Source organism: Choloepus didactylus, chromosome X, assembly GCF_015220235.1.
Source record: "Choloepus didactylus isolate mChoDid1 chromosome X, mChoDid1.pri, whole genome shotgun sequence".
Lineage (NCBI taxonomy): Eukaryota > Metazoa > Chordata > Mammalia > Pilosa > Megalonychidae > Choloepus > Choloepus didactylus.
This window is the reverse complement of record NC_051334.1, coordinates 116396833-116468921: the sequence shown is the minus strand read 5'-3', so window position 1 is coordinate 116468921 and position 72089 is coordinate 116396833. Positions and strand designations below refer to the sequence as shown.

Here is a 72089-nt window from a genome sequence, read left to right as displayed (position 1 = left end):
TGGGCTCTTTTTCAGCTTTTTTTTTTTTTTTTTTTTTTTTTTTTTACATTGGCTGTATGCACTAATACTGACATTCATATCTGCCGAGCTCTAGCTCTGAGTTTCAGGTGTCTCAGAGATATGCATTGTTCCAGAGACCAATCAGGTTATACGCTAGGGGATCAGCATCTCAAAGTTTAGAGACAGGCATTACAATTCAGGGATAGAGTTAACTGCTGTAAGAGCTTACAATCTAGGGACTATTACAATTATTATGTCCACGTTAGGCTATGTTCTAAGATTCAATTCTGAGTTTACACATTGTAGTTAGTCCATATTGGTGATATATATATATTGTTTTCTTTTTAAATCAGCTGTATAAAAAATAAAAAAATAAAAAAATTTAAAAAAACATACAATAAAAGAACATTTCAAAGAGTGCATAACAAGGGAGTAAGAAAAAGACAACTAACCTAAGATAACTACCTTACTTCCAACATGTTCCTACTCTACCCCAAGAAAGTAACCCAATATAGAAACATTTCTGTGAACTTGTTCCTACTATACCCATCAGAAATGAACAGACCATAGTCATTCCTGGGCATTCCCAGAATGTTAAATTTACCCACGATAGCTTATCTGTTCTCATTGGATTACCTTTCCCCCTTCCTTAATTGCTCTCTATCACTAGTTTCCCTACACTGTACACTATAAACCACTTGTTTTACATTTTTCAAAGTTCACATTAGTGGTAGCATATAATATTTCTCTTTTTGTGCCTGGCTTATTTCGCTCAGCATTATGTCTTCAAGGTTCATCCATGTTGTCATGTTTCATGACATCGTTCCTTCTTGCTGCCATGTAGTATTCCATCGTGTGTATATACCACATTGTATTTATCCATTCATCTGTTGAAGGACATTTGGGTTGTATCCATCTCTTGGCAATTGTGAATAATGCTGCTATGAACATTGGCGTGCAGATAGCTGTTCGTGTCACTGCTTTCATATCTTCCGGGTATATACCGAGAAGTGCAATCGCTAGATCAAAGGGTAACTCTATATCTAGTTTTCTAAGGAACTGCCAGACTGACTTCCAGAGTGGCTGAACCATTATACAGTCCCACCAACAATGAATAAGTGTTCCAATTTCTCCACATCCCCTCCAGCATTTGTACTTTCCTGTCTGTTTAATGGCAGTCATTCTAATTGGTGTGAGATGGTATCTCATCTTGGTCTTAATTTGCATCTCTCTAGTAGCTAGTGAGCTGAACATTTTTTCATGTGTTTCTTGGCCATTTGTATTTCCTCTTCAGAGAACTGCCTTTTCAGATCTTTTGCCCATTTTATAATTGGGCTGTCTGTGCTATCATCATTGAGTCGTAGGATATCTTTATATATATGCAAGATATCAGTCTTTCGTCAGATACATGGTTTCCCAAAATTTTTTCCCATTGAGTTGGCTACCTCTTTAACTTTTTGACAAATTCCTTTGAGGTACAGAAACTTCTAAGCTTGAGGAGTTCCCATTTATCTATTTTCTCTTTTGTTGCTTGTGCTTTGGGTGTAAAGTCTAGGAAGTGGCCGCCTAATACAAGGTCTTGAAGATATTTCCTTACATTATCTTCTAGGAGTTTTATGGTACTTTCTTTTATATTGAGATCTTTGATCCATTTTGAGTTCATTTTTGTGTAGGGTGTGAGGTAGGGGTCCTCTTTCATTCTTTTGGATATGGATATCCAACTCTCCCCATCCCATTTGTTGAAAGGACCATTATGACCCAGTTCAGTGACTTTGGGGGCCTTATCAAAGATCAGTCAGCCGTAGATCTGGGGGTCTATCTCCTAATTCTCAATTCAATTCCATTGATCATTATGTCTATCTTTGTGCCAGTACCATGCTGTTTTGACAACTGTGCCTTTATAATAAGCTTCAAAGTCAGGGAGTGTAAGTCCTCCCACCTAGTTTTTCTTTTTTAGAGTGCCTTTAGCAATTCGAGGCATCTTCCCTTTCCAAATAAATTTGATTACTAGCTTTTCCAAGTCTGCAAAGTAGGTTGTTGGAATTTTGATTGGGATTGCATTGAATCTGTAGATGAGTTTGGGTAGAATTGACATCTTAATGACATTTAGCCTTCCTATCTATGAACATGGAATATTTTTCCATCTTTTAAGGTCCCCTTCTATTTCTTTTAGTAGAGTTATGTAGTTTTCTTTGTACAGGTCTTTTACATCTTTGGTTAAGTTTATTCCTAGGTACTTGATTTTTTTAATTGCTGTTGAAAATGGTATCTGTTTCTTGAGTGTCTCTTCAGTTTGCTCATTTCTAGCATATAGAAACATTATGAGTTATGTGCATTAATCTTGTATCCCGCTACTTTGCTAAATTTGTTTATTAGCTCTAGTAGCTGTATCGTCGATTTCTCTGGGTTTTCCAGATATAAGATCATATCATCTGCAAACAATGACAGTTTTACTTCTTACTTTCCAATTTGGATGCCTTTTATTTCTTTGTCTTGCTGGATTGCCCTGGCTAGTACTTCAAGCACAATGTTGAATAACAGTGTTGATAGCGGGCATCCTTGTCTTGTTCCTGATCTTAGAGGGAAGGCTTTCAGTCTCTCACCATTGAGTACTATGCTGGCTGTGGGTTTTTCATGTACGCTCTTTAACATATTGAGGAAGTTTCCTTCAATTCCTACCTTTTGAAGTGTTTTTATCAGAAAGGATGTTGGATTTTGTCAAATGCTTTTTCAGCATCTATTGAGATGATCATTTGATTTTTCTCTTTTGATTTGTTAATGTGTTGTAATACATTGATTTTCTTATGTTGAACCATCCTTGCATGCCTGGAATGAACCCCACTTGGTCATGGTGTATGATTTTTATAATGTGTCTTTGGATTCGATTTGCAAGTATTTTGTTGAGGATTTTTGCATCTATATTCATTAGGGAGATTGGCCGGTAGTTTTCCTTTTTTGTAGCATCTTTGCCTGGTTTTGGTATTAGATTGATGTTAGCTTCATAAAATGAGTTAGGTAGTGTTCCATTTTCTTTGATGTTTTGAAAGAGTTTAAGATTGGTGTCAGTTCTTTTTGGAAAGTTTGGTAGAATTCCCCTGTGAAGCCATCTGGCCCTGGGCATTTATTTGTGGGAAGCTTTTTGATGACTGATTGCATCTCTTTGCTTGTGAGTCATTGGTTGAGGTCTTCTGTTTCTTCTCTGGTCAGTCTAGGTTGTTCATATGTTTCCAGGAAATTGTCCATTTCCTCTACATTATCCAGTTTGTTGCCATACAGTTGTTCATAGTATCCTCTGATAATTTTTTTAATTTCTTTGGGATCCACAGTAATGTCACCTTTCTCATTCATTATTTTGTTTATATGAGTCTTCTCTCTTTTTGATTTTGTCAGTCTACCTAGGGGCTTGTCAATCTTGTTGATCTCAAAGAACCAACTTTTGGTGTTATCTATCCTCTCTATTGTTTTTTTCTCTCTATGTCATTTATTTCTGCTTTAATCCTTGCTATTTCTTTTCTTCTATTTGGTTGAGGATTGGTTTGCTGTTCATTTTCTAGCTTCTTCAGTTGATCCATTAGTTCTTTGATTTTGGCTCTTTCTTCCTTTTTAATATATGCATTTAGTGCTATAAATTTCCCCCTCAGTACTGCTTTTTCTGCATCCCGTAGGTTTTGGTATGTTGTGTTCTCATTTTCATTCATCTCTATATATTCAGCAATTTCTCTTGGTATTTCTTCTTTAACCCACTGATTGTTTAGGAGCATGTTGTTAAACCTCCAGGTATTTGTGAATTTTCTAAGTCTCTGATGGTTATTGGCTGCTAATTGTATTCCACTGTGGTCAGAGTATGTGCTTTGAATAAATTCAATTTTTTTTAAATTTATTGAGCCTTGTTTTATGTGCCAGCATATGATCTATTCTGGAGAAAGTTCCGTGAGCACTAGAGAAGAACGTGTATCCTGGTGATTTGGGATGTAATGTTTTATATATGTCTGTTAAATCCAATTCATTTATCAGATTGTTTGGGTTTCAGTTTCCTTATTGGTCTTCTTTCTGGCTGATCTATCTATAGGAGAGAGTGATATGTTGAAGTCTCCCATAATTATTGTGGAAATATCAGTTGCTTCCTTTAGTTTTGCCAGTGTTTGTGTCATGTATTATGTGACACCTTGACTGGGTGCATAAACATTTATGATTGTTGTTTCTTCTTGTTGAATTGCCACTTTTATTAGTATGTAGTGGCCTTCTTTGTCTGTCATAACAGCCTTGCATTTAAAGTCAATTTTATCTGAGATTAACATTGGTACTCATGCTTTCTTTTGGCTGTAGCTTGCATGAAATATTTTTTTTCCATCCTTTCACTTTCAATTTCTTTGTGTCCCTGTGTCTAAGATGAGTCTCTTGTATGCAACATATTGATGGTTCATTTTTTTTATCCATTCTGTAAATCTATATCTTTTAATTGGGGGGTTTAATCCATTTACATTCAACGTTATGACCGTGAAGGCATTTCTTAAATCAGCCATCTTATCCTTTGGTTTATGTTTGTCATATATTTTTTTTCCCTTTCTCTATTAATATCCTGTAATGTACCCATACTGAATCTCTTTAGTACTGAACCTTTCTCCATGTCTCTCTCTCCTTTCTTTGTTTTTCTGTCTGTAGGGCTCCCTTTAGTATCTCCAGTAGGGCAGGTCTCTTGTTAGCAAATTCTCTCAGCTTTTGTTTGTCTGTGAAAAATTTAAGCTCTCCCTCAAATTTGAAGGAGAGGTTTGCTAGATAAAGTGTTCTTGGTTGGAAATTTTTCTCTCTCAGAATTTTAAATATGTCATGCCACTGTCTTCTCACCTCCATGGTGGCCACTGAGTAGTCACTACTTAGTCTTATGCTGTTTCCTTTGCATGTGGTGAATTGCTTCTCTCTTTCTGCTTTCAGAACTTGCTCCTTCTCTTCAGTATTTGACAGTGTGATCAGAATATGTCTTGGAGTGGGTTTATTTGGATTTATTCTCTTTGGAGTTCACTGGGCATTTATGATTTGTGTATTTATGTTGTTTAGAAGATTTGGGAAGTTTTCCCCAATAATTTCTTTGAATACTCTTCCTAGACCTTTACCCTTCTCTTCCCCTTCTGGAACACCAATGAGTCTTACATTTGGTTGTTTAATATTATCTGTCATATCCCCTGAGGTCCATTTCAATTTTTTCAATTTTTTTCCCCATTCTTTCTTTTGTCCTTTCGTTTTCCATTCTGTCATCTTCCAGGTCACTGATTCGTTGTTCAACTTCCTCTCATCTTGTACTATGAGTATCCAGAATCTTTTGGTCAACAGTTTCTTTAATTTCCATAAAATCATCTATTTTTTTGTTTACTCTTTCAATCTCTTCTTTAGGCTCTTCTAAGGTCTTCTTGATGTCCTTTATATCCTGTGCCATGCTCTTCTTTATGTCCTTTATATCCTGTGCCATGGTCTCATCATTCATCTTTAGTTCTTTGATTAATTGCTCCAGGTACTGTGTCTCCTCTGATCTTTTGATTTGGGTGCTTGGGCTTGGGTTTTCCATATCGTCTGGTTTTTTCATATGATTTAAAATTTTCTGTTGTTTTTGGCCTCTTGGCATTTACTTAACTTGATAGGGTTCTTTTAGGATTTGTAGACCGATTGAAATCCTTATCTCTAATTTGTCAGATCTAATGCTTCGTGGGGTACACTTTCTCTAACCAGCAGGTGGCGTCCATGAGCCATCTGTTCCCCTCAAGCCAGTTGTCCCCGCTGTGTCTTTGTGGTGAGTGGGGGAGTGAGTCTTGTAGGGTCCAATTGGTGTACCAAGTTTGTGTGTGTAGTTGGTGTTGCCTGCCCTGTATATGGGGCATGTGTCTGGGTGGTCAGGGATGGGGGGCAGCTCTAAGAATCAAATCTCCCTGGTGTTCCTGGAATTTTAAAGCTGCTGCACTAGTCTCCTCCTTCAGTTCAGTCCTGCCACAGTTTGTCTCTGCCACTGACCCACAATTCCTTCCTATTGGCATATGGCCCCTGAGACTTGCGTGTGGGTCCCTCTTCCAGGCCATGCACCCCCAGGTCCTCTGTTGAGGGATGACCCTGCTATGTCACAGGTGAGTGCCATCCCCCCAGGGTGGTTCTGGGCTGCAGGGCTGTGTAGGGAGGCTCCCAGTCTGCTGAAAGGATGGCTGAGTTGGGTGTGTTAATTCACACTGCTCCACCTTCCCAACTCTGGGACAACCTGCTGAGGGTGCAGGGAAGGCTAATGTCCATGCCCGATTTTGTGGTGTGTGCATGTGTTATTGGAAGCACTTCCCATCACACTGGGTTGTCTAGGGCAGCTCTGGGCTACGGGGCCGGCAACGGGCAGGAGTGTTCTCTGTCCACCGGGATGATGGCTGTGAGAGGACGCTCCCCTTTTCTTGGGAAGTTGTGGTGTTTAGTGAATATACTCAGCCACTGGATTATTGCCTTTTGTCTCAGAGCTCTCTTAGTTCTGCTCTTGTCTTGACCTGCCCAAATTTCAAGTCTTTGAGGCTTTCTGTATTGGGCTTCTTAGACTAATTGATTTAGAAAAAGAAAAAAAGATTAAAAAAAAAGGGCCCTCCTCGCAGATCTAATGGGTTATTGAAATGCTAAGAGACAAAGCAATTAGGGCCATTAAGGAAAGGTCCAGGGGGCAGAGAGATCCATTTTTCTTCTGGATTTGCATATGAGCCTCAGGGCCTGAGCTCTGCTCTTCCCCTTTCTATGTTCACCAGAACTCCAAAAAGCCTCTGCTTTTATTTTTGGGTTTTTCTTGCTGTTTTTGCTATCCCTAGCTCCTCTCCACAGGGCTGGCTGCTCCCAGATTCTCCGGTGTCTGGTCTCAGTCTATCTAGGATTGGAGTTTGGATCAGTAGAATGAGTTTCCGATAAGAGCCACAACTACAGTTCTCCCTCCTCGTTCCCAGCACTGATGGCCCCTCCTCCCACGGGACTGAGGCTGGCAGGGAGGGGCAGGGGTCCTTTGGCTGCAAAAACTTACAGATTTCGCAGATCTCAGCAGTTCCATGTGTTCATGAGTGTTGTATGAAGAATGCCCAAAGTCAAATTGCTCTGTGGTTTGTGACCCACACGTTCCTGGCTTTCTACCTACTTCCCTGGAGGAGTAACTAAAACATACACCTCACCACTCTGCCATCTTGCCCCACCCTCCAGCCAGTAATGTTTCTATATGCTAGAAATGAACACAGTGAAGAGACACTCAAGGAAAGGATACCATTTTCAATAGCAACTGAAAAAATCAAGTACCTAGGAATAAAGTTAACCAAAGATGTAAAGTCCTATACAAAGAAAACTACATAACTCTACTAAAAAAAAAATAGAAGTGGGCCTTAAAAGATGAAATATTCCATGTTCATGGATAGGAAGGCTAAATGTCATTAAGATTTCAGTTCTACCCAAATTCATCTATAGATTCAATGCAATCCCAATCAAAATTCCAGCAACCTACTTTGCAGGCTTGGAAAAGCTAGTTATCAAATTTATTTGGAAAGGGAATATGCCTCAAATTGCTAAAAACACTCTAAAAAAGAAAAACAAGGTGGGAAGACCTATACTCCCTGACTTTGAAGCTTACTATAAAGCCACAGTAGTCAAAACAGCATGGTACTAGCAAAAAGATAGACATATTGATCAATGGAATTGAATTGAGAATTCAGAGATAGTCCCCCAGATCTATGGCTGACTGATCTTTGATAAGGTCCCCAAAGCCACTGAACTGGGACATAACAGTCTGTTCAACAAATGGGGCTGGGAGTGTTGGATATCCATATCCAAAAGAACAAAAGAGGACCCCTACCTCACACCCTACACAAAAATTAACTCAAAGTGGGTCAAAGATCTCAGTATAAAAGACAGTACCATAAAACTCCTAGAAGATAATGTAGGGAAACATCTTCAAGACCTTGTATTAGGTGGCCACTTCCTAGACCTTACACCCAAAGCACAAGCAATAGAAGAGAAAATAGATAAATGGGAACTCCTCAAGCTTAGAAGTTTCTGTATCTCAAAGGAATTTGTCAAAAAGGTGAAGACGCAGCCAACTCAATTGAAAAAAATTTTTGGAAACCATGTATCTGACAAAAGACTGATATCTTGCATATATAAAGAAATCCTACAACTCAATGTCAATAGTATAAACAGACAGCCCAATGATAAGTTGGGCAAAAGATATGAAAAGACACTTCTCTGAAGAGGAAATACAAATGGCCAAGAAACACAGGAAAAAATGTTCAGCTCACTAGCTATTAGAGAGATGCAAATTAAGACCACAATGTGATACCACCTCACACTAATTAGAATGGCTGCCATTAAACAAACAGGAAAGTACAAATGCTGGAGGGGATGTGGAGAAATTGGAACTCTTAGTCATTGGTGGGACTGTATAATGGTTCAGCCACTCTGGAAGTCAGTCTGGCACTTCCTTAGAAAACTAGGTATAGAGTTACCCTTTGATCCAATGATTGCACTTCTTGGTATATACCCGGAAGATATGAAAGCAGTGACACGAACAGATATCTGCACACCAATGTTCATAGCAGCATTATTCACAATTGCCAAGAGATGGAAACAACCCAAATGTCCTTCAGCAGATGAGTGGATAAATACAATGTGGTATATACACATGATGGACTACTACACAGCAGTAAGAAAGAACGATGTCATGAAACATATGACAACATCGATGATCCTTGAAGACATAATGCTGAGCAAAAAAAGCCAGGCAGAAAAAGAGAAATATTATATGCTACCACTAATGTGAACATTGAAAAATGTAAAATAAACAGTTTAAAATGTAGAGCGTAGGGTTACTAGCAATAGAGAGCAATTAATGAAGGGGGAACAATAACCCAATAAGAACAGATATGCTATCGTGGGTAAATTTAACATTCTGGGAATGCCCAGGAATGACTATGGTTTGTTAATTTCTGATGGGTATGGTAGGAACAAGTTCAGAGAAATTTTGCTATATTAGGTTATTTTCTTAGAGTAGAGTTGGAACATATTGGAAGTAGTTATTTTTAGTTGTCTTTTTCTTACTCTTGTTACAGTTTGTTTGAAATGTGCTTTTTTATTGTATGTTAAAAATTGTTTTTGATACAGTTAATTTTTCAAAAAAAGGGTTAATTAAAAAAAAAACAATGAAAAAAATATGCAGAGCCCTCTTGAGGAGCTGGTGCAGAATGCAGGGATGTTGGGCTTCCCCACCTCAATGGTTGCTGATGTGCTCACAGACATAGGGGACTGGTGGTTTGATGGGTTGAGCCCTCTACCACAGGACTTGCCCTTGGCAAGTGTGTTGCTGCAAAGGAGAGACTAGGCCTCCCTATAACTGTGCCTAAGAGCCTCCTCCTAAATTCCTCTTTGTTGCTCAGATGTGGCCCTCTCTCTTTAGCTAAGCCAACTTGGCAGGTGAAATCACTGCCCTCCCCACTACGTGGGATCTGACACCCAGGGGAGTGAATCTCCCTGGCAACGTGGAATATGACTCCCAGGGAGGAACGTAGACCTGGTATCGTGGGATGGAGAACATCTTCTTGACCAAAAGGGGGATGTGAACGGAAATGAAATAAGCTTCAGTGGCAGAGAGATTCCAAAAGGAGCTGAGAGGTCACTCTGGTGGGCACTCTTATGCAGAATATAGACAACCCTTTTTAGTTTCTAATGAATTGGAATAGCTAGCAGTAAATACCTGAAACTATCAAAATACAACACAGAATCCATGAACCTTGAAGACGATTGTATAAAAATGTAGCTTATGAGGGGTGACAATGTGACTGGGAAAGCCATATGGACCGCACTCCCCTTTGTCCAGCACACGGATGGATGAGTAGAAAAATGGGGGTAAAAAAAAAGAAAGGCACCCAGTGTTCATTTTATTTTAATTGCTCTTTTTCACTTTAATTTTTATTATTATTTTTGTGTGTGTGGTAGTTAAAAGGTTCAAATATTAATTTTGGTGATGAACGCACAATTATATATTGGTGCTGTGAACAACTGAATGTACACTATGTATGACTGTATGGTATGTGAATATATTTCAACAAAAATGAATTTAAAAAATGAGTTAGTCAATGTTTTCATTAACTCTGCTGTGTATGGTGAGTGATTCGCCTGCAGTGCCCCTTCACCTCCATCCACAAAACAACATTCCCAGCACCCACTCAACTGAAATGCATGAATTGTCTTGACCACAGGGTTGTGATAAGTTGAGGGACTCCACTAAACACATTCCCCCTTCTCTAACTGCAGAAAGGAAACCAATATCCCAGTTTGTTTCAGGAAAGGAAATTTGAACAGAACTTTGGAGACAAAGGGTACACTGTGGGAAAAAAGTGAGGGATAATGCAGTATTTCCCAAAGTGTGGTGTTCATGCCTCTGGAGACACATGCGATAATTTTAAGAGGTACACGGCTTTTTAAAAACAGTTATGCAGTTTGATGTGAATTAAAATATATCAATAACATGTAATCTGTAATTTCACAGTTATCATGGCATAGGAAAATACACAAATGTCTAAAAATAAGTTTACTAAAATAGCTTTATTAAATAAACCACTGTGTAGGTGATATGAAGAGATGTCAAAAAGCCTCAAACTGTTAGGGAGTGATTGAAATAGTTACATTCTGTTTAAATGATTACAAGCTTAGGAGCCAAACTTGGTTTGAATCTATCATTTACTATTGATATGATTTTAGAAAAGTCACCTAATTTCCTGATCGTCAGGGTTAAATGGGGATAATTGTAGTACCTGCTTCACTGGGTTGTTATTAAGCTTAGGTGAGAGGCATCATAGCTCTCAGCACACATGGAGAATTGACAGAGTCCAGAAACTCTTTGATTCAGGAATCAAAATCATTCCCCATGGGAATCAGGACTTCTTGAAGGACTTCCAGGGGTGGGGTTGGAAAGAAAACTCAGGCTACCTTTCCCTGTCCTTCAATTTTCAGGTGAGTAAGTCAAGCTCCAGAGAAATAAAGCAAAATCCGTGTGCCAATTGTCATATAGCCTGTAAGTGGTAGAGCAGATGGCATACTAACTTGATGGAGCCCCTTATATCATAAGAGGAAGAATGGAAAGTTGATCCAGTGAAGTGGGTTGATAAAAGCAGTAGTCAGTTTTTTATGGGAATTTATGGTAGAGGTATAGTAATGATGATATTACTATAATAAGAATCTCATTATTTGAAACTCTACCACTATTACTGAGTAGCTATAAATATTCTCAGATATCTCCAATCCTGAATAAACTCTCGTTTGACAGCACATCTCTCTCTTGCTATTTACTGACCAGTATCCCTTCTCTTCTTCCAAATCCAAACTTCTCTGAAAGAGTACTCTCTATCTCTATTCCTCACCTCCCACTTATTCCTCAACTTACTGCAGTCTGGTTTTTGTTCCACAACCCACTCCTGCCTTCCAACACATACTCCACCAAATATTCTTTCATTAGTATTCATTAATTTACTCAACAAATATTGAGTCTCTACTAAGTGCCAAGCGCTGTTCTTATCACTGGTATATGACAGAAAATTAGACAAGGTCTGTCTTCTCATGAAGTTCACATTCCAGGTGGGAATCAAAGGAAATAAAAAAGGAAACAAATATGTGGACAAAATAAGTTCATATGATAGCTCTTAAGAAGAAAAAAAAACTAGTGTGATAGGGGAAGAGAGTGGTACTTTAGATTCAGTTGTCGGGAAGACCTTATTGCAAAGAAGAAAGCAAGAGTAAATAAAACCAAAGAATGGCTATATTAAACAGTAATAAGAATTGAACATGGAGACGTGGTGAACAGGTTTTAAAGTTAGTTACACTTGAATTTAGAATATGACAAAAAAGTAAAATTAATGAGAATATCTAAAAACAACATTTTGAAATTAAATTGAGCTTAATTTAAATAATTATCAGTATAATACTTGGGCAAAAAAGCAAATTCGAGAGCATGCATATAACAAATGGAAAAGAGAGAAGGAACAAGCTAGTAGGTTGAGTCTGCCATTCAACACCAACAGACTGCTCCCAAATCAATTCACTTAATGAGAAAGACTATCACTGACAGAAGGACACACGGTGGTCATGAAACACTCAGAGAAACACCATCATGTCTGTTTTAGCGCCTTCTGCAGGGAGGTAGAGCAGCCATCCTGGCTGACTCCTGTCAGGACACTGCAATCATCATCTTAATCAAGGCATTCTTGGAACCTTTCATTGGAAGTAAAATCAATTACTCAAGCATTGTGTAAACAACTTTTTGAGAAAGAGGAACGAGTTGGATAACGGAGTTGGGTGATTAGTTTAGGGCTTATAGTCAAATGAGGTTAAGAAATAGATATGAATGGGGATTGAATTCCGAGCAATCAGAATATCTTGGATAAATGGGCAGCTTCCAGGTCACTTCTGATTGGATGGCAGGCCTGGAAGGCATCAGCCAATCAACAAGCAATTACAAAGACACTTCTAGGAGGCATAATTCCTCTGGTACCTCCAAGTAAGGTGCCCTAACCCTTCTATGAACTGGAGAATTTAATATTGGAAAATGTATAAAATATGATTTAAATAAAAGACAAATATGTTAATCTCACAAACTGCTAAAGGAGAAACTGAATTTTTATAACCATTATGTTACTTAAAATGCCAGAAACCTAATAGAAAATAGTATTTTGAACATATAAACATCAAACAAAAACCCAGTGTGTTGTTTCCTGATGAACTGCTACCAATATTCCCATTAGAGTCAGAAATGTGACAAGAAAGCTGTCAATCAGAATGATTATTTAAAAATCTTCACGGATGAATGAATTTTTAAAGAGGGCTGACCACTAAAAACAAGGCTAAGTATTTTCAGTTGATTTGGTTCCACTGCAAATGAGTAAATATCTGCAACAGTTGTGAGGAACTAAGTGAAGAATCAAAGCCTAACTGCATTTTATAGAAGAGAAAGCTCCTTGGACTTTGAAATACTCTTCTATTTCATTCAGATCTATAGGTTTCTACTGTTTCCTGGGCTATAATAGTCCTGTTTTTGTTTTGTTTTTGTTTTTTTTTCTTCTCTTGAGGATTAAATAATTACATGCATAGTGCTTAGAGCAACATTCATTAAAGTTGGCTGTAACTATTGTTACTGTTCTGTTCAACCCCCATAAGAGAGTGCTTTACCCAGAGAAGGCCCTCAATACTCATTACTGCTATTTAGAAATTCTACTGGCCTACAAAAAGAAGTCAAGTGAAAGAAAGCAGGTTAACAGCTCGGATTTCAGAGGCAAACTAAACTGCAAGAACCTGGCTAGTCAAAAAGCGTAAAAACTAAGACCAGTGAGAACAATTTACGGAAAAAATGCTGCCTTTATTCTAAGAGAGGAAAATAAAATTCTCTAATTCTATGGCCGGTTAAACATTCTGTTAGAAACCTTTAAATTCTTAGATCAGTTTTCTAAGAGATTTAAAAGTTAATTTCCTCATTGAATCAAAGGAAAATGCAGAAGAGCAATATTTATATAAATCTAAAGTTTTTAACATATTGCTTATATCTTATCCCACAAAGGGAAAATGGCTATGCACTGTATTTAAGTGATTTACAAATGTTTATATCTAAAGAAGAAAACACACCCTATTACTGAAGAATGGTTTAAGACTATCACTCCATAATTTCTTCAGTCATCATCAGTGGCCACTACATATTCTGGTACCGCTTCCAAGAATTCAATGCACCATTTTAGATCAAGTTTTGTATCACAGAATTGTCTGAAGAGAAGTCTTCCTATTGGCTGCTTCTCACAAAGACCGTTATAATTCTTTCAATGGAATGTCTAAGTTCGCGGCACTGGCTGACAGCGGACAGCTTCAGCATCTGCCTCCATTTTTCACTCCGACCTTTGCCACATCCTTCGCGCGCCTTCAGCAGCAGCCTGTTGGCCATGAGGTTCTCGGTCTCCACGGCCCGCCGCAGCCGCTGCCGCCCCCGCTGCCGCACTGGGCAAGCAACAAAGGGCTGGGGCGCGGGCTCCACCCCCGCGGCGGGACCCCGAGCAGGCGCTGGAGAGACGCCCCGCGGCCACCACCCCTGCCACCACTGCCACGGCCACCACGGGCGCCTACGCTGCTGCTGCGGCGAGTCCAGGCCTCAGGGGCCTCCGGGCCTTTGGGGACACCCGCCCCGCCCCAGCTGGGGCCGCACCTGACGCGGCCAGAGGCGCGGGCGTGGACGCAGGGAGGCCCGGATGGCTCCAGAGGGAGAGCGGACTGGGCTCGCGGAGCGGACCCGGCTCCAGGAGCCTACCCGGCCGAGGCAGCAGTTCTCCGCCGTCGCAGTCCCCTCATCACCGCCGCCGCTGCTGCCGCCGCCGCCGCTCGGTCTCCTCTTGGCCCCATCGTCCACGCGGATCCCGAGTAACCGTCCGCCCAGGGCCCCCGGCCGCCCTGCGTCTCCGCCGAGCCCCACCCCAGGAAGCCCTCTCTGGGAAGGGCGCCGCCGCCCCCGCAACACGCCGCTCCCTCACTTGCAGGCACCCGGGTAACGGCTGCCCAGAGGTGGAAGTCAGAGCGCTCTCCCTGGCTGCCGCGCTCTGAGGCGGGGGCCCTAAAACCGTATTTTAAACGCCGACCTTCCTACCTGCAATTATGCAAAACTCAGATGAAGGAAGTGTCCAACGAGAGTAGCTCCCGCCACAGGCTCCTCTGGCTCAGCCAAGGAAGACCCACAGCCCCTGAGCCACAGCCATTGGCCCGAAGTATGTCAAAATTTTGGTATACTGGGCTGAGCCTGTAAGAACCTCCTTGGGACATTCAGGCTTGGAGATGAGGAGGAGGAATGTGTTTTGTTTCCTTTCCTATTTCTTTGCTCAGTTTTAATCCGATTTCAAAATATGATCACAGAGCTGAGATATCCAAGTCTCTTTATTTTGAATCGAATTAAGGGAATTTGGAAAACTAACATGACTGTTCCCCTAACTTTCCTCAAACGATTTGAATGCTGATAGTAATGTCAACATTAATATATTCTAATGTCCTCTTTGTTTTCTTCATGGCCCAGTGGATTTTCCTTGTTTATAAGGAAGGGTAATGCTTACTGTAGTCAGCTGGGGAGAGCCTGGCTGCCACGGCACTGTTCTGAAGGGGTTGAGCGTGTGCCCGGGAGATGGAAGGGAATCCGGGAGCTGCCCCGATGTTTGAGGAGGGTGGGGCCGAGAAGGTGGTCTCCCCAATGTGTGGATATGTTGAAGCACTCACCTAAGCCTTTGGAGAGGAAAGGGCTGCCACAAAAGCCCTTAGGAAGGGTTAGACTCTTGCTCTCTCAAGCCCCAAGGATGCAACCTTGTTCTGTTAATGACTCTCGGACTTTGAAATTTAATGGACTTTGTCCTGCGGGTTTTAGGAACTGTTTTGGTCCTGTGAACCATGCTTTCCTTTCAGTTTCTCCTTATGGCAATGGGAATGTTTATCCTATGAATGTCCCTCCTTTGTATATTGGAAGCACATAACTTGTTCTAAGTTCACAGATCCACAGCTAAAGGAGAATTATGCCTTAGAACTGACCACGCCTATAATTGATTTTGATGGGATCTTGTACTTAACTATTGTTACTGAAATGATTTAAGTTTCTGTGATATTGTGGCATGAATGTATTTTGTATATGGGAAGAGAATGTCATTTTGGGGTCCAGGGCGTGGGATGCGCCGGTTTGAATGTATTATGTCCCCCAAACACCATTATCTTTGATGTAATCTTGTGTGGGCAGATGTTATCAGTGTTGATTAGATTGTAATTCTTTGAATGTTTCTGTGGAGATGCGCCCCACCCAGCTGTGGGTGATGACTCTGATTGGATAATTTCCATGGAGGTGTTGGCCCACCCATTCAGGGTGGGTCTGAATTAAATTACTGGTGCACTATATAGGATCAGACAGAAGGAGCGAGCTTGCTACAGCCAAGAGGGACACTTTGAAGAGAGCACAGGAGCTACAGATGAGAGACAGTTTGAAGACGGCCGTTGAAAGCAGACTCTTGCTCCGGAGAAGCTGAGAGAAGACAAATATCCCAAGTGCAACTAAGAGTGATATTTTTGAGGACCTGCAGCCTAGAGAGGAACTTCCTGGGAGAAAGCCATTTTGAAACCAGAACTTTGGAGCAGACGCCAGCCACATGCCTTCCCAGCTAACAGAGGTTTTCCGGACACCATTGGCCATCCTCCAGTGAAGGTACCCGATTGCTGATACGTTACCTTGGACACTTTATGACCTTAAGACTGTAACTGTGTAACCAAATAAACCCCCTTTTATAAAAGCCAATCCATCTCTGGTGTTTTGCATTCTGGCAGCATTAGCAAACTAGAACATCACTGAAACTAATAATGAGGAAAAAGTTGCTGGTCTACAAAATTCAAAATATTCTTGACCCCATCAGAATACACTGTTTCACCTTTGCAGAACATCATGTGCTCAGAAGAAAGATGGAGATAGGGCAGATACTAGAGAGATTGTCCATAAGGAGCACAGGCTTGAAGGAGGCTAATGACTGATTATGAGGAGGTCTGGCATTTTGGATCCAAAACAAATATCTTCCAAGGATAATTTTACTTCCAGAACTCCAAAGACATCATTAGAATCAGGATTTAGTTGAAATGAGCCCTCTAATTAGGATCGTTACTTATGAATACTCTGGAATATCAGAAAAACCTTACAAAAGTATTTGAAAATATTGATCAGTTTGGTCCAAAACCTTCCCTCTTTTTTTCCTTTTTTTTTTTTTGCCAGAGAAGAGAAAGAATTTAGGAAGCAAATGAATCAATTGATGAGTGTATTGGTGAAAGTAGATAGTAGTGTGCTTCTGTTTCTTGGGTTTCTGCATTCTGGGTTAGGCCTGGTGAGCAGATTCAAGATTTTTTTTTTGTACTTTAAAAAATTGTGTTAAAATTTACATGCAGTGAAAGGATTAATCATTTCTTACACATGTATACACAGCCATGTAACCCACATGCTTTTCCATATACAGAAATTTCCAGTTTTTTATGTGATCTTCCAAAGTATAGCCTCTACAGGCAATCACTGTTGTGATTTTTTTCACCATATATCAGTATTGTCTTGCTCTTGAAATTTATATAAGTTTATCATAGAGAATGTATTCTTTTCTGCTTGGCTTCTTTCACAGAAATGTTTTTGAGACATTTTATTTGTTGAGTCACATTCTCTTCACTGAATATACTATTATTTCTTTATCCATTCTCTTGTTGATGGACATGTGGTTTATTTCCAGTTTTTACTATTTTGAATAAATCTGCTGTGAAAATTCTTGTAAAAAAAGTAGTTGAAAATAAGAATTTACTTTCCAAAGAAACCTTGAAAAATTAGGCAAAATTGACAGAAATAGATCTCCAAGGGCAGAGCAATGAGATTTTCTTAGAAACCCTGAATTAAACTTTTGAAAGTAAAACACTTCCAGGGCCTACAACCTCTTCAGAAAAGAGTTGTGGGCAAGTTCAAAAACTAGCATTTCACTATTTCCTTAATTTCTATCATGCTAATAGTTGCTGCTTCAAATGTCCAGTGTTTAACAATATTCCATAAAAATACTTTATGAAAGTTTTTCTTGCATGCTGGTCTCATACATATTGCATTGTGTGAGAAGTCATTTTACAATAGCAAATCCATTAGGACAGTTATAGTGTGAAGTGGCTGTTATTGCCAATGAAGAAAGGAAATAGAAGAATTAGTAAAACAATGGTAGCCAAGTTAAATACAGGCTCTCTGGGCTGAGGAATGATGATTGTAAATTAGTACATCTGATTATTCACTCATCAGCGAATGAGCAGGACAGGCAGTAAGTGAGAGATCTTGTTCTAAATGTTGTGTTTTACATAAATGGTGATATACAGGAAACAGTTTTACGGCTGCGAATGAAAAATTATAAGCAGCATCCTTAGGAATACAGAATTAACAGAACAAACATATGCCTATCAAACTTCTTTCATTATGATCCATATTAAGGAATTCATTGTTATACTTAACAGTGGCCCCAAAACACAGTACAGGACTTCTGGGAAGATAGCGGATTAGGAGAGGCCGAGCAAAGTTCTGTGTAAAGAAAACGATAAAGGGCAGAAAGCACTCCAGAACAGCAGTTCCAGGATGCCACTGGCTGACTAGAGACTTCTACACCACATAGTGGGGACCTAGATGGAGAGGCAGAGGGACTGCACTTGAAATGATGGGTGGGGTGAGTTTATTCAGTTGAGACTGCCACCGGGTACTGGCAGCTGGAGCTGGCTGCTGAGGATGGGAGGAAGCAGCTTTCCATGCCTCATGCACCCATTTCGCCAGTTGGCTGGGGAGATAACCCATCAGAGCTCTGCGACTGAGAGTTCCCTTGAGGGAACTTGGGATTCAGCACTCTCATAGTGACCGCACTCACTCTTCCTCCATGGAAGGCTGCCTTGTACACAGTCGAGATGCAAGCAGGCCGCACTGAAGCACCAGGGGCTCCTCCCCAACACCAGAGTCTTGTGGGTGCACAGAAGACAAGGACTGTGATGTGCTTGAGCAGGAGGGTGAGATGCACAGAGCTCCAGAGTGCTCCACGTGCAGCCCCGGGTACTGTTGAACCCACTGTGCCCTGAAGCAGACCCCTTGACAAACTGCATAGGACCTGCCCCCACCCACAGCACTGGCAGTCTCCAGTGCAACAGAGAACTGGTGCACTGATTGCATTTCCACCCAGTTTGGACCCTGCCTAGGGTACAGACCAAGTTGGGGAGAGCTGGCTAGAGAGTAGGAGGTGGCGCAAGAGTGCCATTTGCTTGTAGGACAGGGAAAGTACACTCCACCAAGCTTTAGCTCAGACAAATTATAGATAAATGTTCAAATAATCTTACATATTGCAAAATAAACTTATTAAGATAAGCAAATGCCCCGAGGCCAACAACAGAAAATCATGAAGCACATGAAGAAACTAGAAGATATGAACAAGCCAAACGAGCAAATTAATAAGTGGGAGGAGAAAAGAACTTGGAGCAATTAATCAAAGAATTACACACAAATCTACAAACAACTTCAATGAGTTGCCTAAACACACAAAGGACATCAAGAAGACTCTAGAAGAACATAAACAAAAATTTGAAAGAGTAAATAAATAATAGCAGATCTAATGGAAATAAAAGATAGTTTGTTCATCAAATTATAAATATGTCAGAGACACACAACAGATTTGATGAAGCAGAAGAAAGAATAAATGAACTAGAGGACAGAGTAATTTTATGTGAATGAACAAAAGAAAAAAAAGGTGAAAAAAATAAAAAAGGACTTGAAATGGATCTCAGAGTATTGATGAACATGAAGTGCACAAAAATAAGAATCATTGGTATACCAGAAGGCAAAGACAAGAGTATAGATCTATGAAGATTATTTGAAGAAAGTCAGGGAAAACTTCCCAACCCTTCTAAATGACATAAACATGCAAATCAAAGCAGCCCAATTACTCTAAATAGAATAAATCCAAATAAACCCACTATGAGACATATACTAATGGGATTGTCAAATGTGGAAGAGAAGGAGAAAGTTCTGAAAGCAGCAAGAGTGAAGCAATTCACCACATACAAATGAATCCACATAAGACTTAAGTACTGACAACTCAGTGGGCCCCATGGAAACGAGAAAGCAGTGGTATGGTAATTTAAATACTGAAAGAGAAAAATTGACAGCCAAGAATTCTTTATCCAGCAAAGCTCTCCTTCAAAATTGAGGGAGAGCTTAAAATTTTCACAAACAAACAAATGCTGAGAGAATTTGTTAACAAGAGATGTGCCCTGCAAGAAATATTAAAGGGAGTTCTACTGGCTGAAAAAGAAAGAAAGGAGAGGTCTGGAGAAGGGCACAGAACTGAAGAGTATTAGTAAAGGAAACTTAAAGGAAAAAAAAAGAGGAGGGGAACAAACCTGGCAGATAAAAACCAAAGGACAATATGGTTGATTCAAGAATTGCCTTCACAGTAATAACATTGAATGTGACTAGATTAAACTCCCCGAATTAAAAGATACAGATTTGCAGAATGGAATAAAAGTATGATCCAACAATATGTTATTAATAAGAGACTCCTCTTAGACCCAGCAACACAAAGAGATTGAAAGTGAAAGGATGGAAAAAATTATTCCACACACGCTGAAGCCCAAAGAAAGCAGGGGTAGCAATACTAATAACAGACAAAATAGACTTTAAATGCAGAGATGTCAGAAGAGACAAAGAAGGACACTATGTACTACTAAAAGGGAAAATTCACTAAGAAGAAACAACAATCTCAAGTATTTATGCACACAATCAAGGAACCCCAAAGTGCATGAGACAAATATTGGCAAAACTGAAGGAAGCAATAAATGTTTCTACAATAATACTAGGAGATTTCAATACACCACTCTCTTCTATAGATAGAACAACCCCACAGAGGAACAATGAGGAAATTGAGAACATAAACAATGTGATAAATGAATTAGACTTGATAGACATACAGAGAGCATTACATCCCAAATTACCAGGATATACATTCTTCTCTAACACTCATGGAATGTGTTCTAGGATAAATCCTATGCTGGGGCACAAAACAAGCCTCAATAAATTTAAAAAGATTGAAATTATTCATAGCACATTCTCTGACCATAATGGAATGCAACTAGAAGTCAATAACCACCAAAGAACCAGAACATCCACAAATATGCTGAAGTTAAACAACACATCCCTAAACAACCAGTGGGTCAAAGAATAAATTGCAAAAGAAATTGGCAAATATCTAGAGATGAATGAAAACAAGAACAGAACATGTCAAAACCTATGGGATACAGCAGAGGTGGTGCTGAGGGGAAATTTATAGTTCTGAATGGATACATTAAAAAGGAAGAAAGAGCTAAAATCAAAGACCTAAATGAACAACTGAAGAAGCAAGAGAATGATCAGCAAAGTTACCCCAAAGCAAGTAGAAGAAAAGAAATAACAAGGATAAAAGCAGATATAAATGACATGGAGAAGAAAAAAAAAAACAATATGGAGAATAAATAAAGCAACGGTTGGTTCTTTGTGAAGATCAACAAGACTGACAACCCCATAGATAGACTGACAAAGGAAAAAACAGAGAAGACACAAATAAACAAAATCAGAGTGGGGGGCATTATTGCAGATCCTAAAGAAATTAAAAAAAAAAAAAACATGAGGATACTATGAACAACTGTACATCAAAAACTAGACAATTTAGAAGAAATGGATAATTTCCTGGAAGCACATAAAGAACATAGACTGACCCAAAAAGAAATAGAAGACATCAACAAACCTATCACAAGTAAAGAGATCCAATCAGTCACGAAAAAGTTCCCTACATATGAAAGTCCAGGCCTAGATGGCTTCACAGGGGAACTTTACCAAACTTTCCAAAAACAACTGACACAATTCCTGCTAAAACACTTCCAAAAAATTGAAGAAAAAGGAACACTACCTAACTTAATTATGAAGCTAACATCAGTCTAATACCAAAACCAGATAAAGATACTACAAGAAAGGAATGGCCAATTAGGCCAATCTTCCTAATGAATATAGATGCAAAAATTCTCACAAAAATAATTGCAAATGGAATCCAAAGGCACATAAAAGGAATCATACACATGGGCTTCATTCCAGGCATGCAAGGGGGTTCAACATAAGAAAATCAATCAATATATTACAGCACATTAACAAATCAAAAGGAAAATTCAAATGATCATCTAAATAGATGCTGAAAAGGCATTTGACAAAATTCAGCATCCTTGTTTTGATCAAAACACTTCAAAAAGTAGGAATTGAGGGAAAGTTCCTCAATAAGATAAAGAGCATATATGAAAAACCCACAGCCAGCATAGTACTCAATATTGAGAGACTGAAATCCTTCCCCCTAAATTCAGAAATGAGACAAGTATGCCCACTGTCACCACTATTGTTTAATACTGTGCTAGAAGTTCTAGGCAGAACAGTCTGGCAAGACAAGGAAATAAAAGGCATCCAACTTGGAGAGGAAGACGTAAAACTGCCATTATTTGCAGATGATAAGATAGCATATTTGGAAAATCTGGAGGAATTGTTGACACAGCTCCTTGAGCTAATAAACAAATTCAGCAAATGTTCCTATACACTAGAAATGACCTAACTGAAGAGACACTCAAGAAAAAATTCCATTCACAATAGCAACTAAAAAAAAGTCACATACCTAGGAATAAACTTAACCAAGGATATAAAAGACTTACACACAGAAAATTACATAACATTACTAAAATATATCCAAGGGGACTTAAGAGGTGGAAAGATATTCCATGTTCATGCATAGGAAGCCTGAATGTTGTTAAGATGTCAAGTCTATCCAAAATGATCTACAAATTCACTGCAATCCCAATCAAAATTCCAACAACCTACTTTGCAGAATTGGAAAAGCTAGTTATCAAATTTATTTGGAAGGGTAAGGGGCCTCAGTATGCTAAAAACTTTCTAAAAATGCAGAGCAAAGTGGGAGGGCTTATACTTCCTGACTTTAAAGCCTACTATAAAGCCACAGTAGTCAAAGCAGCATGGTACATACACAAAGATAGACATACTGATCAATGGAATCAAATTGAGAGTTTGGATGTAGACCCCCACATCTATGGTTGACTGATTTTTGATAAGGCCTCCAAAGCCACTGAACAGGGAAAGAATGGTCTCTTCAACAAATGGGGCTGGGAGAAGTGGATATCTAGATCCAAAAGAATGAAAAAGGACCCCTACCTCACACCCTATAAAAAATTACCTCAAAGTGGATCAAAGACCTCAATATAAGAGATATTGCCATAAAACTCCTTGAAGATGATGTAGGGATACATCTTCAAACCTAGTATTAGGAGGTAGTTTGTTAGACCTTACGGACAAAGGACGAGCAACAAAGGAAAAAAATATACAAATGGGAACTCGTCAAAATCAAAAGCTTCTGTACCTTAAAGGAATTTGTCAAAAACATGAAGAGGCAGCCAATGCCATGGGAGAAAATATTTGGAAAGCATGTATCAGGTAAGAGACTGATATCCTGCACATATAAAGAAATCCTACAACTCAACCACAATAGTACAAACAGCCCATTTATCAAATGGTCAAAAGATATGAAAGGACATTTTTCTGAAGAGGAAATACAAATGGCCAAAAACACGTGAAAAAATGTTCATCTTCACTAAGTAGTAGGGAAATGCAAATCAAAACCACATTGATATGTCATCTCATACCAATACGAATGGTTGCCATTAAACAAACAGGAAGTGACAAATGCTGGAGATGATGTGGAGAAACTGGAACTCTTATTCATTGCTGGTGGGAATGTATAATAGTACAACCACTGCGGAAGATAGTTTGGTGGTTCCTCAGAAACCTAGATACTGAGTTATCCTATGATCCAGCAATTTCACTTCTCTGTAAATACCCAGAAGATCTGAAAGCAGTGACATGAACAGATACTTGCACACCAATATTCATAGCAGCATTGTTCACAATTGCCGGGAGATGGAAACAATCCAAGTGTCCTCCAACAGAGGAGTGGATAAGCAAAATGTGGTATATACATATAATGGAATACTATGCAGCAGTAAGAAGGAATGAGGTCATGAACATATAACAACATGGATGAACCTTCAAGACATAATGCTGAGTGAAATAAGTCAGACACAAAAGGAGAGTTATTGTATATTACCACTAATGTGAGCTCCTTAAACAAGGTAAAATAAGTGTCTTAAAACTTAGAATATATGGGACTGAGAGATAGAGAGAAGCTATTGAAGAGGGAATGATAACCTAATATGCACAGGTATGATAATGAGGGTGAACTTAAAAGCATGGGAATGGACAGGAGTGATGATTGTTCTTTAATGGGATTCTAAGTATCAGTGCCACATGGAAGGAGAAAATGATTGATAGTGGTTGTTTAAAGGCATGCATCCCACAGATAAGGACTACAAATATAAATGAGTGTTTTCATGATATACTTCTAAGGTATGACACTGGTACAATGAGTTAACAGCAGAGTAGTATATGGAAAAACTACCCATTACATTTTATAGACTATATTTAATAGGAATAACTAACCAGTACTACACTAATACTAGGGATGAATATTTAGGGGGCTGAGAAGAGCTTTGGGATGTTTTGTGTTATGATAATTGTTTAAAATTGAGAGTGATGATGATTGTACAACTAAGTGAATATAATGTGAGGTACTGATTGTTTACCTTGGACAGAATACATGCTGTGTGAAATTAGGAACACCTACTTAATACGTCAAGCCGTTAACCTTGAGGCTTGCTCTTGTGAAACTTAGGGCTGTAAAAGGGAGGCTAACCCTTCCTATAATTATGCCTAAGAGGCACCTCCATAGAACCTCTTTTGTTGCTCAGATGTGGCCTTTCTCTCTCTAAACCCAACTCAGCAAATAGATTCATTAACGTCCCCCCTATGTAGGACATGACTCCCAGGGGATGTACTCTCCCTGGCCACCTGGGACATGTCTCCCAGGAATGGACCTGGCCCTGGCATTGAGGGATTTAAAATGCATTCTTGAGCAAAAGCGGGGAAAGAAAAGTAACAAAATAAGGTTGCTGTGGCTAAGAGATTTCAAGTAGAGTTGAGAGGCTATCCTGGAGGTTACTATTATGAAAGCTCCAGCTAGATATCCCAGATGGTCACAGTATGCCAAGCCCTAACCAAGAGTAGCTCTGAAATACCTAGGTTCCTATTTGAGAATCTATTGAAGTTTCACTCACTAAGTTGAACTGCTGGAAACTTAAATCCACCAGAGTGTTCCTATGCCAGACAAGTCCTAAAACCCAGAGGCAACAGCCTGTTGAATAACATCAACCAGATGCAGCCCCCTTCCCCATCATGTCGACATCCCTTCTCAATATGAACAAGTCAGAGTGGTCACTGCCTAGACACTCCTGAAGATCGAGAAAGTGATTAAATGAGAGGAATGGGTAGCAACAGATAAGATAGGATTTAACAAAGGAACATGGACATTGACTATTTATATAAGCATATATATATATATATATATATATATATATATATATTTTAGATGTTGGGTATTAGAACAGCTAGAAGGATATAACTGAAGTTGTGGAACTGTAACCCATAAGATTCTTTGAAATTTGCTCTATAGCTACTCATTAAATTATACTTTGGAAGTTTTCACTTTTCTGTATATATCTTATATTTCACAATAAGGAAATAACTGAAACTATGGTACTGTAACTCATAATATTTTTGGAAATTTCCTATATAATTACTTGTTAAATTGTACTTTGAAAGTTCTCGCCTTTCTGTATATATGTTATATTTCACACTAATGAAATACCTGAAATTGTGGGACTGTAATCCCTAATATTCTTTGAAATTTGCCCTCTAACTGCTTGTTAAATCATACTTTGAAAATTATTACTGTTCTGTACATCTGTTATAAATTTCACAATAAAAAATGTATTCATAAAACACAGTACAGAAATAGCTAAAAATAAAATGTCAACAAACAATATCTATCCAAGTTCCTTGGACTCTGAAAATATTATTCTAATTCATCTGGAATGCTGTGATTGTACTCTTTTCCAGGCTATCACATTTTCTATTTTGAAACGCAAACCTTCAAACTGGCAATTATGTTAATCACTCAGATGCCGGGCGTGACCAATAAGAGAAGGCCCTGCCCCATGCTAAACTGGCTCAGCCAATAAAGGAATGGCAGTGAACACTCACAGCAATTGGCCAAAGATGTGGAAAGCTATATCAGGCTTAGCAATAAGGGCCATCCTGTGACGTCCTGTCTTGAAGATTGCATGGGAAATCCAAATCAAATCAACAATGAGATACCATCTCATACCAATAGGAATGTCTGCCGTTAAAAAAAAAAAAACAGGAAACAACAAATGCTGGGGAGGATGTAGAGAAATTGGTACTTATTCCTTGCTGGTAGGAATGTATATTGGTATAGCTGCTGTGGAAGACAGCTCGGCAGTTCCTCAGAAATCAAGATATCGAGTTACCTATGATCCAGCAATTCCACTTCTCGACATATACCCTGAGTATATGAAAGGAGTGACATGAACAGACATTTGCACACTAATTTTCATAGCAGCATTGTTCACAGTTGCCAAGAGAAGGAAACATTCCAAGTGTCCTTCAACTGACGAGTGGATAAACAAAATGTGGTATATACATATGATGGAATACTATGCAGCGGTAAGAAGGAACAAGGTCCTGAAACATATGGCAACATGGATGAAACTTGAAGGTATAATGCTGAGTGAAATAAGCCAGACACAAGAGGAGAGCTATTGTATGTTACCGCTACTATGACCTTCCTGAACCATGTAAAATCAATGTCTTATAATGTAGAATATTGGGGACCTAGAGACAGACAGAAGCTAGTGAAGGCAGAATGATAACTAATATGCTCAGATATGTTGAGGGTGAATTTAAAGGTATGGGAATGGATAGGGATTATGATTGTTTGTTAATGGGACCATAAGTATCAGAGCTGCATTGAAGTTGAACAGGATGTAAGTGCTTGCTTAAAGGAATGTGTCCCACAGATCAGCACTACAAATATAGATATGTGCTTGCATGGTATAATTCTAAGGTATGGCACTGGTACAGAGAGTTGGTAAGAGTGGCTAATGGGAAAAATCTACCTATTGCATAGTAGGGACTATAATTAATAGGAATACCTTACTATAATACGAATACACATATACTAGGGGCAAATAATTAAGGGCTGAAAATAGTGATGGGGTGTTTTGAGTCATGATCATTGTTTAAAATGGAGAGTGATGAGGATTGTTAAGAAAAAAAGGCATAAAGGTCTGGCTTTTTTCAGCCCAAGTTACAATACCATTGGTAGGTCATTTTACATCCAGAGATTACAGAGGAAGCATTCGAGTCATTATTTAGTACAACTGAGCCCTGTCATCAGGATTATTACTTATATTATTGAGGAATATTACAAAAAATTTTAAAGGATTACAAAAAGGGAATTTGCTGTGGAAAGAGACCTAGTAAAGCTACCATGAAATCAACAAGCAATTAAGTCCCCCAGGAGGGTGCCACTTGACTGTCTTCAAAAGCCAGAACAAGATTTTGGGCAGTCAAAGGCTCATTTGTGAGCCTTGAGACTATTCAGAGAAAGAAAGAACTGTGGACAAGTTATAAAAACTGCATATCACTGTTTACTTAATTTCTCTCCTGCTAATATTCTTGAAGCATGTTGCCAGTGTTAATCATATGCCATACATATGTTTTACCACAATTATTGTTGAATGCTGGTATCATACATCCTGTATTATGTGAAAAGTCATTTTAACATATTTAATTCATTTGGACATTTAGAGTGTGTCTTGGGTGTTTTATTATAATTTCAGAAAGCAACTAAAACAACATCAAAATACAGGGTAATTGGGCTCTAGAATGAACTGCCATGCAAGGTGATGAAGACCCATGAAATATAGCATGGAAAGAGAAAAACTGGGGCTTGATTTTGAAGCGTGGAGGGGGAAATGAGCACATCTGATTATTCACTCAGTGGATGAATGAGAAAGGCAGGGAGTTATGTGAACAATCTTGATTCCACAATGTGCTTTACAAAAGAAGGTGAAATAACGGAAACAGTTTTATTCCTTTAAAGGAAAAAATACAGGCACCAAACTAGTGGAGTCAATATTAATAGAACAGGCATATTACTATCAAACTTCTTTCAATATGACCCATATAAGAAAGTCACTGAAATACATAATGCAGGAGACAAAATAAAGGAGACAGAAATAGCTAAAACAAAAATTTCAAAACCGAATATCTTTCCAAGCTCCTTTGTTTCTGAATATGCTGTTCTAATTCAATCAGACTTACCGAATCCTACTCTTTCCCAAGCAATAATCTTTCATGTTTTAAAGTATAAACCTTCAAAACCCGGAACCCAGGACCGCTTGGAGGTCAGGAGCATCCAAAGCCACTTAGGGTCTAGAACCCACGTTCCGAGGTGACAACGGTGACAGTCACCAGAAAGCCTATGGGCTCCCGGGAAAGGAAAACCCGTTCCTAGTCAAGCAGCTGACATTGCCCAGTCAGCCCGAGTGCCGCCCGCTTCTGCTTCCCCGCGCGCGGCGTGGCCTCCATCCAATGCTTTTGTGTTAGTTATTTTAATAAGTGCATTGCTTAATTTCCAATAAATTGAAGATTTTCCTGTTGTATTTTCCTTCCTAATTTCTAGCTTCCTGTGTCGAGAGAGAACAATAAACTGTGAATGCAATCATTTGATATTTGTTAAGATTTTCTTGAAAGCCAATATCTGGTCAATTTTGTTAGGTGTTCCATTTGCACTTAAAGTAAATTGGAAATTCCCTTACTGATTAGGTTGTAAATATCTGTAAATAAACCAGTGTGACTCTAACAATGAGAAAATTCATAACCCATCACAACTCAATCATAAGAGGGTTAATACAGTACCAAGAAAGAGCCAACAGGGAGACAGATTCACCTTTTGGGGAGCACCACGTATTCAAAAGAAAGAAAGACTGGGGAAAGGGCAGAATACCAGAGAGAGTTGAACTCCAGAGTGCGAGCATGAGTGAGGATGACTGACCAGTGAGGGGGTTTAAAGTGTGGCATTTTTATATCCAAAGCTGAATACTTCTGATGGGCCATTTAACCTCCCAAGCTCCCTGTTTGATCACTAGAGTCAGGATTTAGGAGAAATGAGCCCCATCATCAGGATTTTTATGTATTATTATTTGGGAATATTATTTAAAAAATCATACAAAATGAAAAGAATTTGCAGCCCACGAGAGCTACAAAAATTACAGGGAAATCAACTGCAAGTAAATCCTCCAGATGGTGCCACGTGATTTTCCTACAAATCCTGAACAAAGTTTTTGGAAGCCAAAAGCTCTTTTCAGAGCTGTGGGCCTGTACATGGAAAGAGCTGTGGACAAGTTAGAAAAAACTGCATTTCACCGTTCACTTAATTTCCCTCGTGCTAACCGCTGCTCCTTCAAATTGCCAGGGTTTGCCAATATACCGTACCAAAATATACATTAACAAAGTTAGTTTTGCAAGCTGGTCTCATATATATTGTATTAAGACAGAAGCCTTTTTAACATAGCAAATACATTAGAAATTGTAAGTGATTTTGGGGCGTTTTGTAATTGTAAATTCAGAGGGCGAATATGAGCCGGGGTAAAGCTTGTTAAAATACACACTAATTGGGCTGCGGAATAAAGACTTGGGATTTTTATTGATCGAGACAAGAAATTATATGGTTTGAACAGACGGAAATTTGGGCTTGCTGTTGAAGAATGGAAAAGGATACTAATACATCCGATTATATACTCAGGGGGAAGTAGGAAGACAGGCAAGATTAAGAGCCATCTTGATCTAAATGCTGTGTTTTACAGGATATACTGTGCTGTGATATACAGGAAACAGTTGTTTGGTTGCAGATGAAAAATTATAAGCAGCACCCACGGGGAATCCAGAATTAATAGAACAAACATACTCCCAATGAAACTTCCTTCATTATGACCCATATTAAGGAATTCGTTGATATACTTAACAGCGGCCTCAAAACAGTACAGAAATAGCTAAAACTAAAATGTCAGCAAGCAATATCTATCCAAGCTCCTTGGACTATGAAAATAATATTCTAATTCATCTAGATTTATCTGGTTGTACCCTTTTCCAGGATACCGCCTTTTCTCTTTCGAAATGGAAACCTTCAAAACTGGCAATTATGTTAATCACCCGGAAGCTGGGAACAACCAATGAGAGCAGGCCACGCCCCACGCTGTGATCTCTCAGCCAATGAAGGAACCGTGGCCAACACACACAGGAATTGGCCCAAACTGTGGAAAGGGATATCTGGCTTTGCAATAAGGGCCGTCCTGTGACGTCCTGTCTTGGAGATTGTGCTGGAAGGTGGTGTGGGTCTCTGCCTGCTGTTTTTTCTTTTCTTATCATTTCCTATTAATCAGGCTCTAAATTCAGAGCTGGGAGTGGGCATGTCTCTTGCCTCTTCCATCAGATTAAGGGTATGGTGGTGATATGGTGATCAACTAAGAAAAAATTTGGTTGCCTCCTCTTTTTGCTCAACTTCTTTGAATGCTGATGTAGCTTGATTTTTCCTCATCCAAGCACATGTGCATGACCAAATAAAGCCAATCCGTTTAAACTTGCATAGTGATAACTCCGTCCCCAGTGTAGTGGCCAATAAAATGGGATTCGTCTTTTCTCTGCCCCATCATCACGCCCCTTCACTCTGATCAGGGGCCACCATTGGGCTTAAGAAACGAATCAAGTCTGGGTGAGTGGAGGCTGGCAGAGGAGAGGAAGCTTGGCAATGTGACTATATATTCTTTCTCCTTATTAGGAGGGATTTAAAGAAATCTAGGATCATAGATATGACAAGATAGCCCCTGAGCAGACATTAGGGGAGCAGGAGGGCATCAGGACTCCCCACCATGGGGTCATCAAACAGGTTGCGCCCATGCTGCCGGGTGGCATCTGAGGGTTTTCATGTGGGCAGTCCTGACACTCACAGCCTCTGCTGTTGCCACGTGATTGTTCTGAAATCCTGAAACTTGCCGGTGATTTTATTCTGCTTCTGGGTCTTCCTTCACAGGGGTTATTGTGAATAACAGCAGCCTTTGGTAGGTGTAGTTAAGGAGGGACCATATCTCTTTGGAGGAATTTATGCTTGATGAGGTTTTCTGACACGCAGCACTGGGAATGTTATGTAAGAATTAATAATAGGCACAGTTATCATGTGGTTGAAACAATTAAACTGGCATTGTGAATTCTATTGATTCTAGAAATGGGGAGAATTTTCCCTAAAGGGATGCAAGACAGATGGTAGGCCTTATCTATGCTTGATGTAACATCAAGACCCAGGGAGCTTTGCTGACTCTCACTCCAGCATGGACCAGATATGGTACTAGCCTTTGAGCTTTTGGGCCTATCATTTGCTGGAAAAACTATGCATCTTTGCATTAACCTGCTTGCTGGGGAATATTTTCAAATAAAAGGAAAACCACTATTGATTTGTTTCACCTTCTTCAAACTCCGTTGGGTAACTAATCAAAATTAATATGTATTTGCATATTATTTCCTTAACCAAATACCGACAGCTGGGGATGGCAGATATGTCAGTTGCTGCTTCTGCTTTTTGACCTCCTAAATTCTATCTGTGGCCTCAAGCCTTCCCTGTTTATGATGGTGTAGGTACATCCTCTTGTAGGCATGAAGGAGAGGGACAATTTACAGCAGAAGGTCTGGTGTGAGGGACCCTAAAAGAAGAGGACCATGAAGAATATGTGAAAGCTTGGTGGCTTTAAATTAGGAAGCACAGCTATGGGTGCAGGCCCTGGCCCAGTTCACTCCCTAATTTCTCCTTTCTGCCTATCAGTGTGTCCATTTGTCTATGTCCAGAGCCCAATCTGTGGTAGAAGATGACTGCAACGGTTAGAAAATGTCATGCCACTTCAAGGGTGATGGCTCTGGTGTAAAGAATAGGGATCATCGAAATGGAGGAGTTACCCTCCTGGGCATAAGGCAAGCTGAATGCAGACCAAAAGTCTGCCACTCTAGCCCAGTGAACAAAGGATTGGGTTGTATGGATAACCCTGTGCCTGGCACCCAGCAGCATGTCAAGAAGTGTTTACTAAAACATCCTTTGTGGAAGGACAAGGAAGGCTGCTCATTTTTGGACACTCCTTTCATAGAGAGGTCATGTCTGTTTCTCCTTCTTTTATTAAAAAATGCAATTTTATTGAGATATATTCATACACCATATAATTGATCCAAAGTATACAATCAATGGCTCACAGTATTGTCATAGAGCTGTGCATTCATTGACGCAATGAATTTTAGAAGATTTTAATTATTCCCAAATAAATAAAAACAATAAAAATAAAAGTAAAAAGGAACACCCAAAACATCCCATACTGCTTATCCCCCACTATTATTTATTTATTTTTTGTCTTTATTTTAATACTCATCTGCCAATACAGTGGATCCAGGGAGTGTCAGTCACAAGGTTTTCGCAATCATGTGGTCACACGATAAAAGCTATATAGTTATACAATCATCAGCAGGAATCATGGTTAGTAGATTACAGTAAAACAGGCATTCTCAATCCCAAGATGTTAGAACCTGGATCAACCCTCGGAGTCATGTCCAATGTAGGGCAGAGGGTTGTGAGTTCACTTGAAGAGTTGGCTTAGGAATACAAGCCACATATATGCAACAATAGAGGTTCCCTTGGGGTGACTCTTACGCATAGTTACAAGCAGACTTAGCTTCGCCATTTGAGAGATAAGTTTCCTAAGGGCAAGCCTCCAGAGTGAGGGCTTGGCTTATTAAATTGGGAGCTCCTACTGCTTTGGAGAATAGCACGAATTCCCCGGGTGGGGAAGTTTAATATTTTCCCCCAGTCTCCCAAGGGGATTTTGCAAAAACTTTTTTATTTGCTGCCCCAAATATTCTGGGATGTATTGGGGTATTACATTAGCCTGAACAGAATGACAAGATCTCATTCCCTATCCTACATTCCATGTAACTACGTTGTTTAAATAAACTGACCAGACAGGTTAAGTTAGATAGTGTGCTACAGAAAATATAAATTTTGTACCAACTAAACCTCTCTGCCCTTGTTCTCACACAGAAGTTGAAGTTTTAAAATACAGTGAATATCATCCTTTACCTGTATTCTAATTGATATTAATCCTAACCAAGTCTGTTTCATTCATATAGCAAATTGAAGTCTGATCTCTTTTTCAGCTTCTTTAGCAGTTGCTGTATGGAGTAACGCTGACTTTCAGAGCAGCAGTACTCTAACTCTGAGTCTCAGGTGTCACACAGACACCCAAACTTACAGGGAACTACGAGGTTATACACAAAGAGCTCAGCATCTCAGAATTTCGGAATAAACGTTAAACTCAGGAATAGATGTGACTGTTGTAAGATTTTACAATCTAGGAACCTTTACAATAAACCTTATTGAACATTCTGTACTCCTTAATCATTGATCGCCTAATGTCTGCCCCCAATCTATCCCCCAATAACCTATGTTCTTGAATTCAATTCTCAGAGTTTGCTCATCATAGTTATTTTATATTCGTGAGGCCTTACAATATTTGTTTTTTTTTCGTTTCTGACTTATTTCACTCAACATAATGTTCTCAAGGTTCATTCACCCAGTTGCATGCCTGGCTACTTCAGTACTTCTTGCAGCCGCTCAACGTTCCACTGTATGTATATACCACAGTTCGCCCCTCCATTCATTAACTGAGGTGCCCTTAGGCCACCTCCATCTGTTACAAGTCAAGAATAATGCTGCCATAAACATCAGTGTGCAAATGTCTATTTGTGTCCCTGCTCTCAGTTCTTCCAAGTATACACTACATAATGGGGTTTCAGGAACATATGGCAGCCCTATACCCAGCCTCCTGTGGAACCACCACAACACACCACCCTCCAGAGGGGCTGCACCATTCTACTCCCTACCAACAGTGAATAGGGATATCTCTCTCTCCACATCTTCTCCAGCACTTGTATAGTATTGTTTATTTTTTTATTTTTCATCATATTTTTTATTGTAGAATATAACACATATACATAGAAGTGAAATTTAACAAGTGAAATTTAACAAGTAGTTAGAGAACAAATTTCAAAGAATATTATAGGTTACAGTTCCACAGCTTCAGTTATTTCCTTATTGTGTACTATAACACATATACAAAATGGTAATATCTTTCAAAGTATGTTTTTAACAAGTAATTATATAGAAAACTTCTAAAGTTGTTATGAGTTATACTACCATAGTTTCAATTATTTCCTTATTGTGAAATATAACATATATACAAAATGTGATAGCTTTCAAATTACAATTTAACAAGTAGCTATAAAACAAATTTCAAAGAATGCTATGTGTTACAGTTCCACCATTTCAATTCTTTCCTTCTAGCTACTCAAATACCCCAGCAACTAAGAAAAAGAAAATTATATGAAGATTCAATATTCAAAATCCTTTGATACATTCTGTCTTTTCTGTTGTTACCCTTTCCTCTAGTTTAATCACTTTCCCGATCTTCAGGGATGTCTAGGCAGTGACCACCATAAGTTGTTCATGTTGAAAAGGAGTGTTGACTTTATGAGAAAAGGGGACACATCTAGTTGATGTCCTTGAAGAGGCTATTGCCTCTGGGTTTTGGGACTTTGCTGCATAGGAATTCTGTGAAGAATTTAAGTTTCTGAAGAATAAGCTTAATGATTGAAACCTTTATAGAGTATCTGATAAGGATCTGGGTATTCTTCAAGGTTTTCAGGGCTACTATTGACTTGGGCTTATCATACTGTGGTCATTTGGCATATGTAGGTGAAGCTTGCATAGAAGTAACCTCCAGGACAGCCTCTTGACTCTATTTGAATTCTCTTAGCCACTGAAGGCTTATTTTGTTGCCTTTCTTTTCCCCCTTTTGGTCAAAAGGCATTCTCAATCCCTCAATGTCAGGGTCAGGCTCATTCACAGAATCCGTGTCCCACATTGCCAGGAAGACTCATTCATCTGGGGGATCCTGTCCCACGTCAGGGGTCTGTTTATTTTTTAAACAGTTTTATCAACACACTTTACTATCCATCTTAAGTGAACTATCAGTGGCTCCTGGTATATCACATAGTTATGCATTCACCACACAATGTATATGAGAAATTTCCATTTCCTCTGCAAAGAAAGAAGAGGGAAAAATTTTAAAGTAAGCAATATTGAAATAATAAAAAGGGGAGACAACCACCACAACAAGAGTCCCATACCCCTCCCTTATACTCCCCTCTTATTGACATGTAGCTTTGGTATATTGCCTTTGTTGCAATTAACGGAAGAATATTACAGTGTTACTGTTAACTGTAGACCCTAGCTTGTATTGGCTGTATTTTTTCCATATACCATCCCATTTTCAACATCTTACAATGCTGAAATTCACGTAAACACTTACTTATATTTGTACATTTAATAACCATCATTGTCCCCTCTAGGTTTTGCTAAGTTATGCAGTCCCAGTTTTAATCCTCTATCTATCCTTCTGGTGTATACATGCTATTAGCCTTCATCTTTCAACCATACTCACACACAGCTCTGTTTATTATACCTCTAATAGTGTGCTACCATCAGATAGTATTGTGCTATCCATTTCTAGATCTTTACAATCAATCCTGTTGAACATTCTGTACTCCTTCAGCATTAAATGCCCAATCTCCACCCTCTCTCTATCACCTGATAACCTCTGTTCTTACTTTTAATACAATTTTATTAAGATATATTCACATACCAGATAATCATTCAAAGTGTACAACCAATAGCTCATGAAATCATTATATAGTTGTGCATTCATCAACACAATCAAATTTGAAGATTTTGATTACTCCAAAAAAATAAAAATAAAATAAAACTAAAGAACAGCCAAAACATCCCATATCCCTAGCCCCTCCATTATTTATTTATGCTTTGTCTTTATTTTCTTACTCATCTGTCCACACATGGAATACAAGGAGTGTCAGTTGCAAGGTTTACACAATTACACAGTCACACCATAAAAACTATACAGTTATACAATCATCTTCAACAGTGATGGCTACTGGATTACCTTTCAACAGTTTCAGGTATTTCCTTCTAGCTATTCTAATAAACTAAAAACTAAAAAGGGATATCTACATAATGCATAAGAATAACCTCCAGAATGACTTCTCAATTCTATTTGAAACCTCTCAGCCACTGAAACTTCATTTTGTTTCATTTCTCTTCCTCCTTTTGGTCCAAGAAGGCTTCCTCAATCCCATGATGCCAGGGCAGAGCTCTTTCCTGGGAGTCATGTCCCTCGCTGCCAGGGAGATTTACACCGTGGGAGTCAGTACCACGTAGGGACTGTGACTTTACCTGCAGAGTAGGCTTAGAGAGAGAACCACATCTGAGCAACCAAAACGATTCTCTGGTGGTGACCCTGAGGAATGACTATAAGAAGGCTTAGCTACTCCTTTGCAGGAATAAGTTTCATAAGGGCAAGGCCCCAAATCGAGGGTTTGACCTATTAAATTGGTAGTCCCCAATGCGTGTGAGAATATCAGGAATTCCCCAGGTGGGGAAGTTTAATATATTCAAATTTTCCCCAGTCACTCATGGGGCTTTGCAAATACTTTTTTATTCTCTGCTCAAATTACTCTGGAATGTATTGGGCATAACACTAACCTGGACAAACCATCCAGATCTCAGTCCCTATTCAAGGTTGTATGTAATTATGGTGTTTGAATAAACTGACCATACAAGTTAAATTAGATTGTGTGCCAAACAACAAATAGATTTTGCACCAAATGAACATCTCTTCTTCTGGTCTCACACAAAAGTTGAAGTTTTAAAACACAGTCAATATTGTCCTTTACCCATTATTCTGGTTTGCCTTACTCCTAACCAGATCAGCTTCATTCATATCTCTAATTGAAGTCTGAGCTCTTTTTCAGCTTTTTAAACAGTTGCTCTATGGGGTAATGTTGACTTTCATAGCTGCCGCACTCTAGCTCTTAGTCTCAGGTGTCACACAGATACCCAAGGTTCCAGGGAATGACCCGGTTATACACAAAGAGCTCAGCATCACACAATTTAGAGATAACGTAATAATTCAGGAATAGATTTGACTGCCGTGAGAACTCACAATCTAGGGACCTTGACAATAAGTCTTCCCCTGATAACCTATGCTCTCGAATTCAATTCTCAGAGTTTTTCCATATTAGTGAGACGTTATAATACTTGTCTTTTTGTTTCTGGCTTATTTCACTCAACATACTGTCCTCAGGGTTCATTCACCTAGTTCCATACCTCACAACTTCATTCCTTCTTGCAGCCGCTCAGTATTCCATTGTATATATACACCACAGTTCGCCCTTCCATTCATCGGTCAATGTACCTTTAGGCCACCTCCATCCATTGAAAATCGTGAGTACTGCTGCCATAAACCCCAGTATGCAAATGTCTGTTAGTGTCCTTGCTTTCAGTTCTTTCAAGTATATACCTAAACACAGGATTGCAAGATCATATGGCAGCCCTACACCTAGCCTCCAGTGGAACCACCACACTGCCCTCCAGATGGGCTGCCCCATTCTACTTCCCTACCAACAGTGAATAGGTACATCCTTCTCTTCACATTTTTTTCCAGCACTCCTATTTTTCTTATATTTTAAACAGCTTTATTCACACACCATACAATCCATCCTAAGATGGTTCCTGGATTAATCACATGGTTATACATTCACCACCACAATCTGCTTGAGAACATTTCCATTTCTTCCACAAAGAAAGAAGAGGAAAAAAGTGAAGAATAAAAAATAAAAAACAAAATAAAATTGAGAAACAAGAACAATAAAACCAAGAATCACATATGACTCCCTTATATCCCCCACGTATTGACATTTAGCTTTTGTATATTGCCTGTTACATTTCATGGAAGTGTATTACAATGTTACCGTTAGCCATAGGTTCTAATTGCATTGATTGTATTTTTCTGTATACCATCCCATTTTCAACACCTTGCAATGCCGACATTCATTTGTTCTCCATCATGTGAAAACATTCTTATATTTGTACATTTAATCACCATCGTTGTCCACTCTAGCTTTCACAAAGCTTTACAGTCACAGTCCTTATCTTCTCTATTTCCTTCTGGTGTCATGCATGCCCATAGTCTTCCTCTTTCAACTGTACTCACAGACACCTTTGTTCAGAGTACTTAAAATATTGTGCTACCATGAAGTAGTATTGCGCTATTCATTTCTGGATCATTACAATCAATCTTGGTGAACATTCTATACACTTCAGCATCTTTCTGTCTCCTGATAGCCTGTGCCCTACAAGGCACATGGCATGTGAGTGGACGCTGTCTTGCAACTTCCAGAGTAGGCCCAAGGTCCACTGGATACCACTGAGTGACCCTAGACTGGTTTATATTTTTAGGGAGTTGTTTACAACTCTTATTGGGACAACTCATACGTGAAAAGGAAGCTTTGTTCCCTCTGGGAAAGGAAGACGACAAGGCAACTAGCACAGCTCGGCCTTAGCTCTAGATGGGGGGTGGGGGGTTGTAAGGTCTCTGTCAAGAATGTGTAATCACAAGCCTGCACACACGTGGCTTTGGGGTTCAAATGAACCCTATCGGCATGGCACAATTAATTCCTGGTTGCAAACTCAGACATGTGGCTAAAGTAAACCGATTTCTTTCCGGAGGTGCCTACCTCTAATTGAAGCTTTAACAATAGTCCCACAGATAAAGCCCAACCAAACCTTCCCTTAATCCCCAGACAAGCCACCATCAGCACGGGCACTAAACCGAAGCTGGAGACCTCCAAAGACTTGTTATCAGATGCGCATTACTAAAAAATGTTTTCAGCATGTGTAAATATATGAGGAAAAAATAGGTAATTATTTTTTAAAAATAGGAAAGATTTTCTAGAAATAAACTACGGAGACAAAAAAGAAAAAAATAAATTTCAAAGAAGAGATCAGACCCAGTTGGTTAGAGGATTAGTGACCTGGATACTGGACAGTGTTAATGCCTAAGGTGGGGACAGGTAAAAAACTGGGGAGGAGAGCAAAGGTGCTGCTTGAATACAGATTTGTGTTAAACATGCTTCTCAGAATACTGATGACATTCGTTAAAAGATAAGAACTAGAATTTCAGTGTCCAAACTGGCATGGCAGGGAGTGTGTGGGTTTGTATCTGTGTATGTGTGTATGTGCATGTTTGCGTGTGCTTGGGGGCCGAAAATGAATAAAAGAATCAATGGATTGAAAAGACGGTATGAAATGAGAATTGAGAAGCACAGAAAAAGCAGAATAGGCAGGAATTGAAAGATAAGAAAGACAGATTAAATCCCCAAATAATAGTGCCTTAACAACTGCATTTGGCTTATACGCAACACGTGAAAGACAGATAGTGGCACGGAGCAGGAATGTGACAAGAAATCTGTCAATCAGCATTATTATTTGAAAGTCTTCATAACTATTAGACAATGAATTTTTAAAGAGTTTAACCACTGAAAAGGAGGCTATTTTCATTTGATTTGATTCCACTGCAAATGAGTAAATATCTACGATAGTTTTGGTCTTGGGACAACTGCATTTTTCAAAATTAGTAGGACCCTAAAGAGTTGTTATGTGGGTAATACCCATCAATACTTACCGTAGAGAATAGCAGAATGGAAATTCAAATATATTTTTTATAATTATATATATTATATATACAATATACAACATATTAAAATATTTGTATATCATATGATAAAAGCTTATATTGTATATTATGCTTTTTTATGCAAAAGTAATGATTTAATGACTACAAGCAAGACAAAGCAATAGAATTGTGCTTCTTTTGCGGACTGGGGACAATGAAATGCCTAGCTACAATTTTTCCCATACCAACGTGAAACAATATTCATATAGAAGAAACACCCTCACAAATAACTGATGGGTGATGAACACACACCAAAGTTCAACCAAAGCAAAACACAAACTGAAAATTGTTGGGGTTATTCATATTTTAAGTTCAACATGCTCACTCTATTTAAAAATTAAAACCTGTAGAAGTCCATAATAAATTGCTTCTATTTCCAGACATTACTGAGACGGCATATAACCATTGTTTATGATTGTTAAAGTAAGTCTTATATTTGAAATTACTGTTATACCACATATTAAAATAATTTTAGGTAAAATCCCTTCCTCCAGCAAATTGCTGGAATATTTAAAAATTTGTTTTAGAATTATAATGATAAATGTGTATTTTAAAAACACAATTCCATCATAACCCATGGAAAATGTACACATTATTTCCATAGCCCATAGTTAAATTTTTCTTTACTACAACAATAAAATTCAAGAGTCAACATGTATTACTGGAGAGAGGTTGGGACTGTAAGGATTTGCCAATTGCTTCCAATGGAACAGAATTTAGAATTAGATATCCACCTTAAAAATATTCCGTGCTGATAAGGGAGGCTCAAATAGGGGGTATCCGCAAAGGTCGAACCAGTTGGCAGAATTTTAACAACCATTTCTGAGTGCATGAAACACAATAATTTCTTTATAGTATTTATAAATATATCATACAATGTAGGAAATGTAGGAATCAAAATGGCTAAATATGCCAGAAATTGTTATTCACAGTGACATGGCTACATAGAATGCATTATTCTATGCATATTCTTTCCGTTTGTTGAAATTTCAAGATAAAAAGCACTTGTTTTCTACAGGTTCACGAAACATCATAAAAGAACAGTCGAGGAGAATGTAATGTAGGCCTTAGTTGGATTAACAAACGATGGCCCAATGCTCATATCCATATTTCCAATTCAAACAATGGTTACAGAAACCATTTTGCATCTTTCCTAACACACACACAAAGAATCTTGCCTGCTTCTCCCCAGAAACCAACTCTTTATAAGAACAATCTTTTTCTTTTAATGCCCATATGAGTATCACATCCAGTCCATCTTTTATAGCCAAATTTAATGTCACTACAGAAGAAAGCAACTTGGACAACAGTCACATGTATTAGCATCTATAAAGCTGTAATGGCATGGAGAGATCTATATAAATCAGGAGTTTAGAATTCTTTTCCTTAGCAGTCTCAGGTTTCAACCAGATGAAGTTGCTGAAGACCCACTGACTGAAGATTTCCGAGGTCTGTTGGCAAAGGAAGATTGGTGGTTCCCGCTGGGGCTGCTGCTGGTTCCGTTCATGGTGCTGGAGATGTGGGGAAACTGGGGATGCGGCGACTGGACAGGGGTGCTGGGGCTCGGCAGGCACGAGGAGGTGGAGGGGAGGCCTCCTGCGGGGCTGTGGGCCTTGTTGCTCCCAGAGTCACTCTCTAGGTCCCCAGCAGCCGTCAGTCCGTCTCTCTGGTGACTGATCTTCATTCTTTTACAAGTGGGTCGAACTCTGTATTTCCAAGGAAGCGGCCCATTCCTTCTCCAGGTATAAACGTAGGCAATATCCATCAGTGTATAGTAATCCTTTAAAGGCTCCTCTTCGTACATGACATCAATCTGGAAAGTGTTAGGTATGTCCATTTTGCTCCTGAGAAACTTCCTCAGGTGCATCACAGTCATGGCGCGGGGCACCATAAGTACCTTTTATCATTCACCTCTTCCTTAGATGTCTCTTTGTCTTTGTTTACTTTTCGATCCAATCTGTTCTGGTCAAAGAATTCAACGGATAAACTTATTATCTCATCATCAGTAATAATTCTCTTACCTTCATCGGCAATGTCTTCTCTATCTTCATTAGCGCCATTGGCAGCATCAGCTGAAGGATGAGCTGCATAAAAGTCCCTTCTTCTCTTCATTTCATTTTTGAAGAGCCCTGAAACTAATTTGTATACAATATCTTGAAGAGTTTTATCTGACCTTATATTTAGGAGTGGTCTGGTTTCGTGAACGTGGACATCACAGATTGGACAGTACTTGCTGGTCTCCAAGTAACGCAGGATACACCTTTTACAGAAGGAATGTAGACATTCGATGATGGTGGTGGTGTCAATGAAGTACCCTCCACAGAGCACACACATCAGGTGGGGTTCAGCTCCGTGATTCTGATTCTGGCTGTTCGGTGAATGTCTGCTGGAGAAAAGACTCCGGAAAGCGCCGGCGGCCGGGGCGATCCGAGCAGCGGAAAGACAACGCGAGTTCGCCGCGGTCCCTCAAAGCGCGGCCGCGAGCCGAGCGGCCATCTTGGAGCCGCCTTGCCGCCGTCAGTGGGCGCCTTCGGGAGCCGCCTTGCCACGCTCAAGCCGCGGCCTCCACCGCCAACGCCGCCGCCGCCTGGGAGCGCGTGAGGCCGCGCAGGGACTACTCGCGCGGGCCCGGGATGGGGAGGTGGGGGCTTCCCGAGGCGGATCGCGGCGCCCGCGGCCCCGTTGTCTCTACTACGCTTTTAATGAATTTTAAAAACACGGCAAAAATCTATTTCATCATGCCAATATAAATTACATAGGAAAAATGCTTTCTCTACTAAAAAATAGGGAGGAAATTGGCACTGCCTTAGACATTTGAATGCCTCCTGAATAACTGGCGTGACAGAAGTCAGCTGGATTCATATACCTATTTCCACATTGTATTTGTCACCAGAGCACACGTCATAAACTTCCGGAAAGTTCCTCCACTCGCACCTGAGAGGATGGGCGTAAAAAACGTAAAAAGCACTATCAACACATTTTTGACCTTCCTGACCCCCCATAAAGGCTAACCTAGAACAATAAGTAACAGAAAAAAAGGTGGTTCAAAGCAAGCAACTGAACAAAACCCGCTATTTCCCCTCAACATAGAGTTGACATTACTTTCTTGGAAGAAAAAATATCTTCAAAGTCAGCAGAATGCCACAAGTCCCAAACTAATGGAGATCAAACATTGGCGGACCACAGGTCTTTTAAGGAAAACTTTGGTGGCTCTGAAAAGAGCCTTTGGGTTTGATGCTCAGGTGCTCCTGAGGCAGCTCATTTGCGGCTCCTGTACTTCAGGACGGCCTTGGTGCCCTGGGACACGGCGTGCTTGCCCAACTGCCCCGGCAGCAGCAGGCGGACGGCGGTCTGGATGTCTCTGGAGGTGAGGGCTGAGCTCCTGCTGTAACGGGTCAGGCGAGCGGCCTCATCCATGATGCGCTCGAAGATGTCCTTTACGAAAGAATCCATGACACTCAAGGCCTTCTGAGAAATGGCGAGGTCAACGTGAACCTGCCTCAGCACCTTTGTGATGTAGGTGGCGAACGTCTCCCGGCGGCATCGCTTTCGCTTCTTCTGCTTCGGGGCCTCAGACTTGGCTGACTCTGGTTCAGAATCACTCTCCTCAGGCTCGGGCTCAGCCATCTCAGCATCCGGATTGGCCTGCTCAGAATCTGGAACGATAGTCTCTGGATGCTGAATGGCCTCCTCAGGTACTGCGTGGGGCTTCCCGGTACTGGGGCCTGCCGCCTCAAGATCTTCTGTGTCGAGGTGCACCTCAGAAGGTTCAGCCATGATAGAGAGAGACTCACACTACTGTGGAAGAAAAGATAATGGTGGCGGGCAACAGACGGTTGGCCGCTTTATATACCCAGCGTTCGCTGCCGTCAGGGTAACCTCAACATCTGATTGGATATGATGCAAAACCGCAAAGCCTGTCAAAAGCCACAGCATGTTAAATGCGGTTGGATAGCCTGCCTCTTTGGCATCACATCAACCAGTCAGGATGTGAGGGGTTTTCTGAGGCGGTAAGCTTTCTGTTGGCTTTACTAATACATCTTTGAAACGTCGCCGCCCAGAGCAAAAGGTCATTGCACAAGAGAAGATGCTTAACGCCTACACTAAAAGCCCCTCAATTGTAGAAAGGTCAGCTTCAGCCTTGAGAGAGACTGACCTCAACAATCCGGATCCTTAGCTGGAGAGGCATGATACCGGCTCGCTGACTGGAGCAGGAACTCTGTGACTTGGGGGTGCAGAGTGGCCCGGGAAAACTAGGCACCTCGCTGACCAGAGACAGACTACGTGTGTGGTCAAAAACCTCAGCGAATCCAAAAGAGAAGAAATGGCAAATCTGCACTCTTCCAAACACATAACACAAACAGATGGGAGTATTTTTCAACCTTAAATATGTGCTCAGCCAACAGAGGACCAGCAGTCTCTAAGCCACACCCATCAGCCCAAGGTGGGCAAAGGTGACTGGGCTGAGCCAATAAGAGCCTTTTTGTGATACTCAGCCGTGGACATAAAGGAGGACTGTGGTGGGTTTCTTTGGTTGTTTTGGCTTCTATCTTTGTTTCAAAGCATTTAGAGCTGAGTGTGGGACTTCACCTCTCTCTTGCATCAAAGAGAAAGTGTGGGACATTTTATGACAGTAAAGGTCAGTCTCCCTTTTACCACGAGTGGGATTGAATGCCAACATAAATGTTTCTGTTAATATTTCTAATGCCCATTGTGTTTTCTTCTTGGCCCAGTGTTTTCCTGTTTGTTTTTACAAAAGTGTATCCTTAAACTTCCAAGAGCATATGCTATTTTCCAGACTTTTTAAAAATTATCGATTTCTAGCTTCCTCTCTCTGCGAAGAAAGAATATTTTCTGTGATTAAAGTGCAATATTTATTTGTTAGGTGCTCCATCTGAACTTTTAAAATTACATGAAAACTCTCCTTTTCATTGGTATGCAGAAAACTGTAAAGCATGTCACTCTCATCTTATTGGAATAAAAGCAAAAAATCTATGCAAGAATCATAATTTTCCTCACCCGATATGAAGAGTAATTCCATCCCAGTGAGATTCAACACACCAACTGTGATGGTTGGGTTCATGTGTCAACTTGGCTAGGTGGCCTAGCTGTCTGGTCAAGCGGGCACTGGCCTGACGATTCCTGGGAGGCTATTTGAGGCTGGTTGGTTTGTCGGATCATCAGTCAATTGACTGCAGCTGACTGATGACTCATCAAGGGGCGTGCTTCCACAGTGAGAGAATGCAATTGGCTGGATTTGGTCCGGGTGATCAGTTGGAGGCTTATAAGCCGGACGGTTAGAGAACCTTCACTTCTTCTTCAGCTGCTCAGTGAAGCTTTTCCTGGGGAGCTCGTCGAAGTTGCCAGTTCGTTTCCTGAGGAGTTCGTCAAAGTTGTCGGTTCGTTTCCTGAGGAGTTCTTCAAAGTTGCCGGTTCGTTTCCTGAGGAGTTCGTCAAAGTTGTCGGTTCGTTTCCCGAGGAGTTCGTCGGACGTCTTCCTTGGAGTTGACAGCTTGTTGACAGCTCTGCAGAATTTGGACTCGTGCGCTCCCGCAGTTGCGTGAGTCACTTTTACAATTTGATAATAAGAGACATCTCTCATTGATTCTGTTTCCAAGGAGAACCCTAACTAATACAACTTGGTACCGAGAGTGGTTCTTGAGAAACGGAATCTTAAAATGGGCTTTTACAACTTGTTTTCTACTCTGATTAGATTCAGAGGCACTAATGACTCTATTTCCAATAATCAAGAGGGTACTAAGAGTCCATGGCAGGAGTTGGCAAAGGAAATACACAAAATAGCACCATTTGATTCTCCTAATTGTGCTCTAGTACGAAGCGAGGCTCTGGGTGACAGCGTTTTCGACACTTTCACAGAGTTTTGCAGTATTAAGAAGTATAATGATGTTGGCTGGCTGCTCTTAGATACTTTGGATACAGTTGTAAGAGAAAGGGATGAGCTAAAGGCTTCAAATTCAAAACTTGAATGCCGTATGACAGATGTAAAGAGTTCCATCTGTGCCCTGAAAGAAAATCTTATTTCCTGTGCCCGCAGACTGGAGGTTTCTGAAAATCAGACGCAGTCTCTTATTGTGCGAGTAGCACATTTACAGCGTAAACTAAAATCTCAACCTCTCAGGGTGTCTGCTGTTAAAGTAAAGGCATTGACTGGAAAAGAATGGGACCCAGAAACTTGGGATGGAGACATATGGATTGATAATAATGACAGTGAGGACATTGGAACCCTGGATTCTGCTGGGTCATTGTTAGATTTACCTGTAGAGGGCTGTCCTGGGGAAACAGCTTCTCTGCCTCCAGTCTGCCCTAAGGAGCCTGCCACGCAACTCCCACCTAAGGAGATTGACCCTTCAATGCCTGCTAATCTTGTAATCACCTCCCCTGAGGAAGCAGCCCTCACTCTTTTGTCTGGAGAGACTAATCCTGTTTTAAGAGATGAAAATGCAACAGAGTGCCCTGAGGTGAATGGCTTGAGAGATAATTCTAACTCTTTTCATGACCCACCCCCACCACCAGTTTTTGCTTCAAGACCTATAACTAGGCTCAAGTCCCAACAAGCCCCAAAGGGTGAGGTACAAAGTGTGACCCATGAGGAAGTACGCTATACTCCAAAAGAACTGTATGAGTTTTCCAACTTATACAGACAGAAACCAGGGGAATATGTGTGGGAATGGATATTGAGAGTGTGGGATAATGGTGGAAGGAATATAAGGTTGGATCAGGCTGAATTTACTGATATGGGCCCACTAAGCAGAGATTCTGCATTCAATGTTGTAGCTCGAGGGGTTAGAAAGGGTGTTAACAGTTTGTTTGGGTGGCTGGCTGAAACATGGATCAAAAGGTGGCCGGCATTACCAGAAGTTGAAATGCCAGAACTGCCCTGGTATAATGTGGAGGAGGGGATTCAAAGGCTTAGAGAGATTGGAATGTTAGAGTGGATTTATCATGGAAAACCTGCTCACACAGCCCTGGAATGTCCAGAGGACACACCTTTTACCAGGACTGTAAGGAATAAATTTGTGAAACTAGCTCCATCATCCCTGAAGAGCTCTGTAGTCGCCCTTCTCTGTAGGTCAGATATTACTGTAGGAACTGCTGTCACTGAACTGGAATCCTTAAACACAATGGGGATAATCGGGTCCCGAGTCAGCAGAAGCCAAGTGGCTGCAGTTAATCACCACAGACAAGGTGGACAGGGCTACCATAATGGAAAACAGGCTCAAAGCAGCAATCAAAATAAATATGACTCGCAGAGACTTATGGCGTTGGCTAGTGGATCATGGAGTACCAAGTAGTAAAATAGATGGGCAATCGACTAAATTCTTGTTTGAACTATATAAGCAGAAGAATTCTAGGCCACGTGAACAAAAATCTCCCTTGAATTACAAAAACAGAGAGTCACGGCCCCTTAATCAATTCCCAGACTTGAGACAGTTTACAGATCCAGAGCCTCTTGAATGAAGGGAAGGCCGGGTACCCTTGGAGAAGGACCCTGTCACACTGCCAAAAATTTACACTGTTAATCTTCCTCCCAGCCTTCCCCAGGGGGACCTACGGCCTTTTACCAGGGTGACTGTGCATTGGGGAAAAGGAAATGATCAAATATTTCGTGGATTATTAGACACTGGGTCAGAAGTGACATTAATTCCCGGAGACCCAAAACGTCACTCTGGTCCACCAGTCAGAGTTGGGGCTTATGGAGGTCAGATGATTGATGGAGTTTTAGCCCAGGTCCGTCTCACAGTGGGTCCAGTGGGTCCCCGGACCCATTCTGTGGTTATTTCCCCAGTGCCGGAATGCATAATTGGAATAGACATACTCAGCAACTGGCAGAATCCTCACATTGGTTCCCTGACTCCTGGAGTGAGGGCTATTATGGTGGGAAAGGCCAAGTGGAAGCCACTAGAGCTGCCTCTGCCTAGCAAAGTAGTGAACCAGAAGCAATACTGGATTCCTGGAGGGATTGCAGAGATTAATGCCACTCTTAAGGACTTGAAGGATGCAGGGGTGGTGATTCCCACCACATCCCCATTCAACTCTCCTATTTGGCCTGTGCAGAAAACAGATGGGTCTTGGAGGATGACTGTGGATTATCGTAAGCTTAACCAGGTGGTGACTCCAATTGCAGCTGCTGTCCCAGATGTGGTATCATTGCTTGAGCAAATCAACACATCCCCTGGTACCTGGTATGCAGCTATTGATCTGGCAAATGCTTTTTTCTCAATTGCTGTCAGCAAGGACCACCAGAAACAGTTTGCATTTAGCTGGCAAGGCCAGCAGTTTACATTCACCGTGCTACCTCAGGGTTATATCAACTCTCCAGCCCTATGTCATAATATTGTCCGCAGGGATCTTGATCATTTCTCCCTCCCACAAGACATCACACTGGTCCATTATATTGATGATATCATGTTGATTGGACCTAGTGAGCAAGAAGTAGCAACTACTCTAGATTTGTTGGTAAGGTATTTGCGTGGCAGAGGATGGGAGATAAATCCAACAAAAATACAGGGCCCTTCCACCTCAGTAAAATTTCTAGGTGTTTAGTGGTGTGGGGCCTGTCGAGATATTCCTTCTAAGGTGAAGGATAAGCTGCTGCATCTGGCCCCTCCTACAACCAAAAAAGAGGCACAACGTTTAGTTGGCCTCTTTGGGTTTTGGAGACAACATATTCCTCATTTAGGTGTGCTGCTCCGGCCCATTTACCGAGTGACTAGAAAAGCTTCTAGTTTTGAGTGGGGACCGGAGCAAGATGAGGCTCTGCAACAGGTCCAGGCTGCTGTGCAAGCTGCTCTGCCACTTGGACCATATGATCCAGCTGATCCAATGGTGCTGGAAGTGTCAGTGGCAAATAGAGATGCTGTTTGGAGCCTTTGGCAGGCTCCTATAGGAGAATCACAACGCAGGCCCTTAGGATTTTGGAGTAAAGCTTTACCATCCTCTGCAGATAACTACTCTCCATTTGAGAAACAGCTGTTGGCCTGCTACTGGGCCTTAGTAGAGACAGAACACTTAACCATGGGCCACCAAGTTACCATGAGACCTGAGTTACCTATCATGAGCTGGGTGTTATCTGACCCACCAAGCCATAAAGTTGGGCGTGCACAGCAGCACTCCATCATAAAATGGAAATGGTATATACGAGATAGAGCTCGAGCAGGTCCTGAAGGTACAAGTAAGTTACATGAGGAAGTGGCCCAAATGCCCATGGCCCCCACTCCTTCCACCTTACCTTCTCTTTCCCAGCCCACAGCTATGGCATCTTGGGGAGTTCCTTACAGTCAGTTGACTGAGGAAGAGAAGACTCGGGCCTGGTTTACAGATGGTTCTGCACGATATGCAGGTACCACCCGAAAGTGGACAGCTGCAGCACTGCAGCCCCTTTCTGGGATATCCCTGAAGGACAGTGGTGAGGGGAAATCCTCCCAGTGGGCAGAACTTCGAGCAGTGCACCTGGTTGTTCACTTTGCTTGGAAGGAGAACTGGCCAGAGGTGCGTCTGTATACTGATTCCTGGGCTGTTGCTAATGGTTTGGCTGGATGGTCAGGGACTTGGAAGGAACATGATTGGAAGATTGGTGACAAAGAAGTCTGGGGAAGGGGTATGTGGATAGACCTTTCTGAGTGGGCAAACAACATGAAGATATTTGTGTCCCATGTGAATGCTCACCAGAGGGTGACTTCAGCAGAAGAAGGTTTTAATAACCAAGTGGATAAAATGACCCGTTTGGTGGATACCAATCAGCCTCTTTCCCCAGCAACTCCTGTCATTGCCCAATGGGCTCATGAACAAAGTGGTCATGGTGGTAGGGATGGAGGTTATGCATGGGCTCAGCAACATGGACTTCCACTCACCAAGGCTGACCTGGCCACAGCCACTGCTGAGTGTCCAATTTGCCAGCAGCAGAGACCCACACTCAGTCCCCGATATGGCACCATTCCTCGGGGTGATCAGCCTGCTACCTGGTGGCAGGTTGATTACATCGGACCACTTCCATCATGGAAAGGGCAGCGATTTGTTCTTACTGGAATAGACACATACTCTGGATATGGGTTTGCCTTCCCTGCACGACATGCTTCTGCCAAAACTACAATACGTGGACTTACAGAATGCCTCATCCACCGTCATGGTATTCCACACAGCATTGCTTCGGACCAAGGAACCCACTTCACAGCAAATGAAGTGAGGGGATGGGCACATGCTCATGGAATTCTGTGGTCTTACCATGTTCCCCATCATCCAGAAGCAGCTGGGTTGATAGAACGGTGGAATGGCCTATTGAAGACTCAATTACGGCGCCAACTAGGTGGCAATACCTTGCAGGGCTGGGGCAGTGTTCTCCAGGAGGCTGTGTATGCTCTGAATCAGCGTCCACTCTATGGTGCTGTTTCTCCCATAGCCAGGATTCATGGGTCCAGGAATCAAGGGGTGGAAACAGGAGTAGCACCACTCACTATCACTCCTAGTGATCCACTAGGGAAATTTTTGCTTCCTGTCCCTGCAAGTTTAAGCTCTGCTGGTCTACAGGTCTTGGTTCCAAAAGGAGGAGTGCTTCCACCAGGAAACACAACAATAATCCCATTGAACTGGAAGTTAAGACTGTCACCTGGCCACTTTGGGCTTCTTATGCCTCTGAATCAACAGGCAAGTAGGGGGATTACTGTACTGGCTGGGGTGATTGATCCTGACTATCAAGGGGAAATAGCACTGCAACTACACAATGGAAGTAAAGAAGAGTTTTCCTGGCATACAGGAGATCCCCTGGGGCGTCTCTTGGTACTACCATGCCCCGTGATTCAAGTCAATGGAAAACTGCAACAACCCAATCCAGGCAGGACTACCAATGGCCAAGAAACTTCAGGAATGAAGGTTTGGGTCACCCCACCAGGCAAAGAACCACGGCCAGCTGAAGTGCTTGCTGAGGGTAAAGGGAACATGGAATGGGTAGTGGAAGGTCGTGATAAATATGAACTACGGCCACGTGACCAGTTACAGAAACGAGGACTATGATGATATGAATATTTCCTCCTCGTTTTGTGATTATGTTTGTATTTGTCTGTGAAGAGAATATTTTTGCTTTCTTCTCTGTCTTGTCCCCTTATCATATGGCATAAGCTGTAACGTTCATTTTGAAGATATGGTTTTGGGTGATGTGTACAACTGCCAAGTTGACAAGGGGTGGACTGTGATGGTTGGGTTCATGTGTCAACTTGGCTAGGTGGCCTAGCTGTCTGGTCAAGCGGGCACTGGCCTGACGATTCCTGGGAGGCTATTTGAGGCTGGTTGGTTTGTCGGATCATCAGTCAATTGACTGCAGCTGACTGATGACTCATCAAGGGGCATGCTTCCACAGTGAGAGAATGCAATTGGCTGGATTTGGTCCGGGTGATCAGTTGGAGGCTTATAAGCCGGACGGTTAGAGAACCTTCACTTCTTCTTCAGCTGCTCAGTGAAGCTTTTCCTGGGGAGCTCGTCGAAGTTGCCAGTTCGTTTCCTGAGGAGTTCGTCAAAGTTGTCGGTTCGTTTCCTGAGGAGTTCTTCAAAGTTGCCGGTTCGTTTCCTGAGGAGTTCGTCAAAGTTGTCGGTTCGTTTCCCGAGGAGTTCGTCGGACGTCTTCCTTGGAGTTGACAGCTTGTTGACGGCTCTGCAGAATTTGGACTCGTGCGCTCCCGCAGTTGCGTGAGTCACTTTTACAATTTGATAATAAGAGACATCTCTCATTGATTCTGTTTCCAAGGAGAACCCTAACTAATACACCAACTGTTTTACCTTTGACAGAGCACCACTTGCTCAAGAGAATGATTGGGGATATGCAGGATCCTAGAATGAGCTTCACTGAGTAACAACAAGAAGGAGGGTGATGACTGATCGCTGAAGGTGTATAAAGGTGTGTCTTATTCTGTCCAAATGGAATAACTGCGATGGGACATTTTAACAACAGAGATCCCCGTGTAACCATTAGAGTCAGAATTTCAGAACAATATGTTCCATCATTCGGATTATTACTTACGATTCCTGTGGATATACTGCCTAAAGACAACTAGCAAAACTACCAAGAACTCAACTAAAAGTAAAGCTCCCTCGGTGGGGAGGGAGCGAGGGGGTTAGTGTCACTTGATTGTCTTACAAATCCGCAGCAAAATTATTCGAAGCCGAAGGATGTGTTCACAATCCTGAACCTGTTACAGAAAGAGCTGTGGACAAATTTGAAAAAAATGCCTTTCACTAATTAGCTTCATTTCTCCCTGTCAATTGTTAATGCTACAAATTGCCAGCATTTCCCAATATGCCATACAAATATTTTGCCAGAGTTGTTCTTGCATGTTGGTCTGATACATATTGAATCATGTGAGAAGTCATTTAATCTATCAAACTCATTAGGATATTTATACTGTTTCGGGGTGTTCTGCATTTGTAAATTCAGAAAGCAATTAGAAACATTAGTGAAACAAGTTAAAGTGCAGTGTAATTTAGCTGTGGGATGAGAGATGGAATATGCCAGATGATTGAGAAAGATGAAATCTGAGATGAACAGGAAAATTGGGCTTGATGTTGAACTAAAGGGGGAAATGAGTACATTTGAAAATTCATTCCGTGGGTAAATGGGAACCGAGGGAGTAAGTGAGCAATCATGATCTAACGATTTTGAACGAAAAAGTGCTATGAGGGAAACTGTTTTATGGCTGCAATTGACAAATGATAAGCTTGGAACTGAGTGAAACAGTATCAGTAGAGGAAAGATTCCCAGTCAAACTTCTTTAAACACGAGCAATATTAAGTTATTCATTTAAATACACAACAAAGGATGCAAACACACTACACATAGAGCTGAATCATAAACACCAGGAAACAATACCATTTTTAGGCTATTTGGACTCCAAATAAACTATTGTAATTCGTTCAGGCTAATCGAATTCTACCCTTACGGGGGTTACAAAGTTTCGCTTTTGAAAATGCAAACCTTGGTAACCGACAATGGCGCATAACTCGGATTCTGGGAGCATCCAATGAGAGCAGCACAAGTTCCTGGCTCAGCCAATAGAGGATGTGCAGCCTCTAAGCCACACCCATCAGACCAACGTGGGCAAAGGTGACGGGCTGAGCCAATAAGAACCTTTTTGGGATGTTAGCCTGGGACGTAAAGGAGGAGCGTGCTGTGTTTCTTCGCTTCTTTTTGGCTAGTATCTTTGTTTTAAAGCATAGAGATTTAAAATATGGAAATCTGAGTGCTGAACGTGGGATGTCTCTACCCTGGATTGGATGCCATCAGGAAGTGGAGGTAATTCTATAATTAGGTATCTCAATAAATCTTATCTATAGGGAGGGAAGATTAGAGTGAGGATAAACCTATAGTTAAAGAAGCAGCAGTCTCTCGTATTAGCCAGAATGGGGGGATGTTTGGTCGTTTCTCTTGTTTGGACGATATTCATGCTTTTGTCTGTGTTCAGACCTGTTTACAGAGTGGTCTTGTTTAGCCTTGATCAATCATGGTCACAGATGGCCTTGTCTGATGTTGATGTTCCGTAAAATTGTTTGTGTTTAACAGGATAGGAAGGCCCAGCTGATATTTGCAGGCCAATTCCTAGCTGTCAGGGACTGTTTGTCTTTTTCTCAACCCTCCTCCCCTCCCCCTTATAGCCAAGGGCAGAGGAAGTCAAGCTTCAGGACATTAGTCAATGACATCCAGATTTTCACCATTACCAATATTTTGGTGATCAGGAGGTTGTTTAGAGGATGTAGCCTGTAGATGGACGAGTGTTAGTCTATCCTGCTCATTATACTGCAGGATGAGTTGTTGAGTCCTCTAATATGACAGTGGCTATAGAGCATTTGAGACGGTGGACAGGATACATCAACCAACTGTAATGCTAAAAATTATCAGAAACAAAATGATTATTAGTCCGTGAAGCAAGTGGCATTTTTGTTACCTTAGTCATAGGCTGTTTTAACTATCTTGGAGTATATAGGTGTAGCAAGAAGTATTTGCTATAATATAAATTTCCCCTTGGCTAGTCAAGAGGAAATCAAGGGCTATGTGATTGTCCATTACAATCCTGGCTAAAGAATTTAGACTATTTCTTGGGCTTTCAGAGCAGATATTATGTGATTTATAGCTTTTGCTAGGATCAGAGACAAGTTTTGGAGCATCACTGCCAGCTGTATTATTCCTGATATGGGAATCAGAGCTCACATATTATGCAGGAAGAAGCCATCAGTTACCCATTCCAGGAATTCTCCAGAGTAGCCTGTGGGCACCTCATTTTGGAGATTTATGGGTGCTTTTTAGGTAGCATAATCCTTTGGAGGAGTGGTGATTTTAAATATCTGCACATCTCTAAATATTATTATCCTGAATACATAGGATAAGTAAGGGTGTGACACTGATGCCTGAAGTCCACATAAGAAGTAATACGCCAGTGGGTATTGAGAGTAAAAATACCCTAGTAGTGGGGCAGACTGCATTGGGAGTAAAGATATCATTTATTACAGTAGGGGGGACCTATTTTGGATCCCTCTAAGTGGAAACATTTTTGAGTAGAGTTAAACTTTTCCTGCACAGCAGGCGGAAGTGTCTCTGAAGGTGTTCCCGAACAGAAGTAAGCAATTGTTTTTCCTTCTCCAAGTAAATGAGGGAGCATGACCAGGTTTTCAGTATTGTAGCAATGGACAGTGTGAAGGGGAAAGCAATAATATTTCATAGGATATTAGGCAACAAGTTGAAAAGTGGTTGGTGTTTTTTTTTTTTGTCAGTAGAGGAGTTTGGACAGCATGGGGCACCATAAGTTTAGTGGCGACCTGGAACTAAGCTAATTGATGGTTGTACATGTTTTGCAGCTATAGCTCTTAGATAGGGTGAATACGTCTTGGCTAATGGATCCAGTGAAAGACTGAAATAAGCAATAGACCTCTGACCGTTCCCGTGTAGTTAAGTCAGCAACCGTAGTGCCTTTCCAGAAACTTGATGAACAGAAAAGGAAAAAGTTTGTTAATCTAGAAACCTGCAACAGTCAATTGGTAGACATTAAAATATCAGTCTTTTTGCTTAAATACGAGTACATTTCTTTTACATTGAAAAGTATTCAATCATAGAAAGATATTTATATTAACGTATGTTACTTATATGTAAATAACCTAGGAAGGTAAACTCTAGTTTTAATTTGTCAAGTTATTTTAATACTAAGTTTGGTACAAAGAAAACTCTTGCAACTGTTCAAGAAATAAAAGTTGGAAAAATTTAGACAACCTCATTATTCGCATTGTCCTTTCTTTTGTAGGGTGAAAGAGCAAATCTTTATATTAGCTAGTGGCTATTTTAGGAAACTCAAAGACAGTTACGGCAGAAAGACATCTGAGTAGTATTATTCTGAATTTGGGAAAGGCAATATCAAGAACAGTTGTTAGAAGGGAGAAAGTGAGAGTCATAATCATCCAAAGCAAGAAACATTTACAGTTAACATTGTAAAATCACCCAGCAATAAGCAACAATGGCTGGTAGGAAATTAGCTTTTTTAAATGGAAAGAATCTTTTAAAAACAATTAAGGAATAAGTCGAAAAGCACCGAGAATTAACAGAATATATTGGTGACAAAAACCTCTACTAATCTCTGCATAAAATAATGTAGTCATTCTACATAAAAAGAGACCTAGTTTTAATTTTACTCCTTTGGCACATTATTCATGTAACAAGTCGCAGTAAAGAATTTATTAAAATATACCTTTGTATATGCACTTATGCAAACACAGATAAATAGATTTATATAAATATAGATAATAATCCCAAGAACTATAGTTTTAAAATGTCATAGCTAATCAGTATATAACTAAAACAATATATCATATTAAATTTATCATATGATTGAACTGTATCAACTTTCTTAAGCACACAGAAAATAATAACCATTATTTTGTATACATACTTCTATTTCTTTGTAATTATTTTACCTAGTATAATAAACCATTTATGTTCATTCTTACCTTTAACTCAAGTAATCAACCTTCCCTCCTTCAGAAACAAGAGAAAACCAGAGAACAGAAAATCAAGAATTGGTTAGCTAATTTTTCTCCGTGAGCAATCATTTCATATCATTTCAACAGTTTTAGGAGGCAGAAATAAACATACATATATCCATGTATGACACTCATCTGATTAATAATTAACTTAGGTCTAGTGTCTCAAAGTAAGCTAAGAATCTGGAAATTACAATTTCGCTAACACACTGAATCCTTATGATTTATAGTATTGTCAGACTTTCATAAAATTAAACCGTTTGAAAAGATGTCCATTACTTTCATTCTATTTAGTTAAATAAAACTTTATACATACAATTTTTTATTTTAAACAAGTTATGAAAACAGTGGTAACTTGTTGAACTCATAAAACCAATATAGGAAATTTATGAGGTTTGAATGATGAAAACTTTAACCCTGGTCTTGAACAAGCCAAAATAGTGTGTCAAGGACTCTGAGTCATACCAAAATTCTTTTATGTTGAAACTAAAGCCTTTTCTTATTTTCTTATAGCTATAGTAACAAAAGCTTGTATGTAAATATACTTTTCAGTGCCCCCAAACAGAAACACAGTTCAATAACTTTCTCTTTTTTTTTTTTTTTTTACATTTTTATTGTGAAATATAACATATATACAGAAAGGTGATAACTTTCAAATACAATTTAACGAGTAGTTATTTAGGTAATTTCAAAGAATGTTATGGATTACAGTCCCACAACTTCAGTTATTTCCTTATTGTGAAGTATACCATATATACAAAGGTGATAACTTTCAAAGTACAATTTAATCAGTATCTATAGAGCAAATTTCAAAGAATGTTTGTAATACCCTAGCAACTAAAAATAAATAAAATAAATAAAAAATAAACATTTATATAAAGATTCAGTATTTGTAATCCTTTGTTAAATCCTCTCTAGTCTGTTGCTGCCCCTTCCTCTCATTTAATCACTTTCTTGATCCTCATGGATATCTAGGCAGTGACCACCCTAACTTGTTCATATTGAAAAGAGGTGTCAACATTATGGAAAACAGGGATGCATATGGTTGATGTTCTTGAAGAGGCTGTTGCTTCTGGGTTCAATAATTTCTTAAATTTTCTTTTAGACAAACTTGACTGTTAATCTGGACTACATATTCCTAGAGAGCATGCAAAGCATCAATGGTTTTTTTCATGCTCTTAACATTATTTATTTATTTTTTATTGTGAACTTTAACATATATACATAACAGTGATAATGTTCAAAGTACGATTTAACAAGTAGTTATATAGGTAATTTCAAAGAATGTTATGGGCTACAGTCCCACCATTTCAGTTATTTCCTACTAGCTATCACTGTAAAAAGCTAGCTATGTTTCTTCTGCAAGGAGAGGGAAGAAAGTTAACATATAGAAAACAGATTTTGAGATAGAAACACATAAAAGAGAGGGGAATACAGATGGTATTCACATAAAATGAGCCCTTGACGTTTTTTAAAGCTGTAAAATAAAAAGGCCAGCATTTATTAACCCCCGACATAGGCAAATGAAGGAGGGAATATTTCCCACGTTAAACAAATGCTGTCTTCAAGACAAACAATCTCCTAATGAGGGTTTCTTTTCTTTTTGTTCTAAAGTACACCTCTTGTTCATGCCAAAAGCTCCCCAAAGTAGCCTCTGCAATTTTAAATTGTTCCTGGTGAAACTGGTCCATGCAGAGAGAGAAGCATACCGGTTAGCATTGTAGAGAGAGACTGTGAAGGACGCAGGTGTTTAGCCTGGAAGAGGCGCCATTTTAGACTGAGAAAACTCTATGAGAACGGAACAGTTAGTAAAGACGGTGCTTGCGAAATCTGCCTCTGGAATTTGGCCAAAGGACATTTTCACAGATCAAGGACCAGACAAAACCTCATGAGTCTGGGTAGACAAAACTAAACAAAGTAGGTCTCAGGGACACAAAGAGAAGACCGAGAAGTCTTTACAAGGTTTTAAAACGATAACCGGAGGCAAAATTTATCCACCAAACACTGTTCTGAGGAGACCTGAACTCCTCAGTCCCTAGGGCCAGCTCAAGAACCAACTTATTTGACATATTCCCACCCTCTTCCTATAGACTTATCCTATTATAGGCAAGCAACATTAAAGACACCAGGCAAGCAGCAGTCCGACCTTAGAAGTACGTGTTAGAAGTCTAGAAAACAGTTTCACCAGCAAACAATACAGATGCAGAAGGGCTTCATTGAAATATCAGAGCTCAATTCAGCATGAACTACCCTCCCAATTCAGCACGAAGTCACCTCCCAAGCCTGGGCAGGGTGGCACCTCAAACAGGTAGACATGAGGGATCTCAGATGTGGCCACTATTACTAAGTGGAAGATCTGATCTAGGTGCAAGGCAGTGAGGGCTTCAGCTGAATCTCAGTGACCCTCCACCAGGAACACACCTGTGGTTGAACAAGTTGGGTTTATTGCTCATTGCAGCTAAGGGAGATAACTTACTGTTCCCTCCTGGTCTGCATTCCCCCTTGCTGCAATGAGCAGAAAACCCAACTTGTGCAACCACAGCTGTATTCCTGGTGGCCTGTGGCTGGAGAGTATTGAAAGCATTGACAGCACATGAAACCAGGAAGCCTGCATTCTGGCTTCTACCATTCTACCACTTACTAGATGTGTGTCCTTGGGCAAGTCACTTGACTTCTCTGATACACTCAGCTTTCTCATCTGTAAATTGGACACAGTAACAGTATCCACTGTTGTGGGCTGCTGTAAAACACACAGATGTAAACTTTGTTTAAAAACAAAACAAACGTGTGATAGGTAGGTCATGTCCGAAGTAGCCTCTAGAGTAACCGACTCAGGAATCCAGCGGCCTAGTGAATCTGGAGACCTGCAGTTTTGCTGTAGATCGAGGGAGAGGCTTGCTGGCTGCAGTAAGCCCTTTTCCCCAGGCAATTTCTCCAACCTCCATCCCTGGTGTGTTTGTTCTCCATGTCTGTACTACACAGTTTAGCACTTTTTGATATAGTCTCTGCAGCAACAGCCTTGACCAGTGGGAATAGCATTAGACTTGGATTTAGAAGAAATGGGTTTGAATCCTAGCTCTTCCAGTGTTGTTTATTTCAGAAGCCTCAAATTGCTCATGCATAAATGGGTATAAAAACCCCTACCTTGTTAGTATGAGTTAGAGTGAAATAGTGAAATGTCCCAAAGTAATTTGGGCAGAGGCTAAAAATATATTTGCAGGGCCCCCCACCGAGGAGCTGGGGGAGGGTGCAGAGGTGTTGGACTTCCTCACCTGGACTGATGCTGCTGTTGTCACAAACATTGAGGACTGGTGGTTTGATGTGCCCAGCCCTCTATCATGGGACTTGCCCTTGTGAAGCTCGTTACTGCAAAGGAGAGGCTAGGCTTGCATATAATTGTGCCTAAGAGTCTCCCTCTGAGTACCTCTTTGTTGCTCAGATGTGGCCCTCTCTCTCTCTCTCTAACTAAGCCACCTCGGCAGGTGAACTCACTGCCCTTCCCCCTATGTGGGACCTGACTCCCAGGGGTGTGAATCTCCCTGGCAAAGCAGGATATGACTCCCGGGGATGAATCTGGACCCAGCATTGTGGGATTGAGACTATCTTCTTGACCAAAAGGGGGATGCTAAATGAAATGAAATAAAGTTTCAGTGGCTGAGAGATTTCAAATGGAGTCGAGAGGTCACTCTGGTGGACATTTGTCCTAGTTTGCTAATGCTGCAGAATGCAAAACACCAGAGATGGATAGGCTTTTATAAAACGGGGGTTTATTTCACTACACAGTTACAGTCTTAAGGCCACAAAGCGTCCAAGGTAACACCTCAGCAATTGGGTACCTTCACCGGAGGATGGCCCAATTGGGTACCTTCACCGGAGGATGGCCAATGGCGTCTGGAAAACCTCTGTTAGCTGGGAAGGCAGCCGGCGTCTGCTCCAAAGCTCCGGCCTCAAAACGGCTTTCTCCCAGGACGTTCCTCTCTAGCAAGCTTGCTCCTCTTCAAAACATCACTCCCAGCTGCACTCAGTGAGTTCCCTCTCTCTGAGTCAGCTCATTTATATAGCTCCACTGATCAAGGCCCACCCTGAATGGGCGGGGCCACGCCTCCATGGGAACATCTCATCAGAATCATCTCCCACAGCTGGGTGGGGCACACTCCAAGCAAACAACCTAATCCAAACATTCCAACTTAATCCCCACTGTTCTGTCTGCCCCACAAGATTGCATCAAAGAATATGGCTTTTTCTGGGGGACATAATACATTCAAACCGGCACAACATTCTTATGCACTATATAGGTAACACCTTTTAGGTTTTAATGTATTGGAATAGCTAGAAGTAAATACCTGAAACTATCAAACTCCAACCCAGTAGTCTGGACTCCTGAAGATGACTGTATAACAATGTAGATTACAAGGGGTGACAGTGTGATTGTGAAAACCTTGTGGATCACACTCCCTTTTTCTAGTGTATGGATGGATGAGTAGAAAAATGGGGACAAAAACTAAATGAAAAATAGGGTGGGATGGGGGGATGATTTGGGTGTTATTTTTTGCTTTTATTTTTTATTCTGATTCTGATTCTTTCTGGTATAAGGAAAATGTTCAAAAATAGATTGGGGTGATGAATGCACAACTATATGATGGTACTGTGAACAGTGGATTGTACACTATGGATGATTGTATGGTATGTGAATATATCTCAATAAAACTGAATTTTAAAAAAATGCAAAAAAAAGTAGATTGGCGTGATGAATGCACAACTGTATGATGGTGCTGTGAACAGTTTATCGTACACCATGTATGATTGTATGGTATGTGAATATATTTCAGTAAAACTGAGTTTAATTTAAAAAAACCCACACACACACAAAACCCTACCTCACATGTGGGATTAACAGGGATTATGTTTGTACAAGAATAGCAGAGTGATAAAAAATGATTATTTCATTAGCTAACATCAAAATTTCTTTTTAAAAGAGGATAGTTTTTTTGTTTTTGTTTTTAAGGAAAATACCCTGATAAGCCATTTTGGGGAAAGGAGAAGCTCTGATGGAAAGGACTGGGAAAGAACACACATGTAGCTAAACTGTTCTTCATAAGAAATAAGCATGAATCTGGGACAGTGAAGAAAAAAGGGGAAATGGGAATGGTGAGGAAAGAGCAAGAGGGGGGTCCATGGCAGGAAGTTGCAATTTGTGGAGGTATGCATAGTGGCAGTGAAGCTAAAAGATTTTATTACTTTTATTTCAATAAGATAATGTTTTAATTGAGCTATGCACAAATAAGCAATGCTATTATTTTATATGTCTATACATTTTTCCAACTAAAATGCCTAAGAACCCTTTATGAACCACATTGTCCAGATGGAAATACAGGGAAAACAAGAGATTCTGAGCTTGCCAAATATGACTCAGCAAGTCAGTGACATACCAAGAAATAGAAATGTGAAACGAAACAAGTTTTCAACAATCTACCCTGAAACAAGCGATCTATTAGTTCAGCAGTAAGCTAAAAGATTTTAAATACAGGAATGTCTGTTAATCAGTTTTTAAAAACTTTTCATTAGAGCAGTTGAACATTTACAGAAACATCATACAGGAAGTACCAAGTTTCCATATAGTCCCTTCTCGCGCATACAATTTTCCCTATCTTTAACATTTTGCACTAGTGTGGTACATTTGTTACAATTCATAAAGCAATATTATTATAATTATGCTATTAAACTTTATCACACCACTTACATTGCACTATACAGTTCTATGGGTTTTTGTTTGTGTGTATGTGGTAACTCATATACAACCGAAAATTTCCCTTTTTCAAATATATAATTCAGTGGTGTTAATTACATATGCAAAGTTGCGCTTCCATCCCCATTGTCCATTGTCCAACTTTTCCATCACCCCAAACAGAAACTTCATACCAATTAAACATTAACTCCCCACCCCTTCCCCATTTGGCCCCTAGTAAACTATATTCTAGTTTCTGACTTCACAAATATGCTTATTCTGCTCATTTCATATCAGTGAGATCATACCGTATTTGTCCTGTAGTGTCTAGCTTATTTCACTCAACATAATGTCTTCAAGGTTCATCCATGTTGTAGCATGCATCAGAACTTCATTCCTTTTTACAACCAAATAATATTCCTCTGTATGTATAAACTGCATTTTATTTATCCATTCATCTGCTGATGGACACTTGGGGTGCTTCTACCTTTTGGCAATTGTTAATAATGCCGCTGTGAACATCAGTGTGCAAATGTCTGTTTGAGTCTCCACTTCCAATTCTTTTGGGTATATCCCTATTCTTCTGGGATTGCCAGGTCATATGGCAATTCTATACTTAACTTTCTGAGGAATTGCCATGTTGTTTCCCACAGTGGCTGCACCATTTTACATTCCTACCAACGATGTATGAATGATTTTAATTTCTCCACATCCTCTCCAGCAGTTATTGTTTTCCGTTTTTTAAATAGTAACCATTCTAGTGGATGTGAGAGGGTATCTCGTGCTTTTAATTTGCATTTCCCTGATGGCTAATGACTTTGATCACCTTTTCATGTGCTTATTGGACATTTGTGTATCTTCTTTGGAGAAATGTCTATTCAAGTCTTTTTCCCATTTTTTTAAATTGGGCCATGTGTCTTTTTGTTGTTAAGCTGTAGAAGTTCTTTATAAATTCTGGATATTAAACCCTTGTCAGAGATACGGTTTCCGAGTATTTTTTTCCCATTCTGTGGGTTGTCTTTTTACTGTCATGAGGAAGTCCTGTGATGCACAAAAGTTTTACTTTTAATGAAGTCTCATTTATCTATTTTTTCTTTTGCTGTTCATGCTTTTGGTGTAAAGTCTAAGAAACCACCACGCATCACAAGGTCTGAAGACGTTTCCCTATATTTTCTTCTAGAAGTTTTATAGTTTTAGTTCTTATATTTAGGTCTGTGGCACATTTTGAGTTAAGTTTTATATAAGGTATGAGGTAGGGGTCCACATTTAATCTTTTGCATATGGATATTCAGTTCTCCCAGCACCAGTTGTTGAAGAGAGTATTCTCTACCCGCTTAGCGTGCTTGGCACCTTTGTCAAAGTCAGCTGGCCAAAGGTGTAACGGTTTATTTCTGAACTGTCAACTTGATTCCATTGGTCTATATGTCTGTCCTTGTGCTAGTATCATGCTGTTTTGACTACTGTGGCTTTGTAATAGGTTTTAAAATCAGGAAGTGTGAGCCCTCCAACTTTGTTCTTCTTTTTCAAGATGGTTTTGGCAATTCAGGGCCACTTACCCTTCCATATGAATTTGATGATTGGTTATCCATTTTTGCAAAGAAGTCTGTTGGAATTTTGATTGGAATTGCGCTGAATCTGTATATGACTTAATGTTGACACCTTAACAATATTTAGTCTTCCAATTGATGATCATGGATTGTCCTTCCATTTATTTACATCTTCAGCAACGTTTCGTCATTTTCGTCATTTTCGTCATTTTCGTCATTTTCCATGTATAAGTCATTACAGGGTTAAATTTATTCCGCGATATTTGATTCTTTTAGATGCTATTGTAAATCAATTTTTTCTTGATTTACTCTTCACATTGTTCATTACTAGTGTATAGAAACACCACTGATTTTTTAATGCTTTTTTTATTGTGAACTTTAACATATATACATAACAGTGATAACTTTCAAAGTGTGATTTAACAAGTAGAGAGCAAATTTCAAAGAATGTTATGGGTTCCATTTCCCCAATTTCAATTATTTCCTTATTGTAAAATATAACATATATACAGAAAGGTGATAATTTTCAAAGTACAATTTAACAAGTAGTTATAGAGCAAATTTCAAAGACTGTTATGGATGGTTCCATAGTTTCAGTCCTTTCCTTATTATGAAATATAGGGTGTATACAGAAAGGTGAAGACTTTCAAAGCACAATTCAATGAGTAGCTATAGACAAAATTTCAAAGACTGTTATAGGTTACAGTTCCACCACGTAATTTACCTCCTTCCAGTTATTCCAACACCCCAGCATCATATATATATATATATTTATATAAAGTTTCAGTATTGATAGACCTTTGTTAAATCTTATCTTGTTTGTTGCTACCCCTACCTTTCACTTGATCTCTTTCTCCAGCTTCAGGGTTGTCTAGGCAATGAGCACCCAACTTGTTTATATTGAAAGGGGGTGTTTGACAGTATGGGGAAGGGGCTGCATCTGATTGTTGTTCTTAAAGAGGCTGTTGCCTCTGGGTTTTAGGACTTGTCTGGCATAGGAACACTCTGGTGGATTTAAGTTTCTGAGAGATGAAACTTAGTGAGTGAATCTTTTAGAGAATCTCAGGTAGGAACCTAGGTATTTGGGGACTACTTTTGGTAAAAGCGTAGCATACTGTGGCCATTTGGGATGTCTAGCTGGAGCTTGCATAAGAGAAACCTCCAGGATAGCCTCTGGACTCTATTTGGGATCCCTCAGCCACTGTAACCTCAGCTTATATACCTTTCTTTCCCCCTCTTTTGGTCAAGTAGGCATTTTCAATCCCTCGCTGTCAGGGCCAGACTCATTCCTGGGAGTCATGTCCCATGTCACCAGGGAGATTCACTCCCCTGGGAGTCATGTCCCTCATGGGGGGGGGGGGGTGTGTTAATGAATTTATTTGCCGAGTTGGGCTTAGAGAGAGGAAGGCCACATCTGAGCAGCAAAAGAGGTTCCCTGGAGGTGGCTCTTAGGCATAATTATAGGAAGACTCAGCCTTCCATTTACAGCCCTAAGTTTCACAAGAGCAAGTCTCAAGTCAAGGGCCTGATTTATTAAGTAGACACCACTGATTTCCGCATGTTGATCTTGTACCCTAACACTTTGCTGAATTCATTTATTAGCTCTAGTAGCTTTGCTGTGGATTTTTCAGGATTCTTTCTCTATAGGATTGTGTTATCTGCAAATAGGAAGAGTTTAATTTTTCCTTTCCTATTTGGATGTCTTTTATTTCTTTGTTTTGCCTAACTGATTTGGCCAGAATTTCCAGTAGATGTTGAGTGAGTGGTTTGAGGCCATAAAGCAGAGAAGCCATAAATTTCTAGATAAGGCAAAGGAAACAAAAACAAACACACAAAAAACACTCTGTAAATGAATCTTAAAGCACATGTGCACATTCCTAAGCATGATAGCTTTCTGTACTAGAGCCGCGCCTGCTACATATCAGTAACTTCAGAGAAACATATTTATAATCTTGAAATCCTGACTTGATTATTGCCTTCCTCGTTCTTATCCCCATAAAACACGCACAAACACACACACACACACACACACACACACACACACACACCCGTAACCCCCTGTATGGCAAGGAGCCTACTATGAAAGTCCTGCACCCACCCAGGACCAGCTCCTGGTTTGTAAGTTCCTGTTCTAGTTTGCTAATGCTGCGGGAATGCAAAACACCAGAAATGGATTGGCTTTTATAAAAGGGGGTTTATTTGGTTACACAGTTACAGTCTTAAGGCCATAAAGTGTCCAAGGTAACGCATCAACAATCGGGTACCTTCACTGGAGGATGGCCAATGGTATCCGGAAAACCTCTGTTAGCTGGAAAGTGAGTGAATCTTTTGGAGAATCTCAGGTAGGAACCTAGGTATTTGGGGACTACTTTTGGTGAAGGCATAGCATACTGTGGCCATTTGGGATGTCTAGCTGGAGCTTGCATAAGAGAAACCTGCTCCAGAGTTCTGGTTTCAAAATGGCTTTCTTCCAGGACGTTCCTCTCTAGGCTTCAGCTTCTCTCCAAAATGTCACTCTCAGTTGCTCTTGGGGCGTTTGTCCTCTCTTAGCTTCTCCGGAGCAAAAGTCTGCTTTCAAAGGCCGTCTCCAAAATGTCTCTGTAAACTGCAGTTCCTCTCCCAGCTCCAGCACATTCTTCCAAGTGTCCCTCTTGGCTGAAGCAAGCTCGCTCTTTCTGTCTGAGCTTATATAGGGCTCCAGTGAACCAATCAAGGCTCACGCTGAATGGGTGGGGCCACACCTCCGTGGAAACCATACAATGAAAGCTCCTGCCCACAGCTGAGTGATCACATCTCCAGGGAAACATCCAATCGAAAGTCTCCAACCCAATCAGCACCAACAGTTTCCTGCCCACACAAGACTGCATCAAAGATAATGGCATTTTGGGGAACATAATACATCCAAACCAGCACAGTTCCCTAATAAATTGTTACTATTTTGCTGGATGAAGTGGCCTGCTTCATTTTTTGGTCCTACGTGCCCATCGAACTTTGGTGGAACCTACTCTGTTGGTTCACCGCCAGACAAGTGGTGACAGTGGGCATCCTCGTCTTTTCAAGATCTTAGAGGGAAACTTTCAATCTTTCACCATTGAGGATGATGTTAGGTGTGGGTTTTCATAAAATGCCCTTTATCATGTTAAGGAAGTTTCCTTCTATTCCTAGTTTTCTGAGAGTTTTTATCATGAAGGGTTGCTGAAGTTTTTCAAATGCCTTTTCTGCATCAACTGAAATGATCCTGTGGTTTTTTCTTCCTTTTATTAATGTGGTGTATTGCAGTAATCGATTTTCTTGCATAGAACCACCCTTGTATACCTGTGATAAAACCCACTTGATCATGGTGTATAATTATTTTGATGCCTGTTGTATTCAATTTGCGAGTATTTTCTTGAGGATTTTTGCATCCATATTCATGAGAGATATTGGTCTGTAATTTTCTTGTAGTGTCTTTATCTGGCTTTGGTATGAGGGTGATGTTGGCCTCATAGAATGAGTTTGGAAATGTTCCCTCCTCTTCAATTTTTTGGAAACGTTTACCAGTATTTGCATTAATTCTTCTTTGAATGCTTGGTAAAATTCACCAGTGAAGTCCTCTGGTCCTGGGATTTCTTTGTTGAAAGGTTTCTGATGACCGATTTGACCTCTTTACTTATTTTTGGTCTGCTGAGATTTTCTATTTCTTCTAGAGTCAGAGTAGGTTATTTGTGTGTTTCTAGGAATTTGCCCATTTCTTCTAGGTTGTATAATTTGTTGGCATACAGTTGTTCGTAGTATCCTCTTAAGATCTTTTTTATTTCAGTGGGGTCAGTAGTAATGTCCCTCCATCTCATTTTAAATTTTTATTTGTGTCTTCTCCCCCCCCCCCCCCACTCCCTTTTTTTCTTTGTTAGTCCAGCTAAACATATGTCGATTTTACTGATCTTTTCAAAGAACCAACTTTTGGTTTTGCTAACTCTCTCTACTGTCAGCAATCAAATTTTAATTGTGTTGCTCTAACATATGTAACCCCCATCTACCTATTCCCGGATAAACGCCGCTGCTTGCACAAATCCTTCATGTGAGCTTTCTACAGAAATCCAGGATGGAGAGCAATGTTCCCAATCTGCTGTGACACAAAATAGAAAAAGAAATGGCCACAGAAGATGAGCTGGGTGTGACAGCAGGAGTTCATTGTGGGGCAAATTCAGTGCCAGAATTGGTCATGGGATCACAAGCCCACTCAGTGTTCTCAGAAATCTTGAGGAAGACACTGGGCTTCCCAACAGGGGGTGGGGTGGGGGTTTGAGCCAATTTAATCTGAATTTGAAAGGAAAGACTGAGCCTCTGTCTGCATGTGGTTTACATGTGCACTTGGGGCAGGGCTCAGCACTGGATAGGTGCTCAGTGTCAGTTGTGTCTGAATCCCCGTTTCATTGATGTCTTGAATGTACTTCCAAGCAAGGCTATAAGCTCCCTAGGGCAGGGCTATGTCCAGAAATCCTCCCATTTCTCTGTATTCCCCTCAGTGTCTGGTAAAGTGCTGGTAAAAGGAGAAGAGTGAAGGGAAGAGAAAAGATAAACAGCAGAAAGTCTAGGCTCTAAATATTGGCCATTTATTGAGTTCTGTCCTAGGCCGAGGTGGGATATGAACCCAATTTGACTGGTTAGAAGCCCAAACTCCTAACCAATGCATTCCTCTACCTGCCTTAGGGCCCATTTCATCTTCCCTGGAGCAAGGAGTGACCAGGGTGCCCAGGGCAGGCCAACAAGAGGAAGGAATTTGGGGCTGAAATGCAGAGTAGAAGGCGTGTTCCTTAGGGAATCGTGCTTTCTTGTTTGAGGTTTCCCGAGCAACTCTCCTGGCTGCCTCCCCAGAAGCCAGCTTGGTTTGCCACAGCAGACAGCCCTCGTCTGTAGGTTTGCCAGAATTAGCAAATAAAAATTCAGGGCATCCAGTTAAATGTGACTTTCAGGAAAACAGTGAATAATTTTTAGTGTAAGTATGTCTATCTAAAAGTCACATTTAACTGGGTGTTGTGTATTTTATCTGGCTCCTCTCCTCTCCTGGGCATGATATTTCCGAGAGTGGAGGAATGGGGGCTTTTGAAATTTCCCATTTAGTGTCTTCAGCACGGGGAAACCAACACCTGATCTTGTTGGTAGTCCTTGAGGGAACTGCTTCAAGCACAATGCTTACTTCAGCGCTCCAGTGCTGGTGTAGGGTGACCGACTAGTCCCAGCTTTCCCAAGACTTTCCTGGTTTTAGCACCGAAGCTCCCAAATTGTGGAAAACCTCTTTGTTAATGGCATTCTGGGACAGTTGGTCACTCTAGCTCTGGGCACACCTTTAGGAGTTGGGGAGGTTGAGAGACAAAAAGTACACGGTGAAAATGCTACTTGGGTTGCAATGAGTGTCAGCATTTCTTCCAGGAACATTTCCTTGGCTCCATGTTAAAGATGGCCAAACTGAGGTTCTGGAGAAGTCTAGAAATCTTGGATCTGAAAGACGTTGGTTACAGAGATCAAGAAGTTCAGCCTGTTTGTAAAATGTTTATTAAACATTTCCAGAGATAGAGACATCATCATATCACCTGGCTACTATTATTATTAATACTGTACCTAAGCCCAGGCACTGTGTTAAGTATTTTAAGTTTATTATCTACTGTAATCGTCTCAACAATGCTGTGAGGGCATTATTATTATTGTTCCTTTTTAGGAATGAAAAACCAGAGGTGCAGGAAAAAACTGAAACTGTGGTACTGTAGCCCATAACATTCTTTGAAATTTGCTCTCTAACTACTTGTTAAATTGAACTTTGAAAGTTATCACTGTTCTGTATATTTGCTAAATTTCACAATAAAAAATGTATTAAAAAAAAACAGAGGTGAAATCCTCGCCCAAAGTCACAGAGCTGGTATTGGTAGACCTTCTATTCAAGCCGAGGTGTGTCCGAGATCAGAGTCTATGTTCCTTAACCACTCATAGTGAGCCCTGATCATCTGGAAGGCCCACTTGATGTCTAGCTAAAATCCTTCATGCTGCAATTCTAATATCTTCCCTTTTGCTCGGTTATCAGTGGAGAGAGGATGGCTACTCCCCAAACCCAGCATCAACAGGTTGAGTTTGTCCAGCTTTTCCCTACTCCAGCATCCACCAGCCCCCTTCATGTCCCCTTTTGTGAGGGAATTTGAGTACAGTTGGGTCATTCCTGTCCCAGAATGAAGAACCCCATTGGCTCTTTAGGCTTGTAGCTTAGGTGCGTGGCTCTCCGTAGGGCCAGTTCCTCGGGGGAATTCCCTTGAGCAGAGAACTGAACAGACCCTCCGTGGCTGGGCAGCAGTGGTAGAGCCAGAGAAAGAGAGGACAGCTCCAGAGGCTAAGGGGAGCTGCTGCCACTCTACCCTTTGAAAACCTTCCAAGAACGGCTGGATTCAGCCTGTGGAAATAATTGCAGTGCTTTAGAAATTTTAAAGCATTTTCAAGGAGAACCCAAAGAGCATGTAAAACCCTCTTTGGAGGGTCCTCCGGGGGAATCGTTTCTTAGATTTTATGGTTTGGGACGAATTAGGCTTATAAAAAGAAACCATTTTCTCTGAGGGCTAGGGTGCCCATGGCCTAGGACGGGGCAAGCCAGGATGGACGAGTGCATTAACCCCTCCCTTCCATGGGGGCTGGGGGTAAGCAGCAGCTGAGCAGAGCCTGCCAACAGCCTCAGCTCCAGGACCCAGTGGCCCTCATGCCCTCCTACCTGTCACAGAGAAGATTCCATAGCAACGGAGTTCCTAGGGGAGGGATGGTGGAGGGTGGGGGGCCCGGGGGCCCAGAGCCTGCCCCACCCTACTCGGTGATGGGAAGAGGCACCGGGACTCTTCCTCTGGGTGCCAGGATACAAGCTGTCACTTGAGCCCATCCTGTGGGAGGAGAGCAGCTGCCCAGGCCTCCTCCTGGGCTTGGCCAGGGCAGGAGGGGCAGGGCTGGGGAAGCAAACCTCAGCTAAGAGGCTTAGGCAGGGCAAGTCTCCCTGCATGGGGTATTTGCTCCGGGCTCTGGTTCCATCATCTGTGCTTAGCTGGAGTGTGCAGCTCTCAGCAGGGAGAACCAAGGCTCCCCTTCTTCTCCATCCTTGCTGCTGGCCCAGTTTCCCAAGGTTAGACAGTCCTCTCCATCCTCACGTTTAGACAAACGGCTCCCCAGGAGCCCAGCCTCGGATTGAGGTGTCCTCCACCGCCCAGGGTGATTCTTAACACCCAGCCCACAGCCAGTGAAGGGTTGGGCCTGGCTTCTCTGGAGCCAACAGCAAGCTTTTATTATTACTATTAATTATTATTTTGGTGGGGGTGAAATCCCACCTCTAAGAAGGCAGCCCCAGGCAGTGGCTTTGCAAGGAGGAGGCCTGGGCAGCTATCTGGCCTAAGTAGACTTCAGGGTTGTTTGTAAGTTCAGCAGAGGGGAATCTACCTTGATTCCCCTGGAAGGTAGAGGAAGCTGGCCCTTGGGCTGCGGACCTTTCTTCCTTTCCAGGGCTCTCTCTCCTCCCGTGGGGAGCAGGGCCAGAGCAGCGCCCCTCTTCCCCTCCAGCTGCGCCTCAGGGAGGGATTCCTGCGAGTCCTTTCCTGTGGCTGGGAACAGTATATGTTTCACAGTAGGTCAGGGTCTCAGACGCATAGGCAGGGAGAGGAAGGGTGTGGGCGGTGGGCATGTGTGGAGGCAGTGGAGGCCGCCACCCCGCCACGGCAGGCAGCGAGGGCTTCACTCTCCAGATGCCCCTGCCGCCGGGGAGCGGACCCGAGGGGCCTGCGGCCTGCTGTCCCCCAACCCAGCCTGAGGGACTTTTCAAAAGAGATTTTCCATAGGAAAAGTTAGAAATGCATATAATGACAAATTCCAACCATCCTAAAGGGCATATGGTAAAAAGGAAGTTTCCTTCCCACTCCAAACTCACTCCCCTTCCCCAGAAGCAGCCACTCTTATCAGTCCATAATGCCTCCTCCTAGAAATATCAATTGCTCTTGCAAACGCTTTCTTTGTTTCTTCTGTGTTATTTTGAATCTACTCTAATGCCTCCTCTTTTCCGACCTCAAGTTCAACCACACACAACATAAAAAAATTAGTATAATAAAACTCCATTACACTAGCTTTGGTCAGCTTCAATAATTCACCCCACTTCAATAGTTATCGTCAGTTGCTGAATGTTATTTCATCTAACCCTATTACTAAAATTGTGGGGGGACTGGGAATCCCAGGCATCGTGACATTTCAGTTCTAAATACTTCTGACTGATAAAGACCTTTTAAAAAAATTGTCAGGCTATTATCATCCCCAAGAAATATAACAAAAATTCCTTACTATCATCTAATACTCCACAAGTGGCAACCAATAGAGAGTGTTGAGAGGCAGTAACTATCAATTTAGAGTTGCATCCCTAGCCACAATATCCTTTCAGAATGAGGGAGAGATGGACAGGAAGATGGAACCCACCGACCCCCAGATCCCTCTGCTCCAGGTCCTGGGAGTGCAGTCAGCAGTCAGCAGCCAGCCATCAGCCATTAGCCCCTTCAGCTATTACCTGAGCTGCAGGGAGCTGCCTTGCCCAAGGTCACACCCTTCCTGAGATGACCCACCACAGTGGCCGAACAAGGAGGGGCTGTAAAGGCCTGGCTGTTTTCGGCCAATGCAGAATAACTCTGAGCGGTTCTTTTACCTTCAGAGCTTCCCATGCATGCCGATGAGGATTTCATTGGGCCTGCTTTACAGCTCAGCTTCTCCCTCTGCCCACGCATGCTTCGTTCTTGTCACTTTCCTCAGGTTTTGATCCTGAGTAAGGGACCTGCACACTAATTTCCATCTCAGAGTCTGCTTCCAGAAGATCCTAATCTGAGGGTAAATACATGTTCAGAGATACAAAAATCTAATAGCATTTCACCAATAGACACCACCTTAGGGGAACTTCTAAACACTATGCTTTAAGAAGAAGGAAAATGATCACAGAAAGACGATCTGAGATGCAGAAGGAAGAGTAATAGAATAAAATACCAAACATGGGCAAAGAAAAATAAACAACGATTGTACAAAACAGCTCTAATAATGATGATGATTACTTTGGAAAACACAATAAAGAGTATAGAGCTAAATACTAGAAAATAATAATGCATAAGTTGGGGGCGGGCCAGAGTTAAAATATTCAAACATACTTAAAATGTCTGGGACTACAGCAGAGGTGCTGCGTGAACGTAGATTTGTGTTAATCAAGCTTGTCAGAGTACCGATGACGTCCCTTAAAAGTTAAGAACTAGAATTTCAATGTCCAAACTGTCATGACTGTATGTGTGTATTTGTGTGTGTGTGTTTGCGTGTATTAGGCGGCAGAAATTGAACAAAAGAATCAGTGGATTCAAAAGAGCGTATGAAATGAGAAAGGAGAAACCCAGAGAAAGCAGAATAGGCAGGATTTG

General features: G+C 40.9%; 2 protein-coding genes across 2 annotated transcripts; both read right to left on the bottom strand.

The window, feature by feature from the left end:
* Positions 1-40762: 40762 nt before the first annotated feature.
* LOC119522311 (polycomb complex protein BMI-1-like) lies at positions 40763-42265 on the bottom strand. Its single transcript, XM_037820865.1, is given in 4 exon segments — positions 40763-41241; positions 41244-41705; positions 41708-42056; positions 42251-42265. Coding segments are annotated over 4 exon segments (1305 nt in total).
* A 353-nt stretch (positions 42266-42618) lies between these two features.
* LOC119522310 (late histone H2B.L4-like) lies at positions 42619-43137 on the bottom strand. The gene has a single exon (XM_037820864.1). The coding sequence runs from the start codon at positions 43135-43137 to the stop codon at positions 42619-42621; it is 519 nt and encodes a 172-aa protein (XP_037676792.1).
* Positions 43138-72089: the final 28952 nt, after the last annotated feature.

Excerpts from the sequence above, each read along its gene's own strand:
- LOC119522310 (XM_037820864.1), bottom strand. The coding sequence starts at position 43,137 with ATGGCTGAACCTTCTGAGGTGCACCTCGACACAGAAGATCTTGAGGCG.